The sequence below is a fragment of the Equus caballus genome, chromosome 15, assembly GCF_041296265.1.
Source record: "Equus caballus isolate H_3958 breed thoroughbred chromosome 15, TB-T2T, whole genome shotgun sequence".
Lineage (NCBI taxonomy): Eukaryota > Metazoa > Chordata > Mammalia > Perissodactyla > Equidae > Equus > Equus caballus.
In genome coordinates, this window is record NC_091698.1 from 102,622,198 (window position 1) to 102,694,286 (window position 72,089).

Sequence of the window (72,089 nt, forward strand, 5' to 3'; positions counted from 1 at the left end):
GGATTGGTGCTTTCCATTCCCATGTCCTCCCCAGGTACAAAGGATGATGACATTTCCAGGCCTCCTTTATGATAAGATTGGAGCCATGTGACTGAGTTCTGGCCAATGGAATGTGGGCGAAAATAACGTACACCATTTCTAGGCCTGAATGGAAAGCATCCTGCACAACCTTCCATTGTTTTGCTTTTTCTTTCCTGTTCTGGTGAACATGGAGGGCACATGTTGAAGGAAGCTGTGTCACAAGCTGGAAGGACCCTGAATCTCTGAGTCACTGCTTGGAGGAGAGAAGGCCGGAATATCCACTGGGCCTGCATCAGACTTCTCTCTGGGCGAGCATGAAAGCTTTTCTGCATGAAGCCACTTATATTTCAGGGTTTACTGATCGCCACACCATCGCCTAGTCTGATTAATGCAAGCTAAGTCATCCTTCCTGGAAACTTGCCTGTGTCAGCCGCTCCCTACAGCTCCTTCACTCTTCAGACATACTCATACACATCAGAATCAATCAAAGGCGCGCTTCTTGCCGTGCCTCTCGGTACATGCAGGTCACTTCTGGTTTGACTTCACCCACTGAGCGAACACCGAGCTCACCTCCAGGCCAGCACAGCCCCGGCCACCCAGACATTCCCACACACCAACCCTCTGAGGCAGGTTTCAGCATCGCCACTTTCTGGATAATCTTTTACTGACAACGTCCTTCTGACCTCCGTGTCGGCCTCAGGTCCCTCGCTCTCAGCATATGGGGCAGTGATTTAAGGTTACTTATGGCCTGTCATACAGTTGAACAAAACATATACACTATTTTAAGCACTTCAAATAAATGTCACCCATTATATGCATTTTAACTGTTTTTAACATTGCTCTGGCTAGGAGCCAATTTTCTAAAGAGCAAAATATTACAAGTTTTAAAAAATGAGTTACAATCCCTAAAAAACAACCTTTCACCTACAGGAAGCGTGTGGGTAGGAACGTGGAAGCAGCCAGCCGCGGTGCCATATTTGATTAATCAAATCTATAGCACTCCCTACCAAGGCTTGACCCTCACAGGATTTTACTAGAAAACAGAAAAGTGAGTCAAGGAGTGGATTTTTCAATATGGAAAAGAAAAATAATGTACTTGAAATTATAAAAAGTATTTTTTAGCTCCCTGGTCATTTTAGGCTAAATGTTTCACGTACCTGCCAATATGGTTTCTATCTTAATTTTGTCATCATGTGTCTATATCGTTTTACACAAAATTTGGGGTCAATGTTTTCTCTTTTGAAAGTTAGAGTTTTGAGAGGCATTGGGAGTTGCCTCCTCTCCCACATCAAGTATTTTCTGTGTGACTCTGTCTCAGTCAGCTTGAGCGGCTGTAACAAAATACTACCAACCAGGCAGCTTGAACAGCAGGTGTTTATTTCTCAGAGTTCTGGAGGCTGGAAGTCCAAGATCAAGGTGCCAGAAGATTTGGTTCCTGCTGAGGACCTCTTTCTGGTTTGGGGATGACTGGCTTCTCTCTGTGTCCCCACATGATGGAGAGAGAGAAAACTCTGAGGTCTCGTCCTTTTCTTATAAAGACACTAATCCCATCCTGGGGGCCCACCTTCATGACTTCATTTGAACCTGATTACCTCTCAAAGGCCCACAGCCAGATACCAGCACGTTGAGGGTTAGGGCTCCAATATATGAATGGGCGGGGAGGGCCACAAACATTCAGTGCATAACAATAGCCAATTTGACCATAGATCTCCTCTAAAAAAACAATTCCATAGACATATTTTCTACAATCGTCGGGTCACACAAACCAAAGTTCTGAATTGTCCATGAATAGCTCTACCAATGATCTTATTCTGTATAGGAAGTCAGCAAGTCTCCTCTGTACCTTTAATAACCTTCACCGGCATATAGATCCCTTCGACGTTCAAGGTAGAAGGAAAGAGCATGGCGTGGGGCTGTTTTTGCCTGGCTGTCTGCATAGAAGCTGTACTCCTCACAGCATAAACTTTTATTGTTGATCTTTAGAAAAGCATAACCAAAAGTCTATTTGAAATCCTTTACATTGAAAGTCTTTTTGGAAACTCTGCCTGTGTTATTTGATGTAATAGGTTCCTGGGGCTTGAAATTCCATAAATGGGCTTTGCATTATGTGTCAGAGTATCAAACTTTAACACTTTGGGATTTACTGTTTATTAATATCACGAAACATCAACAGGCAAGAGGTGGAGATGTAATCCTTGTCTCTCTCATCTCAGATTCAGTGTAACTCTCTCACAGACAATGACTCTTGGTCATTAAATGCAGCTCAGAGGTGCCAACCTGTGGGTCACCTGGGGCATGGGGCGGGCTCACGCAGATCTCAGGTGAGGCCTTTAAGAAGTCAAAGACCTTTGTCTTTGCCTACTCCTGTCTCTCTGAATCCACTTCTTTTCTTTCTTCAGACTCCACCTACCTGCTGATTATGCTTAAGCTGCTAGAATGCTTAGTATCTAAGAAAGGCATGACGAAGGAGAGGAGGCATCTGCTCTCTCTCATGGTCCCAATCGCTCTCCAATCCCAGCGTCCCTGAATGACCCACTCTGGGCATTCACCGTCTTCTGCCCAGGGAGATGATTTGGAGGCCCAATTAAATGAATTGTTTGAAGAAAATGGAAGAGAAATGCAAAAACCACATTCAAAAATCTCAATGATTTGGATAAAAACAACAGCAACAAAAAGAAAATTCTAGAGGCTATTTTGGGCTCGCTATATCCTGGGCTATGATTTCTACCATCTATATATCCCTAGGCAAAGTTCTAGGCAGTCATTACTGAGGTCAAGGAAAGTGACTCTGAGGCCCGGAATAGTCCCCAATAACTCACAGACTGTCTGGTTGAAATGTCAATGTTAGCCCCAGACCCATCCATTTGGCTTCCTCTCTACACTCTTGCCCATTTCTGTAGGATCTGCCAAACCCCCCTCTTGACTACCAGGGCTCCACTGAGCGTGAGTTTTAACAGTGCACTAAATTATGCATTCTAACGCAAGAAAGTGGGTACATGAGTTTGAAAAGTATTTTCAAAATCAAATGGCTAAGACTACAAGTGAATAATGGAAATGATGGGCAAATTTACCAGAAATTCAGTTATTCATAACCCATTCTAACTTGACTATTCTGGGCAATAGAGCCTTTGCTGTATTTTCCAGATAGAAATGCAACCATGTGTGGTTCCTATCCAAATGCTCTGCCCCAGCCTTCGGGACAAGCAGAGGGTGATGCTTATTGGAACATTTGATCCTTTCCTGGTTGCACTTTGGATTTTAATTCCACTCTTTGGGCTTAGGGGAGCTGAAACTTCTTATTTTTTTTAATTTAAAAAAAAATTTCCAGCTTTATTGAGGTGTAACTGACAAATGAAATTGTAATATATACAACAAGGTGTAAAGTATACACTTTGGTGATATACACCTACACTGTGAAATGATTTCCACAAGCAAGTTAATTAACACATCCACCTCTTCACATAGTCACCTTTTTTTTTGATGAGAATGCTTAAGATCTATTCTTTCAGCAAATTTCAAGTATATAATAGTCACCAAGCTGTACATTAGATCCTCAGAACTTATTCATCTTGTAACTGAAGATTTGGACCCTTTGACTAACACCTCCCCCATTTCTCCTGGCCTTTGGCAGCCATCGCTCTACCCTCTGTTTCTAAGAGTTTGACTTTTTTTTTGGATTCCACATATAAAATGATACCATGCAGTATTTGTCTTTGTTTAGATGATTTCACATAGCATAATGCTCTCCAGGTTCATTAACATTATTGCAAATAGCAGGATTTCCTTCTTTTTTAGAATACTTCATTACACATACCTATATATATATATACATATATATATGTATATATATAACCTTTTCTTTATGCATTCATCTGTCAATGGACACTTAGCTTGTTTCCATATTTTGGCTATTGTCAATATTGCTGCAATCAACACGGGAGTGCAGACATCTCCTTGAGATAGTGATGTTATGTCCTTTGGATACATACCCAGAAATGGGATTTCAGGATTATATAGTAGTTCTAGTTTTAATTTTCTGTTTTGTTTTGTTTTGTTTTTGTGAGGAAGATTGGCCCTAAGCTAACATCTGTTGCCTATCTTCCTCTTTTTGCTTAAGGAAGATTCTTGCTGACACATTTGTGCCAATCTTACTCTATTTTATGTGGGATGCTGCCACAGCATGGCTTGAGAAATGGTGCTAGGTCTGTGCCTGGGATCTGAACCCGCAAACCCCAGGCCCCTAAAGCAGGTGCATGAACCCAACCACTATGCCACCGGACCAGCCCCCTATTTTTAATTTTTTGAGGATCCTCTATACTGTTTTCCATAATGACTGTACCCATTTACACTCTCACCAACAGTGCACAAGTGTTCTCTTTTGTTCTCATCCTCACTAACACTTATTATCTCTTGTTGTTTTGGTGTTAGTCATTCTAACAGGTGTGAGGTGATCTCTCATTGTGGTTTTGATTTGCATTTCCTGATGATTAGTGATGTTGAACATCTTTTTGTATACCTCTTGGCCATCTGTATGTCTTCTTTGGAAAAATGCCAATTGAGATCCTTTGCCCATTTTTTAATCATGTTATTTGTTTTATTGCTATTGGGCTGTAAGAGTTCCTTACATATTTTGGATATCAATCCCTTATCGGATATATAGTTGGCAAATATTTTCTCCCATTCCATATATTGCCTTTTCATTTTGTTGATTGTTTCCTTTGCTGTGCAGAAGCTTTTTAGTTTGATGTGGTCCCACTTGTTTATTTTTGCTTTTGTAGCCTGTGATTTGATGTCATATCCAAAACAATTATTGCCAAGACCAACATCAAGGGACTTTTTGCCTATGTTTTCGTATAGTAGTTTTATGTTTTCAGGTGTTACATTTTGTCTTTAATCCATTTTGAGTTTATTTCTGTGTATGTTACAAGATAATGATCAAATTTTACACTTTTGCATGTATATACCCAGTTTCTCCAACACCATTTACTGAAGAAACCATCCTCTCCCCATTGTGTATTCTTGTCACCTTTGCCAAAAATTAGTTGACAATATAGGTGTCAATTTTTCTAGGCTGTCTATTCTGTTCCATTGCATGGACTACTCTCACAGAATTTTCTGCTGTAAGAGAAATTACTGAGCAACTACCGTATGTCAGGTCATACTGAGTATTGTAGACAAAAATGAGCCATCCACAGCCCTCCAGGGCATAAGCAATCTCAGTAAGGGAACTACACACAGATCACTCATGGGCAACACATCAAGGGCTTTACAGAGGTGCAGTGTCTGAACTAAAAAGAAAAAACCACTGTAACTGTCATTTGAGGGGGACTGTTGGGTAATTTGTAGTAATAATAACAGTTATTATAATTAAAACTTTCATTTGGAAAATACCCAATGGTAATGGTTTTACAAAGATTTACTTTATTTATTCAGCCAAAACTACAAAGCCTGTTTGTATCAGATAAGGAGTCCAAGCCTCAAAGAGAATGACTCACCCAACATCACCCAGTAAGAGGACCAGATTCTAAACCGAGACTTGTTTAGCTTCACCATCAATCCTTGTCCTACTGAACAATTCTGTATTTCCCAGAACTTCATTTACAGTAAATTAATTTATTTCTTTAGTTCACAAATATGAAACATGTAAAACATACCAGGCTCTGAAACCTACCTCAAAAGGAAAAATATGCACAAGAGGAAAAGTATGTAGGAGGTTCCTCTACTTAAAGAGAACACAGAAGAAACCTAGAAGTCAGTGCAACCCCCAGAGGAGTCATTTGATGATATCTAATAAAGCTGAGAATGAGCCTCTCCTGCGACCCAGAGATCTTGCACCCAGGCGCACTTTAGATCACTTGTATGAACCAGGAGGTAAACGAAAGAATGTCCGATGAAGCATCATTTGGAACAGAAAAAAATTAAAAATTACCTGAAATGCCATCAATAGAGGAATAGGTACATAATTTTTTAGTAATTCATATGATATAACAGTCAAAATAAAACAACTAGATGTATATTTATCAACATACAAGAATCTCACCAAAGTCAAGTGAAGTGAAAATCAAGTTGCAGAATATGTTCATTATGGTACCATTAATGCAAATTTGAAAGTACATAAGGCTATATATTATTATAGACACAGATATGTGTAGAAAAATGTTTACAAAGGCTTGACTACCTGCAATAGTAATCTGAGAGAGCTGACGAATCTTCGAAGATAGGGAAGGAGGGAGGAGGATGAGACTGAGAAGAGAAGCAACTGCCTCAGTTTTAACGTATGAGGGCTTAAATAATCAGAAAGGGAGCACACGGGCTTTGTTTAAACACTGCAAGTGGAGCACGTGCACCCATGCCCACTCATTCCGGAAGCTTTGTTAAAATGACACCAAAGGGAATAAAAGGATGGAAGACATGATCTGTCAAGGACAAGGAGAATTAGAGAAGAGACAATGGCAATACATTTTAGGGAGAAAAGGAAGCTGGGAAACTGATGGACGGGAGGTAATGGATATAGATGACTTGGGTCAGCAGAAATCAAGTTTAGAAGGAGGATGATTCACATGGCGGATCCCCAGGAAAATCTGATTTGGGCATGCACCAGTCCCTGGCCGTGGGAGGGCTGCTGGCACTAAAACAAGGCAGACTGCAAGGCGACCAGAAGTGGCTCCATGCAGTGGTCTCCTCCCAGCAGGCCTGGTCCTCTCCAAACAGAAGAGAGCAAAGATTAAACCATGCAAAGTCTAGACACAGGGATGTAAGGGCAGGGTCAGTATTGAAAAGAGGATGACAAGTAAAAATCAAAATGCTAACCAAAGAGATCTATCCCCGTCTCCTTACAAGCATGAGAAGACTACTTAGATATAATGTGGGCCGCATTATTGCCTCAGTCAGGGTATAATAGTCCTCGTGCAGAAATTGACCCACCTTAAGAAAAAATAACAGAGACCTCATTGTTGATGGTCTCTCAGTGAAATGGCCCCCCTAGAGCAAAGCACAGTCTGAAGTCCATCACCGAACAATCTCAGCTATGCAAAGAGCTTCCAGTTATCATCTTAGTACCTTATACTTAATCATAAATTTTCAGCTAAAGTTCCACCCAACATTTGAAGATAACAAGTCCTTTGCAAAGCATCATAAATTGCCAGGATGCTGGGATCTCTTAAAAACAAGGGAAGCGCGAAGACAGTTGAGGGATGCCTTTAAAGTGTGGGGCAAATAATTTCCAACGCAGAATTGCATACTAACCAAATTATCAAATCAAGTGTGAATCTTAAGCTTACTCCCATGTACCCTTTCTTAAGAAGTTGTCAGAGGATGTGCTTTAGCAAACTAAGAGAGTGAACCAATGAAAAGGACAACACAGGATCAAACAGGTGACCTGGGAGTGTAGAGAGACGAAGGACACGGTGCAGTATGAAGCTCACAGAGATGAGCTGAAGAGCCACCCTAGGGTGCGATTGTGTCCAGGGAGCATCAGGAGGCTGAAAGTATCCCAAAATTAGAAGGGTGATCGAACACCTGATGCAGTTGAATGGATTCAGAGATTGATATTCTGGAAAAGAGTTTGGAGCTGAATTAGTACATAAACAACCAAGCAAAAGAAAGAAAAAAGGAAAATTATTAATTAGGAGGGGGGAATAACATAAAAATATGATCAATACATAACTCAGCTATAAATAAAGTAAACATAATAATATAGACACTAAATATGGATTTAAGTAAAAATTGACATTTGCCATTTTAAGTGCATTGGAGGAGCGAGAAGAAAGGAAGCTAATGAGTGAGAAGGTGGGGAGGAAGAGCTTTGCCTTCCTGTTCCATAGCAGCGGGACACTAGGTAATCCTTAAAATAGAGCGAAAGGGCAACGTCAGCGTGCTGTTTTAGAAATATTGACTGTAACTCCTGAAATAATAAAATTCAAAACATCACTCTTTGGGAGACTAAAATCAGAAGTAGGTGGGCCTGACCATGTTATTTGACTTATTTTGAGTATATATGCATAATCTTGAGAAAGTAAAAATTAACCACTCACCTTGAAAACTAATTTTCTACTTGATTTTAATTAATTAATTACAAATAAATAAAACGAGAGGGCTAGAGTAAGAAAAAGAGTGGAAAAGAATATAGCAAAATATCTATGGGGTTTAATTGTGATCCTAAATATGTAATAAAGCTAAGAGGACACAGGCAGATCAAGAGATGAAAATATTAATTTACACCTACTTCTGCTTTAAATTTCCCCTTTTGATGTTTTCCTGAAATGAGCTTCATCGTATTAGATGCCATAATCACAATCTGGTCGGACCGCTCCATAGTCCACTCTCAAAGATGGAAGGCCTCACCATCCCACAGAAGCACAGGAAGCCGGCTCTTCAGGATAAAGCTGAACAGGAGGTTCTCGAAGGCTAGAAAAAGGAGTTACTCAAAGGAACATTTGTTGGAATTTTGTTTAAAGAAGCAAAATGCTAGGTAATCAAGTGATGGAGATAACCTAGCAGGCATGTTAAGAGCCCTCATAAAAGACTATTTATAGAATCGTAATTCTGAGGGGCTGCCTCCTCTTCTGAGTAGGAAAACTCGCCCCAGCCGGCGTCGGTCACTTACCAAGGACACGGCACCAATTAGCAGCACAGGCTAAAGGAGAGAACCCAGACATTCTGAGTCCTGGTCTGGCTGCTATGAAAAGTTTTAAACTTCTCCTTAGCAGAAACTGTTAAGTGTACGGGCTAAGAAGTGAAATTTAGGTATTAAAAGACAATGGAAAATGAGCAAAATGGTCAGCTGTGAGGCAGAGGAACATGGAGACACATTGTAGCCTTGTTTAAAGGCATTCTAATTAAACAAAGATCTACTCTCTTAGAAATACTGGTGACTGTGTTCTGGAAACCTCATGGCCACACCCATCTCTGCAACCACGTCATTCCCGCTCACGTAGGAGGAAATGTTGGAGAATGTTCTATATCGAATGAATGATCTATAAATACAGCTTGACATTTTTAGGGAATATTTTCTGTAGCTTAGGCTATATTCTTCTTATAAAGAAATACATTAATTTTTTTTAATTTGGGATAAAAACGTTTTTAATATCATTGATAAATGCCATTCAAATTTATTTAAAAACAAAACTTTTGGCAGGAAAGTTGATCAGAATTTTTTTTCTCCACAGGAGCAAGAGTCAGGGATCTCTCTAACCAAGGCGGCTGCTTACCCTTCCAACCTACCTGTTCATTCCAGACCTGTTTGGCAAAGAAAGGACTTTACGTCCCTAACACTGTATCTGGACACAGACTCCAGCGTTTGTGTCTGTGGCCACCTGCAGGGACCACAAGGTCCTTACTGAGTGGGTTGAGAGGCCTGCTCTGGACTGTGGTTTCAGCTCCCCGCTTGGGTCCTTGTCGCTCCCCATTTTCTGGACCTGGTTCTCCTGGCTTCTTTGGCCTCTCTCTGAGCTCCCAGGTGCACATCCACTGCATCTCCTGTCGGGTTAAATCATGCGTTAGCAGCTTCTTTCAGAGGCCAGCGATTACTTTGCCAGATATAGAGACTGGTACCAAGAGTACTTACAGATAACAGACCCATGGAAATAAAAGTACTAGGAATTGGTATTTGGGCCTGTTGTGGTTAGGTAACAAATATTCAGCTGGTATTTATAGAAGACTCCGGTAGCACGTCATAAAGCACCTAATGAAATGATTAATTGTAGTCATCTAGAACAAAATGCACATGACGGTCGAGGCTTTGAGAGAAATAGTGATCATTGACACAAGCATATTAGAAATTATGAGGAGTTCAAGTCCTTTCAAGCCAACTGACTACACACCTACAATGGTGCTAGTTAGTCTCGCTTACAAAAAGTAAATGAAAAATCCAAATGCGTAAATATTTTGGGCAAGACATGGACTGAGCACCAGGGACTTTTAACGACTATGCTGAAAGAATCATTGATCCAGTTCAGCTGCAGGGAGGTGTCAGCTGAAAACCCGACACACTTTAATCCTTCAGGTGGCTAGTTCGCTGTACAATGAATTTATGTTGAAGTCTCTTACGGGAAAGTTAAGGCATTAACCAGGAAAGTGAGGGCATTAACTGGGAAAATAGGAGACTCCAAGAGTCAGAAAGGGCATACCTGAGAATATGGAAAACTCAGAATACCTTCACCTTTTCCCCTCTCCTAAGCCTCCCTTGGCAGCCGAAGCATGTCCTCCTACAAACTGGGGGCACTATTTCCTGCCTGGATTGAAGACCCTAGAAACCCCTCACCTGAGAGAGAGTCTTTCTGAGGGAAAGACACTTTATCTTGTGTCCCAACATTACTGGTACTATTCACTTACAAATCTGTACCAAGAGTCAGATCCCTACATACTCTAGATCCACGGTTGCTAGCAACATAAATTGTAGAAGAGAATCTTCCAGATTCTTCCAGAACTAACATAATTGCAAGTTCTTGCTAATTTCTTTTGGTAACAATCGAAGTAGAACTTGCCAGAATATCGTCTGAGGAGTTCAGACTATAACCTGGCAAATATCGTCCATTGGCAGAGACTGACTTGCAGCCGGGTTATGCGAATAAAGTTTTATTGGAACACAGCCATGACCATTTGTTTGCATATTGTCCGGGGCTACTTTCATACTACAATGGCAGAGTTGAGTGGTTGTGACAGAGATTACATAGGCTGCAGAGCCCAAAATATTTCCCATCTAGACATTTACAGAAAGAGTCTGCCAGCCCTGGCTTAGTCTAAGGAGACAAAAGTATAATTGCATACTAGGCTGTGTTTATCACATGGGTGAAATCAGAAAAGTTTTAGTTTCACTGTGCTATCTGGAGCAACTAGAGGTAGCTTTAACTGGTTGACCAGTTGTTTTATAAGTCTGGGCTATAATTCCAGCCCATCTAAAAGAAAGCTGAGAAGTCAGAAATTTTTTGGGAAAAGTACAAGAAGAAAACAAAGATTCAGTGTTGTTGACAAGGATGTGTCATGTGCAACCTGCCCATCCACCGCAGACCTATGCCTTTTTGGAAGGCCTAAATCTGTTTCCTCCACCAGGAAACGTTAACATCCTTCACTAAAGCTGACTTGAAGGCTGCTACTTTTGAGTGCATAACCTGCCAGCAGCAAAGATAAGCCATGAGCTTCTAACACAGCACATTCTGGGGGACCAGCCTGTGATGGGCTAATCACACTGAACTCTCTCTTACTGAAAGGGTAGTGACTTGTCTTCAGTTGAATAGGTACTTCACCTGGAGAGGCATGTGCCTGTCTTTTGATCACTATCCATAGATGCCTGGACCTTCTGTATATCATCAGGGTGCATTGAAATTCCTTTCTCGAGCAGTTCTAACCATTTGCCTTGTAGAAGACTCCAGTTAAATACTGCTTAATCAGTGCATTTGCATTGGAGCTTAGGAACCTTAAGCTTTGGGAGACCAAATCTTTTATAATGGACTATAAGCAAACCCACATTTGTCCCCAAAGAGAAACATTACCTTTATCATCCTGGACAGTAAAGAAACCTTCCCTTCTCTTTGGAGAGAGAACTCTTTCTGTCTTTCAAGGTTGTTCACTATAAAAGCATCCTTGAAAAGACAGACCAACAGGAAGGCAGCCAGTGTCTTTGCTCACAAGCCTTAAAGAAATCTGATAGAGCCATGAAAAATTTCTTCCATCAATGGCAAAGAAAAAGAAAATGGCAGGGGAAGGCATTTCACAATTTTTAAACAAAGCAGAAAATGCATGCAAAACACAGGTGGGAGCTCTCCTCACCGCTGCCGTCCGATAACATTTCTGCCATGAGGGAAACGTTCCTGTACCTGCACCGCCCAGAAAGTAGCCGTTAGCCACGTGGCGCTGGTGGGCACTTCCCATTTAGCTAGTGTGACTGAGGAACTGGATTTTTATATTTAGTTTCAAATAATTTAAATTTTGATAGCCATCTATAATTAGTAACACAGCTTTAGATTCACGTTGATGGTGAAATGGGTTATGTAAGTGGCATCTCAAACTATGGGACTTCAGTTGGAAATATGATATCGTTATTGAGTTTTTCATGAACAGAAAGGACTTCATCACCCTACAGTTTGTGCCAGGAGACTGGACCACCTCACTCTGTTAAAAGGACATGTGAGAGTATTACTTCATCTTTTATGATATTTCTGTGCCAAAATTCACTTGAAACCAAAAGGTAGGCTATATTTAAATTTTCATCAAAATTTCTAGTAAAATTTTTTTTCCCATCCCTTTATTCTTACTTCTATAAATTCTTCCTTCCGACTTAAAGATACATGTTATCTAAAAAGTTCCACTGGGCTCAGATGCCAAATGGTAATGACTGTTTTCCTGGTGTATAGAGAGTTTTAAACCATCCTGGTAGGCCACGTAACATTTCTTCACCCCAAGAATTTACTCCCTGGAGAGAAGTAAAGCAATGAGTCAATGCCCATGAGATCCACTAGCATTACCACATACCCCATTTCCAGCAGGAGTTGCTTTGTTAAACCGGAATGAACTATTGAGGTTGAAAACCTTTTGAGTTTGGAGAGGGTGTCCTCCACAAACGGCATAGCTGTTTCTCCCATAGCCGGGATGCGTGGTTCTAGGAATCAACGCAGAATGGAAATAAAACCTTCATTAACACACTCAATGACACACTCGAAAAAAATTTGATTCCTTACTCTGTGATGCTAGTTTCTGCTTAGTTCTTAGTTCTGCTTAGTTCAAGGTTGTGGTACTCAAGGGAGGAATGCTTCCACAAGGAAAAACAATAATATTTTGAATTAATTTAGCTGGGCCATTTAGGGCTCCTTATAACACCGGAGGAAACAGGCAAACAGTGAGAGGACCGTGTTGTCTGAATATTTGATTTAAATTATCAGTCCGGTGTCCTTTCAATAGATTTCCTTTCTGCTTATTGAAGTTAGAGTTGTTCTCTGCTGCTTTTAATTAGGGATCGTGACTGATGTAATCTTCTAAAATAAAACTCTGAGCCCTCTCCACTGCCCAATGTTTCTTGTCAAGATGCAAGCAACTAGAAATGACAATAAAAATATCTATGTTTTTACAGCATATTATATCATACATGTCTATTAAAAGCATGTTTTTAAAAATCTGAACTCTACTCTTACTTTTCCATTTTCCATATTTTTTATGCCACATATCCCAGTCCACATTTATCTCTTTCTTCACTAAAATATATGAACTGCTTTTTTCCTGCTTTGCTTCTAAGTCCTTTCCTCTTGCCTGTATCTTTCAAATCAATCCCCTAATCAATTGATTATATAAACAGAGTTTTAAATTCTCCCTGTGTATATTGATTTCTTTTTTTCAGTCTTCAACCTATTGATCAAACCATTTGATCAATTGAATAAAGTAACAGCGTCATCTGGCATATTCCACACTTGGGCACTTTTGCTTGAAGGAGAAGAATGCAGATGTTTGTTTTTATTCTCTAAACGATTACAACCTTAAATGCCGCATTGGATATGCACATCGATAAACCTTATGAAATCGTTCCTATCTCTTTTTTGTGGACTGTCTCCAGGGCTCTGAGGCCCAACGAGCCTGAAAGCTAAATGAAAATAATTTGCTATTTACACAGAGCCTTTCATTTTCTAGGTAGTGGGCCCATCTTTAACCTTTTACCTGCCCCATTATAGCATTTACCATGTTGTACTATATACTTGCCCTTCTATCTCTTTATCCTGGGAGCTCTTTAAGTTGTAGAGCAAATGATTATAAAAGAGAAATGGAGGGAAGGAGCAATGGAAAGAAGAAGGAAGAATTTATCCTAAGAAATGTATGACATCTATCCTGATCAGTTACATTCAAGAGCATGCTCATAAATGCTTTTTAAATATGAGTTTTTAAACTATTTTATTCTAATACATTCATTAATACTATCGTGCCCTTCTTTCAAACAGCACTCCCCTAAAAACATCATTGGATGATTATTAAGAGAATATTGGGTGAAGGGGATTCATATTATTAGCACATGACTCACTCTAGTCCCTCCCTGCTTTATCTAAAGAACGTGGGTCAAAAATTCTCTAGAGAGGCCACTGCTAAAGCCTAAGGAATTCTGTCACCACTTGGGAGGTGAGTTGGTTGGGACCCACAGAGGACCCTTCACTGTGCACCCAAGTGTGGATTCTTCTAGCAGAGGACTAGCCTTGGACCCTAATCTTCCTCCATCCTGTCTGGAGAGTGTTGGGTTGACTCTCAATGCTCAGCATGAAGTGAATGCCTAAGACTCAACAGCCACTATTTCAGATAAACATTGATTTCTTCCTTCCTACATTTACCCAACAAATATTAACTGAGTACCCAGAATATTCCAGGCACTACTGAGTAGTGAATAAAAAACATAAAAGCCCCATAAGATATGGAAGAAGCAGTCAATAAACAAAATAGTAAGTAATATGTACATAATATTAGATGTCAGTCACTTCTATAGAGAAAAATAAAGCGGGGAAGGGAGTCAGGAGATGCGTGGGTTAGTGCGTGTGGTTAGGGGTGTGGGTGAAGTGGAGTGTGAGACAGGTGCCCCTTTCACATTGTGTGCTCTGTGAAAGACCCCCACTCCTTACACATACACAATATGGCACCAGGAGTGGGACCTCACATTTATTCATTCAGCAAAGATGTGTTAAACCCCTGTTACATCCCACAACTGGCCAGGTATGAGGTATAGTAAAAAGAATAAGATCCAAGGTCTGTTCTCAAGGAACTCACAGTTCAATAGGGGAAAAAGAGATGTACACAGATGAGAATGTCATAATATGCACACTGCAGAGTCTGCACAGCCTGCGAGGGAACTACGAGGAGGGGTCCCATCAAAGGCTGCAAGCTCTGCTCCCCTTCAGAGTGAACAGAGATCTATGTGGACTGCATGTAGGGATTCAGGGATTCTGAGTTATTCTAAAGCAGTGTTTTCCAAATGTCAGGCCTTGATGCAGTGGGCCACAACATCTATTGACTGAGTTGTAACCAGAATTCTTTAAAAATGAAATAAAATAGAGTACTTTATTTCAAGCCACAGTGCATCACGTAATTGTGTGTATATGTGTAAAGCTTTTAGTTGCATTTGTCTGCATTGGGTTAAAATGTAAAATTTTTCTTACTCTGGGTTTCTTCAAAATAAGATTATAATCCAATGTTCTAGAGAACATGGTGGCTGACTGGGAACCTAAAACATTGCAATGCGGCCGTCAGAACCTCAGAGACCAACTCCCTGTTCTGTGAAACCTGTTGCTGGAGCTTCAGAGCTGATGGAAAGAACAACAGATGTAGCTGGAACAGCCTTGAAAGGCTCCCCCTTCACCCTGTCTTCTCTCTCCTCCTCTATCGGCTTCTCCAGGCTTCCATTACGTCACCAATGTGAGAGTGGACACACAGCACATGGCTTCGTTCCCCAGGAGCTTGTCAAGACTGCCCTGGTTGGTGGCCACACCCCAGGGGAGGAGCTCTTTGCCACTAGGGACAATACATTTGGGACAAAGCTTGTCTATCAGAATAACCTTAGGGTTTTTCAGCTAGAAATGGCTTAAAAAGCAAAAAGTGATCTGACACGCAGGGCAATAGCATCAATTAATTTGTTAAATCTATCGTGCTTCCTGAAGTTTGGAGCCCCTATGTACAGTGGAGAAGACACTGGGTATTAGCTAGGACTTCAACCTCTGTGCCCCTTCAACCTCTGTGCCCCTCTTTAGAGATCTTATGGCTTTAAGCAAAGTATTCCAGCTCATTGGGTCACAAGTGTTTCATCTTGCAATGCTGTTAATAATAACTACCTCATAAAATATGAAGACAACATGGTTTTCAAATGGTTGTGATGTTAAGAGAGTAGTGGAGGCTCTGGAGTGAACAAACCCTACGTAATCTCACTGGGGATGTTCTGCGCTGTGTAATTGCCTTTCTTGTGACTAGAGTTTAAGCAGCATGATGTATTTAAGTCACATTCAGGCAATGCATTTCTCCTGCTGTGGTCATTGTCACCAGAAGTCAGCATATGCACGTTTCAGCAAGGACTGGCCCTGTCATCCCAACATGCTATTAGAATACTCCTCCCAGCCTGGGTACTGGCCAAAATACTCTGGGTCTGTCATCCCATTGCAACTTCACGACTCATCCTCCTCCGGCCAGATCCTGTGCTGGGTGCTGAGAAGGACCCATACATTTCCCATGAGGAAATGACCTTCAGTGAATTTCAAGGGACTTGCCCAAGGACACACAGCATGTAGGTGGCAGAACAAGATGCGAATTGTCTCCTGATTGCTAGCCAAGGGCTCCCAGCTGTGGTTCTTAGGTACTCGGACAAAAATAAAGGTCAGAAATCTTTCTGGGGTTCTCTCTTTTGTTGTCATCATTTGGCAAATGTAATAGGTTCTCTTGAAAACGCAGAATACTTGATATTTCCTTGACTTGTGATGCTGTGTTCTTGCCTCATTTCCTTTTCTTAATCGAGTCTCTTTTCTGAAACTCTCTTTCACCTGCTTCTCCCAGAGGACTGCTCCTCCTCTTTGCTTCCTGCAAGGCCTTGGGCATCACTTTCCTCTCCAGGAAGTTTTCCTTTATGCTCCCAAGTTGGACCAGGTGCTCATCCTTTGTGCTCACAGACACTTCTCTCTCCCTTATCATTTACCAAATGGGTTGTTGTATTGCTATTGTACGGTCTCCCCTCCCAACTGCACAGTGATCTTCTCGACGATTGAGGCCAAATCTTATTTCTCTTGGTCTCCTTATTGTCTAACTGCTACTATGAGCACATAGTACACATTGGGTAAAAAAGGTGATCTGAATTTATTGTAAAATTTTGGGGCATGTGTGTCTTAGTCAGGCTGTTATAACATACACCATAGAGTAGCTCCATCCTCATGCACCTAATTATATCTCAAAGTCCACTACTCCAAGTACCACCACTGGGAATTAGGGCTTCAACACTTGAATTTTGGGGGTCGCAAATATTCAGTCCGTAGCAGTGTGTACATGTGTGAATGAGGTTCATTTTTCTGCGGATGGATTTGAATCCCTCCTCTACCAACTCAATCATGAAGGCCTTATGAGACTTGCAAAGAGCCCTGGGCCCAGATCCGTGTCTTTACCTCTCACCGTCTCTTCAACCTTGGAAAGTCAAGTGACCTCCTTTCTTACTGATCCTCAGCTGCTTCTCCACAAGATGTCAGTGGGGGATCTGCTCCACCTTGTCTGGAGGTTGTAACGGGGTGAAGGGTGCTAATATATGAATGTGAAGTCCCTTTGAAAACTACAATGTCCTATATTCAGGCACTTGGGTGCTGATTGTTGGGGTCTTGGATTAACACCATCGTGGGTATCCAGCTCTGAGTGGTGGCACTGAACACTGAGGAGTATTTCCATCATGGCCTATATTATTATTAATACAATTCTTAGCTTGAAATATTCTCCTTTACTGTCTAAAGTCATTACATGATCTTTGCATTTTACCTAGATTCTCCAATTAAACAAACTCATAAATGAAACAGCGTATGTCTTGGTTTTATTGCTTTTGTGATTTTAGAATAACACTGAATAATTTGGAACTGGAGACAAGTATCTATCTCATGCTATAATATTACACAGAAACAAACTTGACATTTCTAAACTCATATTTAATTTTATATTTAGAAGGAACCTGAAAAAAATTGTGTGCAAATCCCATAATTTCACACAAGAAGAGCCAAGGCCATGACATGTTTATTAAGTGAAGTTACGTAGAAAATGAATGACAGAGTCAGGATCGAAAAACATTTGTTCTCAGTCCCAGGCCAATGCCTTTTTCTCTACCATTCTGTTTTCCTTCAAGTTTTGGTCATGTATGCATATAGAAAATAAGAAGATTTGATTAAAACACATAAACATTAGTAGTTTAAGTCTCTTCATTTTAAAAACGTCTACTATATTACAAGAATAAGCTAGTGCTTAAGAAGCAACATAGGACAGGCTGCATTCACAGTAAGAACTTTCTGGAGCTATCTGAAATTTTAGCATAATTTTGCCATATGTTTTCACTATTTTTCAGGCTACCATGAAGATCACTTAAACTACAACCATCACCTTTCAAAGGGTCTCCTCGTCTTTCAGTAGAGGGCTCTCCTAAAACACAAGACACAGCCTGAAACGTCTCTACTTCAAAATCACCCATAGGTTTGCATCTCTCGCACTAAAGCCCAGCATCTTTGTACCTGCCCAAGAGGCTCTGTATGATCTGGCCTCAGCTGCCACCCAGCCTCAGTGAACAGTATGCTCCCTTGTCACTAATCAAACTGTTTTCCATTCCTTTACCATGTCTACTTTACTGGCTGCTTTCTAGAAGGTTCCACCACACTTGACTTCTCCCTGCTCATTCTGAGAAATGCTTTTACTAGATCAAGTACTGCTCTTCTACATTCTTCTAGAATCCTCCCGTTTCTTTTTGCTACTTTAGACAGTTGTAAATACATGCTATACCATCTGCCGTGGTTTGCTTAGCGTTTAATTCACTGCTAGCTTCTAAGTGCCAAGAGGTGGGGATCAAGAGTGTTTTCAGATTCCCAGGGCCTAGGAAGGCACGTGACTCACAGCTGGGATTCAAGAATACTTCCTGACTGACTTTCCGCCTAACTCCTTGTCAGCCTCTGCTGACTCTGAGTGATGATTTTCATGGAGTCAGATTCTCAAGCTACCCTCTGCACAGATTTGCTGTCTCTGCTGTGTTGGCTCAGGATCTGACCCCCGTCCACCTCTGCTTTCACCTTAGTTTAACTTCCTGGGTTTATTCATGCATCTATACTCTCCATGCTTCTTCGCCTTACCCTGCCCTGTACTCATCTTTATTTCTCTTATGTCAGGGTCTACTGCGTTTGGGGACCTTGCCTGTGTCTGAGCTAGACCAGGGCACCACTCCTCCTCCTGGGTTACTAGATTTACCTTCTCTCCATTTATCTCTGGTCTGTATCTTGAGATCTAGGTGAGAGACTGACAGCAGCTCAAGGTTTCCTTGACCAAAGAGGGTTAAGTTATAAAAATTCCTAGCTTGAGGATGAGCTGCTGAAGCTTTTAATGGTGAAATCTCCAGCATCGGTGGGTGCATGTTAAAACATTTCAGACATGTATCCTGTATACATCCAACCACTGTCCATCAGATAAGACTGGTCCTGAGTTAGGAGAATGGGGCAAAAGGTGAGGGATATATATCCATCAGCATCTCATTTCCTCTCGAAACAATCTCACAAGGTGGGGATTATTATTTTCATTTGAGAGTTTCTCATGCTTAGGGAGGATATGGGACTTTGCCAAGATTATATTTCTAGTGACAGGCAGAGCTGGGTGCAAACTCATGTCTGCCTCATTCAGATGCATATTTTTCCACCCAGGGGAGGGAGTATGATGAGGACATAGAAACCTCAGGCCCACAGCCGCTATCATGACTGGGTCATGTTCCTGTTCTATAGCAAGGAGGTGTGCCAGCCTCGTCAGCTGGTGATGACATGCAGATCAAACCACAGTGAAACCACGAGAATAGAAAACTAAAAATTCCAACAAAACCAAGTATTGAGGAGGTTGTGGGGCAGTGGCACACCTCTTACTAGCTGGTGAGGGTGCACATTGGCACAGTCACTCTGGAAGTTTTTCTGGAACTCTCTAGAAAGCTGAATGAAGCAACTCTTCATCTAAGAAACTGCCTTAGAAATTCTTGCACATGAGCCATGGAAATATGAACAAAGATGTTCACAGAAGCATTGATAGATTGTTGCATAAATACGTTGTGAGGTCATCACAAAATAGAAATATCGTATACACCAGGATAATTGCATGGACCTCAGCTGTGCACATCCACATGGATGAAACTCAAAAATATGATATTGAGGGAAAATAATGCTGAATGTTAAGTTTCATGATAATATAAATAGTATAATCAATTTAATAAAATACAAAATTAAACAATATATCCTTAGGGAGATAGATAGATGATAGACAATAAGATTATGAAGGAAAGCAAAGAATTTAAAATACAACCGATGATGTATCACCCTCCTCTGAGGGGAAGATGGAGTTTGTGATTGGGGAGTGGGCAAATTTCTTAAGCTCAGGAGTTTATTTTTACTGTTATTCTTAAATACTATGTATTATAAGTAGTTTTTGTACTTGTGATATTCTATATTAAAATTCACAAAACTGCAAACATATTTTGCAATTTCAGAAATGTATACTATCAACAATATTGTATTTTTTTTTATACTGCAGGGGAATATGCTGTCTGGCTTTGCTTTTCACTAATTTATAATGTTCTGACCAGCTCAATAAGCTAATAAACAAGGCAGAGTCTTCAGTTCTATTGAAAATGATGAGAAATCCAATTCCATCACATTAAAGAACTGAGAAGGAAAACCTCCCTGTGCTGAAAATAACAGAACCGTAGATTCAGAGCAAATCTTAGAGCTCATCTATGCCAAGCTGACAAGCAATATTGGGCCAACACACTCTATTTCTTTTCTTTTTGCTTTTAATGTAACTCCAATGATTCGATCTTATTTTATTTCTATATTAAATATGTTCATAGATAGATAAACATATGTTACCTTTATCTTTTTAATCAGTAATCATTTACCCAATGTGTACTATGTGCTCATAGTAGCAGTTAGACAATAAGGAGACCAAGAGAAAGCTTGGAAAGGCAAAGTGCATGAGTAGCTCCAAGGGATGAGCCCCTGTTGAGAAGAATCTTCTGGATCTCAACCTGAACTGACAATATTCTCCTATTGTCTCTGTCACTGGCATGAGCTCCTAAGGCATTTGTGGCACCTCTGCATTCAGAAGACTCCCCATAAAACATCAACCATTCCAGATTCCAGACATCTGGTCTTTCTTGACAGCTAGTAATGACGTTCCACATGATAGCAAGCGCGGGCAGGGAAGGCCTAAGGAGGCGGTGTTTACCTGCAGAGGGCAAGGCAGGGTGAGGAAGACAGAGTAAGGTTCCTTGGGACCAACTGGAGCACGGGTGCACATGGAGTTAGGATGCAGGAGGGAAATATGAGAACAGCGAGGGGCAACTTCTGCAGCGGTAGAATGGGACTAAATAAGGAGGCCTTGATTGGAAAGAGTGATAGGTGAGCCGTGACAGAAAATGAGAAGAATGCGAACTGCCAGTAGGCAAAGATGGGTTCTTGTAGAAATTAAAGAAACACTAGTCTACGTGAATGATGAGCAATAAAGACAGAAAAACATAGAATTGGAAGGAATCATACTAACTGAAAATGACCAACTCTAAGGAAAACATCTGTATATCCGGTTCTCCCCTCTAAAGTTGCTCTGAGGATAAAATATAATTTATATAAATAGATGGTACATGCTATAAAACATTACAGCTGTAAAGTATTGTTCTTGAAGTCCCCTTAAATAAACTACTGTGTTTTTTCCCTGTGCATTAAATTAAACCTTTACCTAAGGTGTCGTGGACGTTTGTATTTGCATTGAAACTGTATCTTTTAATCCAACCACTCCTGGCTAAATAGTAAAGGCTCTATTTGCATAAAGTACCACTACTTGGGAAAGAACTCATTTCAACTGAAGGGTGAGTTGGGTTGCATAAATTGGTGTCAGGAAAGTGCCCGGGCATGGAAGAGAGGAGCAATTCTGAGTAAAACTCAGTGTCTACCACTCACTGGTCTCAGCTCCATATTCCATAAACTCACATCTGAATCCTTGGCAAAGGACCTGTGTGTTGAAAACTGAAAGAATTGCATAAAATCTCTATGATTTAAGATTGAGACCTTAAGAAGACAAGGCAGGCCTGCTTGGTAGGTTGTGTGACAGGCAAGGAAAATCAACTCTGGGATGGGGTTCCTGGGGGAGCCAATAGGAGCACAGAGGGTCATGACTGCTTGAGTGCTGGGCCAGGCAAAATCTGGAAGGTGGAGGAAAGGGGAACACAAGCTGTCAGAGAGCATAAGTGTGGAGGCAGTATCAGCTGTTTCATTAGTCACTTGTGGTGCCTTTGGCCAGCATGTATGGTGGTCCCAAACCACAAGAGGCAGAACCGGGGAGGATGGAGGGATGGATGCCCCGTGTAGGCTAAACTGCCCAGGTCTGTGTGCTCAGAGGATCCGTGCTGAGCCTCTCAGGAGGTGTTGAGGGCAATGCTGATGGTGAAGTGGAGTTCCAACCATTCTCAGAAGGTGCAAGAGAAATCTGCTTTCCGACTCCTGTTTTGACTGTCCGGGCTGAAACAGGTATTAAATCCTTAGGCTTATTCAGCACTAAGTTTTTCTGTCTTGATTTTATAAAGATGAGGCCAGTTCTTCATACTGCCCCTTCATCTTTTATCCATTCAGACTAATCACATTAGCACAAGGACAATTCCTCTGGTCATCTCAGTGCTGGTGTGGGCTCCTCTCTAAGCTCAGTTTAAACTCTGTTTTGATCAAGCACCCAGGAGCTCATGGAAGTCAAACAAGTGAGATCCACGCTTCACACACAAAGGAAGTCACTGTTGCTTGGTTTCTTCCTGACTCATCCTTGCTGCTGTCACATCTTCTCATGGGGTATTATTTCTAATTTCTTCCGGGCCCTCTTTGGAGCAGACTAGTAGACACCTCCTTTTCTCACATCTTACTCCCTAACCAGGCTGAAACACTGAGGATTTCCCCACAGCCCAGGCCTCCTCTTCTCTTTGTTCATGCCACTCCATTCACCAGGCCAATGGCGCGTGCTCCTGGGCAGCTGGGTTAGCCTCACCCCTGGCAGGGCCTCCTGCCCACCCTCCCCTCTGCTCTCACCAGGTTCAATGCTTCCCCAGGTATCCCCACCTTACCTGCAGCATAGCATTTTGTTCTTTCATTGAATCTTTCACTCATTCGTCCATTTAAGCACATATTTACTGGGCACCTAACTCTGCTGAGTTGTCTATAAAATAAAGGAAGCAAGCTCAGTCCTTCCTCTCACTACATCACAGTCACCATTCAGCCCGTAAATATTTCCTGAGCACTTCCTCTGTGTTAGGCACTGTCCTCACCTTGAGGGATATAGCAGTGAATAGAACATTCTGCCTTCATTGACTGGTGAAGAGACGTCAATCAAATAATCTCTCATAGAGACACATGCTCTGAAGAAAAATAAATTGTCTGTTTGAGATCTTATTACAAGCAAACTAGGAAGTCAAGAAAGTGTTCTCTCAGAAAATGACACTTGAGGGGCTGGCCCAGTGGTGCAGCGGTTAAGCTTGCACGCTCTGCTTCAGTGGCCCAGGCTGCACCGGTTTAGATCCCCGGTGTGGGCCAATGCACCGCTTGTCGAGCCATGCTGTGGGAGGCATGCCACATATAAAGTAAAGGAAGATGGGCACAGATGTTAGCTCAGGGCTAACCTTCCTCAAAAATAAATAAATTAAATAATTTCAAAAAATTAAAAAAAGAAAATGACACTCAAGCTGCTGTCTGAAGTTGAGGTAGAGTTAATTAGACAAAGCAGTTGGGCAAGAGCTTCCCAAAAAGTAGGAAGAGCACATTCAAAGACCCTGTGGTGAGAAGGATCCAGCACAGTTGCGTAACTGAAAGAGGCCAAGAGCCGCTGGGCAAAGAGGGGAGAAAGTGAAGAATGAGACCCCAAAGTGTGGGCAGGCAACAGAGTCAGCAGGGCCGTATTGGCTGTTAAGGAATTTGCTTTTCATCTTAAGAGCAGTAAAAAGACATTGAAGAGTTTTCTTGCTGTGATACAGAAAATGAATATGAGATACCATGATAACATGCTAGTAACTAGTTATAATAGAAATATAGGTAAGAAATGACAGGAGCTATATTAAGGTGTTGGCAATAGACAAGAACAATTCATGAACACATCTGTGTAAGATTTGTAGTTAAATTTGGAACATTTGTTTATGGTTAGATGTAGGAGAGTAACAAATAGGAATATTTCAAGGATCATTCCTGGATTCCTAGTTTATGAAACTGGGAGATAGTGTCTCTATAGTGAAGATGGGAAAAGCACAAGAGGACCAGGTTCAGAAGTGGTTATAAGTACAGTATTGGATGTACTGAGTTTGAGATGTCCTTGAGATATCCAAGTGTGAACAAGAAGTTGGATATATGGATCTGGAGCTAAAAGGAAGGATCTGGGCTGAGTATATAAATGTGGGAGTCGGTGGTGTGTGGATAGCATTGTAAGTTGTGAGCAGTGGTAAGTTTTACAGAGACAATTACAGTGAGCTATTTCTATCTTATCTCTCCCACTAGTCTCTCACCCACTTGAAATAAAGGAATCAAGTCTTATTCATCTTTGAATACTCAGTTTCTATTGCATTGCCCATCATATACTGAATAATAAATTACTAAAAGAATGAACATAAATAACAATATCAATAAAGCCAAGTATTGTATCAAGCACTTTACAAATGCCTTAATCTTCAAAACAAGCCCGTGTGTAAAATAATGCTCACTTTCCCGTTTTTTCCTGATGAACAAATAGGTTAAGAGAAGGTAGGCAACTTGCCCAAGAATAATATCTAGGAAATGGCCAAATTGGAACCCAAAATAAGGTCTGTCCAGTGGTGGACTCCATGCTACAACTCTACACACTATCTTTTCTGTCTTAAACGATGAGTTAGGAAACCAAAGAAAAAACTAGGGACATGTTTTCCAAGGACTGAACCACCCTTGTTAACACTCAGTAAAGAAAGTCAAAGTTGAATTCTTCTCATAATTGAATCAGACCACGAGGTGCTCATGTTGGCCGCAGTCTATTAAACAGATAGTTCATTTGCTCTCAATGGAGTAATCAGCAAGTGCTGATTTCATCCTCAAGAGCTTCAGGGAAAATCAACCAGTTTCATGGATATTAAAAAAAAAAACAACTAGTTTTATGGGTTTTTCCTTTAAAGTTCATCTGTCACTGAAGAACTTTAATGCAGCTTTGGCTTGGAGATAGTTGGAATGTAACAGAAATGGGGGTGGCGGCACTGATGGAAGAAGCCATCACCTTTTTTCCTCATCCTGATCATAATTTTGTTCCACGTAGATCGTCAATAAATTGCTGATTTGATTTCGTCTCTCTCTCATCACTTCTACTAATGCACACTTTTATTTAGTTATCTATAAGGTACATTCATTAACAAATGGAAAAGTCAGAGAGAACACAAGGAAAAGTCTTTGAATCAAGTTCTGGATTTCAACCCAACTCACTTCTCACCAACTGAGTGTCCTGGATGAATTTCTTTAAACTTCCTTCTTCCCTAATCCTTTATCTGCAATAAGAAAATAAATAAAATAAAACAAAAAACCTGAGCTTACAGAGGAATAGATAAAACATATGTAAATCAGTCAAGACAGCACTTGAAATATTATGGTAATGCAATAACTGATAGCTGTTTTTATTATGATGTTCAAGGATTAGGCTTCTTGGAAAATTGCTGTAGTGCAGTATATTATTTTTCTCCCCTAAAACCTTCAGAGTGAAGATATTTCAAGCAGATGTTATTATTGCTCCTCTAATAAGAATCTGGATAAAAGACAAATGTAAAAAATGATTGTTCCTTATAAGTAAAAACGGTAGATTGAACACACCCATATCTATTTTTGCCTCTTCTCTTTCCTTCTTTAAAACTACACTGAAAAGTTTTTCTTTTAAAGAGAAAGCCTTTTTATTTAATTTTTTTCCTTTTTATTTTTTGAGGAAGATTAGCCCTGAGCTAACATCTGAGCCCATCTTCCTCTACTTTACGTGTGGGACGCCTGTCACAGCATGGCTTGATAAGTGCTGCATAGGTCCACACCCAGGATCCGAACCAGCAAAGCCCAGGCTGCCAAAGCAGAGTACGGAAACTTAACTGCTACGCCACTGGGCCAACCTGAAAAGATTTTTTAAAAGACATAAATTCACAAAAATGGGGAGAATAGGAAAGGAAACAACTCCACATTTTGGTAACCAGAGAGCAAATTGATGAGGAATAACTGACTGAACAGATCCAAGAAAGCCAAACCCTCACAAGTCAGTGGAAAAAGACAACAACCAACTTCACGTCCACCAGGAATCCTCAGAAGGCACAATAACCCACAGCACCGTGCACTTCCCTCCCCACACCGCTGAGCAACTGCCCTTCGTCCCCATGGAGGACGGGGAATTTTACTCTCTGAAGATGGTAAAAGACAGAATCATCTACATGAAGAATATTCTGTGGAGATCAGCCTCCTGCACCTGCGGTCTTGAGGCTCCCAGCTCGCTCTCACGACCGTGATGCCATGACAGCTAGACTTCCCTCTCCGTGCACAAGATTCTAAGTCTTATAAAAAAAAATCTGGTCGGTCTAAGAAGAGAAACCTAGAAACACTGACATCGGGGGCTCTCCAAGAAATGCTTGGGCAGTTGACAAACTCTGGCCAAGCACCCAGTGTTTGCACCCAGGTTCTTAATACTCTTTTAAAATACATGCAGATAACCAAGGATTTTTGAAGAAATAGTCTAAGATGAAAGAGATGAAAACGCATAGAAAACACAATTTAGACAAAACAGAGATTTTGCAGAAAGAAAAATAAAAACAAACTACATTATATCTTCCAAAAAAGTAAGAGAAGCGTTCAGAGAACAAAAATAGAGTTCTTCAAAAATAAAAATATGATCTCAGAAATGAAAAACTTGATAGAAGAGTTGGAAGATAAAGGTGAACAGAAAAGTAGAAAAAAAGATTAATGAGTTGAACAATAGGCAAGAAGAGAAAATCGGAACATAAATCCAAGAGGTACAGCACTGTGAAAATAACAGTTCCAGAAAGCAAGAACAAAGAATATGGCGGGGAGATTTCCTCCTCATTAACAAAATTATTCAAAATTCAAAAGAATTTCTCAGAAGTGAAAGACATGAGCTTCCAAAGTGAAACGGCCCATCATTACCCAGTTCAGGCGGTGAAACCAGGTCCACCTGGCCGGAAACGTATGATTGGCCCATGATTCTCCCGTCCCTCCCCACCCGTGCCTTATTGGCTGTGGGCAGAGAATCATCCTTTCCCTCTGACTTTGGGCTTGGCTGTGTGACTTGATTGAACACTGGAATATAACTGAATTTAACATATTCCACATCCGGCCAGAGGTTTTGGGTGTGCTAGTGTCATTTGGATTGACCCCTTTCACTCCCACCTTTTTCCCTGCACAAGACCACTGCTTCAGCCAGCTCCTGTTCCTTCAACCTGGGTCTCAAAATGAGAAACACAGCACCTGACTTTGACCCATAAATATACACAGAGCCACAAGTGTTTGACCTACAGACCCAGGAGTGAGAAAAGCCACTGGTATTTGGATGCCATTTGTTATGCAATGTTGTTGCAACAGAAACGGTCTAAAATACCTACTAAGAAGCATCATCATGAAACTTCAGAACACTAGGAGCAAAGAGAAGATTCTAAAGGAGTTCATAGAGAAAAAGGGGTTTGTGTACAAAGAATAAAAAATCAGAATGAGTTCAGATTCCTCAAAAGGAATCCGAAACCTGAAAAAATAATGAATAATGCCTTCAAATTTCTGATGGGAAATTGCTTCCAACTTAGATTTTATACAATCAAATGCATTTTCAAACATGCTAAGTCTCAAAAAGTTTACCTCTCATACTTACTTCCTCAGGAAATTGCTGACGAAAGCAAAAGAAGAAAAAAGAAGACAGAAAAGAGGAAATCCAACATGAGACCAAAAATGGTTCTCTAGGATGACAGTGAAGGGGCATCCCAAGATAACAACTGTTGACATGTACGGAGGACAGCCTGGCCAGGTGCCAGCTGTGACACTCAGGACAGACTCACCAAGGTGTTGTCCCTACACCTTTTGTAGTCCCTACACCATTAAACCATGCCCTTAACCTGAGGACACAGCTAGAAAATATGCTTCAATATAAGATGCAGAATGCAGGAATCCTACTCAAGAGGGGGAAATTCCAAGGATGGCTGTGACAGGGAGTCCAGGACGAGAGCTGTTCAGCTGTCCCAGAAAGCAGCCAACCCTGAAAGGAAGAGAATGGAGGTCTCCGGAGAGTCTCCAAGAAGGAAATATGAACTGAAAAATCACTTGATGGGACTGACCTTGCAGGAAATGGGATAAAGAGGAAGATGTGGAAAGAATGATCAAAGAGGATGAAAATCTAAAGAAATGATAAAACTATTATTAACTTGAGGAAAAACATAAAGGAAATTTAATCATAATGCACTACAATACTCACCTATGAATAATAGCTAATGATAATACTAGGCTATTTGCATAGCCTAATAAGAAGAACACTGAACACTGATTTAACAAAAATTTTCAAAATTATGATTTGGGAGGATTGGAGAGAGAAAAGCAGGGAGTGATAGTATAAGAGAATTAAATTCTCATATGCCATAATAGGACTCAGAGAGATAATATCTAAAATTGACTAATCAGATAGTAGGCACATAAATGTTTTTTAAAGGTCCAGAAAAAGCTAAAAAATTTGGAAAAGGTTGCCTCTGAGGATGAGATGAGGTGAAAAGAAGAGCAGTGAAACAAGAAATAGTAATTTTAACAAAAAACTTTTAATAATAATCTGTAAAATGTTACTTAATCATGAAACTTTTCTTTAAAGTCTAAAAGATCCTAGTTCTATAATTCAAAGGCACATATGTCGTGGTACGAGGAATCCATATTAAGTCTAGAAATTGTATTTAGGTTGTGGATGCTGAGTTAGGTTTGTTTGTTTTGTTTTTTAATTCGTCAGCTATCTCACAGCTAAGTCAACAGTGACATTGGTACTGGAATTTATTCCTCATTCCCCACGGCACAGGTTGGGTCCTGTCATGTTGTTACAGCGAAGACTTGGCTGAAATGAATGGCTAATACAGGTCCCCAGCCTGAGAGCAGGCATATTCAGGGTTGGTTTTGGAACAGTTAACAAGGACACAAGGTCATATTTTTCACCTGTAGATTGAGCCCTGCAGTTTCATGGGGCCTCAGAAATTCCCACTAATCCAAAGCAGTTGCCTTGCTAACGTATCTTGGGTTCTTTATTAATTCTCTCATGCAACAAGCATTTACTTAGCACCTGCTACTTTTCAGGCGCTCTATTATACATTGGGAATTTCAAAAGGAGAAATGATTTGATTGCACAGAAAGGGGCATTTTTTAGGGAATAGTTCTCTATGAGAGTAGGAGGAAATATCTTCAAATTGACATCATACATTCAATTAACAAAATGCTTTTACATTTACTATTCCATCTGATTCTCACCAAAAGAGACAGTACAGTATATATTTGCTACCCGCCTTTGACAGACGACAGAACTAAATCTTGGGAAGATAAAGTAACTGTTAAGTTCACAGAACTCACATAGGATAGACCTGAGGCTCTGAATTCATCTTTTCTGAGGCCAAGTGCAGGAGTCTTTAAATGACACCACACTGCCTTTGAAAATGACTCACCCACTCTCCTCACTCTGCTTGGCCGCACAATTGACGTGGAAATGTGAGTCCAGCTGTTGAGTGACTACAACACCAGCTTCCATGATTCCCATTAGCTATGCCTATTGGTACTGTCAATGACCTCCCAAGATTAACCATGAGTGGTGGGACTGGCTCTTAAATGCTGTTATGGTCTACTGTGATCAGCTCCCTAGCCATCTTTCCCTAAGTTAGGGTTATGATGACAGTACTGAGTTTCACTGGAAGCTACCCCATTCTTCCCCAAGGAACTTAGCATGACTGAAAGGGCAAATCTATGACCCAAACTGATCAATTGATGGTGTGATTAGATGTGTGCCACTCTATGGATGGTTGGGGGTACTCACTTCAATATTTCCTTAAAGTTTTAAATTTAGATCCATTGAATTGGGCAGCTCTCCATGCCAGGCCTGTAAGACTTGCTGAATTCAAAGATGAACACATCTTAGTCCTTATCTTGGCTCTCAGAGTTCATGATCTAGAACAAAGTACACACAGGTGACTTCAACACAATCTAACGGCTGCTATGATGCAAGGGATTTCGTGCATACATAAAGATTGACAGCATGGAGACCACAGAGTAAACAGCATGGAATGTTCATTTTACCGAGTTATTCCTGTTTGTTTGAAATCTGCCACTGGAGACTTTCACATTCATTTTTAGTGTCCACCATTCTAAGCACATACACTTTCCCTTCATAGCACTTATTATAAATTCCATTTAAATATTCATTTGAGTTTATTTATTTACTGTCTTTCTTTTACACTAAATAGAAAGCTACAGAAGAGCAAGAAGTGTGCCCGTTTTATTATCCACTGTGCTTAACTCAAAGGCTTGCTCAGTGCCTGGCACATAAATTCGATGTGCAATAAATATTTGTTGAATGAATGAATGAATGGTTAAAAGTGACTCTGTGTGTTTATTCTTTCTTGTGAAAAAGTACCTTGTCAAGCCTCAGGACTCTGAATCTAATTATTAGGATTACGAATACGATATGGTGATTCATATGGCTACAAACTTTGCAAGCCTCCAAACTTCAATTTCAATTAATCAAAAGTCTAATTCCTTCTCTGAATGGGGAGCTCACTGTATACATAGTTAGCTATGTGCCCATTGACCTTATACCTCTGTGCTGCTGAAATCCTTCTGGACTGATGTCAAATCACAAAATTTAGTGAAAAAGGTAAAATGGCAACTCCGAGAAGGTTACTTTTCTTACTGCCCCTGTAAATAGTCTGCTTTTATCATTTATTTAATTCTCATCAGTGTTTCAGCAGAATGTGTTGCTTCCCCAAATCCAAGGGAAGCTTTTATCTAATGAGCCCAAAGTCCCCTTGCCTGTCCACTCAACAGTCTGCAGAAATCACTAGGAAGATTACATTGAACTGACCTCTGCTAACTACCAATTTTCACAAAATAACAAAGGAGTGAAACAACGCCTCCGGAAGCTCTTGCGAACCTGATCAGATGCCACCTGCATATCTCAGAGTGAAATCTAGGTTGCTGAGAGGTACACAATCCCTCTTTGAGGGAAGTGTGGTGGGAATTCCTCTGGGCCCTGTTCCTGGAAGGGCTCCCCATCAGCGATGCTGCTGCACCGAGACTGAACTGACAGGAAAAGAGTGATGGCCACTGGTGATGAGATGGACTGCCCACAGCTGCTCCGAAGCTCCTGCCCCAGAGAAATTCTGATCCTTCCCCACATGGACTGTTGATCCATCTGTCTGGGGCCTTGGCCTGGTCCTAGGAGGGCTGCAACAGGAATGGGTTGAAGCTACGGCTCCCTCCACATACAGGGAAAAACCAGAAGGGAAAGATGCTTTCTTTCTAAAGAAAGGTGTTTTTGAGGGGACGGGGTGCCTAATTCAGACTCTGAGACATCACCTATTTAATGTAAGCATCTGGACTTTCAGTTCACCTAAATTCAACAAATACCTGAGATGCCAACTATGAAGAAGCAAACTCCTGGAAGGAGGGGACACAGACCCCAATAATAGCAGCTCTGGCTCCCAGGAGCACCAGTACAGCAGCAGATATCAGACAACAGATAACCACAAAACCCAGAGAGCTCTGCTAAACAGAAAAATGTGCTACGCTGATGACACAGAGGGACAAATGGCAGACCAGGGTCTGAACCAGGGAGGGGTGGTCAGAGAAAGCAGCACCAAGAAAGCTCTAGTCATTTCGTATTCATACCAAAACAGTTGCTAAGCACCTTTCTGTGCCCAGACTGAGTTAGTGCAGAGAATGAGAAAGGAAAAAAGGGACAGCAGTTGCTGCTCCTAGTGGGGGCATTAGTAGTCAAATGCTGAGTAGAAAGGGAAGGACAAATTTCTAAGCACTGAAAGAGAAGGTGGTAGCAAAAGGGTGCAGGTGCTGGCTCCTAGAAAAGTCATAAGGAATGTAATGAGACTGTCTCCTGCTCTCCCAGACACACCAAATTCCCAGGGCTCTCACCCCAAAGATAAGTTTCCGTTTCTACACAACCGAAAGGAAAGGACACAACCAGCCAAAAGTGTGAAAGAGTCTCTGGCCATTCCTGACTTTGTAGGCCTGCCCACAGAGAGAAGCTGTCCAGGGGCTGCTCGGCCCCTGTTCTCTGCCGCCTGGCCCTGTGCAACCTCCAGCGTCAGCTCCTGCAGCACCGGAATGCTGAGCACCAGGAGCTCACGCGCCCCATCCCATCTGATCTTCACTCTACGCTCTTGGAAGCTGTTTGCAAACCCATCTTTCCAAGGAGGAAATTGAGACTCAGGGTCACTCAGTAAAAGTTCCAATGTCACACACATGCTTAGTGGCAGAATTGGAATCCAAATCCAGGATTACGTGATTCCAAATCTCAAGTTTCCCTAATTCGTTTCCTTCCCACGAAGACCATGCAGCTTACACCGACTAGCACATCAGTTTTTGAAATTGTATTGGTCCTAAGAATTGTTAAAAAGCATTCTCTCTCCTTTTCAGTCACTGGATTTTGGTTCTTTTATATTATTAATTTTCAAACTCTGGAATAAACAACGATGAAAATAAGGATTAAAAAATATTCCCTCTCAGTTGCTCTGCTGGACAATAGTATAATTATTTATAAATCCAAATCTATTATTATAATTATAATTATTTATAAATCCAAGTTAGACGTCATTTTGAACACGGTGAAATTGAGTACTTGAAGTCAATGAAAGTTGAGAACTTCAGATTAATGAAACAGACCACAGGGTAAAAGAGAGCATTTCATAGGAAATCAGGCTTCCCTGCAGTTGCGCATGGACAGTCTGAAGCGCAGGTAGACCCTGGCGGCTGTGAGAATGCTTGGCTTGTATAGCTCGCTTTGCGCAGAGACTTTCTTTTCTTTACAATTGGCTCTTATGCAGGCAAAAGAGCTACAACTAACTGGCAATTCCTAGTCAAACAAAAAAGAAAACATTTCAGTCTTCTGCAGAAATACCAGCATAATTAACGCTAATTTAAAAAAAATTGGCATGAGGGTGGAAAATCTACAACTCCCTTTTTGATGCAATGGTATATAACATATTCCATGAGATTAAGCATTCCAGTTTAGGGCAATGAAATAGCATTTGACAAATTATCACTCTCTGTGGACAAAATAATACCTTAGCATATGGAAAACGGGAACTCATCCCAGAGGTGAAAAAACAACTTCACGTTTAGCTCGCTTGGCAGACAGTGCTTCCGGGGGACCAGCCAAGGGTTTCAGGGTGAGGTCGCAAACTCACCTGCAAATATATTATATTGGGCTCACACAGTTATTGTCGTCGTGGTTTTGTATTTGAGTTAGCTGCCAACTCTTGAAATTAGGCTCCTCTTGAAACATCAAAAAGTCTGGCAACACTGCTCTGACATCTCCCCGTGGTAGTAATTGACTGCTCTTTAGAAGGAACCTGCTCTCTCTGGTTGTCCTCAATCTCTGCTCTTCTCTGTTGCCTTACACTTGGTCTGTTTCTTCATTTGTCCCACCTATGTGGCCCTGGGAAATGTCACTGTTGGTTACCCCTGGTGTAGGGTCTAGTGGCTGAGTATGAGGCTGCCCCGTGAGGGTGTTCTGAGGCAGTAGCAGTCAGCAGTACTTCATACTACTAAAGTAGTATGAATCCCCCTGAGAAGATGGGTCCCTAAGCAGGTGCTGCAGGTCCCAAAGTACTGCGTGTAGGAAACAGCAATTATGAGATAAACCGGATGGGCAAAGGATGCTGATGAACAGGTAGGAGGCAAAAGCTCATGAAGTTTAGATGACACAAATATCCCTGAGCACCTACCACGTGACCAGCACTGTACTAGGTGTGTCCTGAGAAGGAATTATCTACGTTCTGCTTGAACACCTCCTGCAACAAGCAACCCTCATTACCTATTAAAGCTCCCTTTTCCATTTATAGACATTTAATATTGTAAAAGAAGAAAAATGTACACTGTTCCTAAGTATGTACATAAGATAATGCTGAGTCTAAACATATTACCTAATTTGAATATTCACAGTCATTATATAAGATAAATGCTTTTTTTCTTCCACTTATACAGAAAAACTAGGGAGGTTTGGAGAGGTTAAGTGACGTGGCCAAGAGCACAGCAAGTAAGTGTGAGAATGAGCACTCCTGAATTGTCTCGCTCCAAAGCCTGTATGGTATTGGTGTGAAACACACGGCCCTGTAATTACCTCAGAGATTAACTAGGTAACTGGTGTGTTAATTCCTAGCAGACCAATTCACATTAGCATGACAACAACCAGAAGTACTTTACTGGGTTACTCGCAGAGGTGCTGACATGGAAAGAGGGCTCCCACTTCCCTTGGCTTTAACGTAAAGGAACGTCTTTCTAGTAATGGGGTTTCGGGAACCAGGAAACGCTTGGCAGCGTAAGGCCTGCAGCAGGAGAGCTAGTCACACCCCATAGAAATTGCTCTCTGACCACTAACTGTGCATGTGTCCGTGGACGAAGACCTCCCCGCTCCAGGCCCAGATTTCCTTTCATGTTAAATGAAGAAATTGTACTTCATTGTTCCCGGGAAGACTCGTAGCTCAGCGTCTACGAAACTGCAAGATTCTGACAGTGAGATTTCGCCTTCTTGAAGCCCTCCTGAAAATGACAACCGAGCTATCCAGGTGATTGGATGAATAAACGAATAAAAGAGTCAACCAGTGAATATTGGGTGGGGAGTTCAATTCATAGAGCTCAGATTTGTAAAAAGTTCCACCACATTGCACGTAAGCTCCAAGTCGTCTGAGAGCAATCATGTGGCCATAAAACCACCTTCCCACCCTGTCTCCACGGCACTTAAGACCCTTCCTCTGAGGAAGAGGTAGTGCTAGTAATCAGGAAAGTGCTGCCCTGACTTGGAGTCAGCGTTGTGTGTCGGGAACAGGATGAGCACTGCAGTCAGAGGCAGTCTTGGGCTGGGTACCAGTCTTGCACTTACAACTTCATGATGCAGCACAGTTTTCAACCCCTCTAAGCCTTAGTTTTTGTCATGTAATAATTCCAAATTTTCAGAATTACTGTGATAATTAGAGACAATGTATTAAGGTATCTGATTGTGTCTTGTAAATAAGGGAGACTTAATATGTTACACAGTAGAATGTACCATCTTGAGTAATGTTGAATGAAATTCAGAAAAATCATCATATTTGAATGAAAAAATGAAGGACAATCACAGAAGTCAAATAACATTATTTAATGAGATTATATATATGATATGATTCTATTTCAGGCACCCACTAAGTATTAAGGGAGACTGCTTATGTGATTGTATGATGTTTCCATTTTCCTAATAATTACTCTTACCTTAGTAGAATACAAACTTAATCTTTGTTTTTCTCAACAGGTATCCGGTTAATCAAAATCCTCATCCTTCTCCAAAACAAGACGAAGATTTTAGAAAGCTTTATCTACCCTCTGTCTTCCATGTTGCCATAGTCTAATCTTTTTATTTAATCATAACATCTCCAAAATAAATTTAAGCTGACTTATTTACATATTTCAATATACTTTCACTTTCCTTCTCACCATTGTTTTGTGCTCCACTCGTTCTGCATTTGTATTTTTTCTTGTCGAAATATATCCTTTAATGGTTATTTCACCAAACTTTTGTGAGTGGATAGGAAACAATCTTGGTCTTTGGATGTTTTAAACTGCTTTCATCCCACTCCCAGCTGAGAGTTTGGGTAACTATAGGATTTTAGCTTGGCTTTTCTTTTTCTGCCACTACCATGAAAGTATTATGCAATTTTCTTCTCTCAGCTATTGTTGCTGATGAAAATTCTGCTTTTCCTTTGAGGATGATCTAGCTTATGTCTCTCATGTTTTTCAAAGTTCTCTCTCTTAATTATGATGTTTTTATGTCTACCATGATGGACTAGGCATGGATTTGTTTTTTTATTTATCGTACTTGGGACGAATGGTAGTCTTTGACATCTGAGGGATCTTATTCCAATTCAGGACAATTCATAGCTTTTATTAACACTATCCCTCTAAAAATGCTCTATTCTTTCCTTCTATTAACTGTGTGTTAGACCTCCTCATTCTGACACTTCTCTAAACTGACCTTTCATGTTTTCTATCTCTTTATCTCCCAATGCTGTTTTGGTTACTTTCCTTAGATTTATCTTTCAATTCACTAAATCTTTCTTCAACTGTGTTGAATCTGCTGTTTATCTCATCCTTTGAATATTTTAGTTTTAAATTTATTCTAACAACCCAGTTTTTAATTTTGAAATTTCTGTTACTTTTCAAATGTGCATTTTTATAATATCTTCTCCTTTTTATGAATTATTTTCCTTCCTTTACCCTTTTAACTTTTTTAACAAACAAAATTTAAAAAAAATAGATCATGCTACTTGTTTATAGCATATTATATTTACTTATTTGTGTCTCTCTTGGGAGCTCTATTGCAGTGAATTAAAGACGGCCACAAATTCTTTTGAATCCTACCATTAAGAGATGGAGTCTAGTCCCTCTTCCTTTGAATTCAAACTGGCCTTGTGAAGTGATTTGACTAATAGACTATGTCAGAAATGATAGTGGGCTAGTTTCAAATCTGCCCCTTAAGACTCCTGGCAGCTTTTAACTTTGTTTTTGTGGAAGCTAGCTGCCTTGATTTAAATATGCTCTAGTGAGACTTCATGGCCTCACTGCAGAAGACCTTGGGGAGAGTGGTCCTGGAAGGTGAGAGGCCACCTGGATGTCCAGTCTCTACAGATGTCCTGGATGAATGCAGCCTTGTGCGTGAATTCAGCTGTAGCAGAAGAGCAAAGAACCACCCAGCTGCGCCCAGTCAACCCATAGAATTGTGACAGATAATAAATCATTATTATCTTACATGACTGAGTTTTAGGGTAGTTTGTCACACAGTAACAGATCACTGAGACACCTGTGAACCCGGGGCTTCACCACCTACTCACTGCTACGGCCTTGAGTTCTCATCGCTTTCCCTTTCTGCCAAAGTATTTCTTAAACTGATATACAGCATATTGTTCATCCTGTATTTCTGTGTGATTGGAGCGTGTTCCTACTGGGGACTAGTCAGTGTATAATGTCCAGAGTTGCTTGATTCTCAGTTTTGAAGAAGTTCAAACACTTATCACACTTAGAAAACAATCTAAACACTATGCCTTGGCTTATAAATCCTAAGTCTATGGTGTGACTCCTGCCTGATTTTTGAACCTCATTACTTCCCATTCCTGTACATTCGCACCTCTTAAACCTTTTAGCTACTCCATATGCCATGGTCTTTTTTTCATAAGCCCACTATGCATACTCTTCCCTACCAACATGGTCTCCACCCAGCAAATACCACGCCAGTTCCTTTTTAGCTCTCAGCTTAATTGCCATTTTCTTCATAAAACTTGCACAATCCTTCCTATAAATAGATCCCTGCTTTTATTGTCTTCCTCAGGGACCTACTAGATTCCTTCAGAGCACTTGGTATTTTTAATCATTTCCATTTGTTGTCATTACTTTCCTCACTAGATGGCAAGGCCCTTGGCAGTAGGCATTTTGTTCATCCCTGTATTCCCAGTGTCCAGCAGGTGGAGAGTAGGCACTTGACAAAGAGTTGTTAAATTTACTGAAGATGCACAACAATTAACTGTAATTCGAGGCAGAAGGACACAAGCATTAGAAACGTCATAAAAGAGTAATTCATGGGAGCTCATAGAAAACTGGTAGGTGGACGATCAGGAAGGCCTGTCAGAGAAAGCAGACTTTGGTTTGGACTTCAAAGACAAAGAAGAATGGAAATCGTGGAGCGTGGAGCCTGGAGGAGAACCCTAAGGCATGTAGAGTATGGCAGTGTGTGAGGTCTCACCACAGCTAGGACACAGTTACTGAGAGTACAGGGAAGCACATGTAAAAATATTAGGACGGGATGGCAGAGGAAGCCAAAGTGCAGATTTGAGCTAGAGAGAAAAGGTCCAGTCCAAGTGGAGCCTCGCGTCTCAACACCTGTTTCGCGTAGCTCCCCAATGAGAAATCCACCTCGATTCCTGCCCCCAAAGTATGAAGAAAATATGCATATATATGCTCACTGGTCATTTCTATCATTTTTGATATCAGTTGGTGGCGTCTTAGCAGGCAACAGAGGTACTATGCTTGATGGAGGTAAGCACACACAGAGAAACGCACACACGCACACACTGCACAAACCCAGCCCACAACTACTTATCCACATAGTCATTTATGAGACTTTTACAGAGTAAGCAGTAGAGGAGATGGCAGAGTCTATACAAATGATTTGCACAGAAATAATTGGGACAAGAGCTGGTACTTGGGAAGCCAAATGTGTTATTTAACTAGGCTCTGCCACCTGGGAACTGCCTGATGAACCCCATTTCCAACCAATACCCAGGCTGCACATCCAGTACTCTGCCGGGGTTGTAGAGGTCTTTCAACTTTAATTTCCCTTCCAAAATATCGGTGCTCCTATTAAAAATCAATTTTTGTAGAAAAATTGTATGTTTTACTATTTCCCCTCCCTTTTCTTATAGTCTCTTACCTAACTTTTGTTTAAAGGATTGCTAGCCATTTATTAAGGACTATTTCAGATATTTTAAAAAGTACAAAACTTATTATCATGAAAACCTGTGTTTCCTATACTCAGCCTATGAAATAAAACATTACAGATGGAGCAGAAGGTTGTTGTCGTTTAACTGTCCCTGACTGTTTTTCTCTCCGTAACTTTCTGCCACAGGTCAGCACATTACTGAATTTAATGTTTACCGTTGACGTGCGTTCCAGTGAATTTCGACTACATATATGCCTGCAAATACAAGCACATCTGCATTTTATGAGCTGAACTGCACCCTCTCCAAAATCTATTATTGAAGCCCCAACCCCCAGTACATCAGAATGTGACTGTATTTGGAGATAGGGCCCTTAAAGAGGTCACTAAGTTAAAATGAGGCCATGGGGGTGGGGACCTCATACAATGTGACTGATGTCCTTATAAGCAGAGGAAGAGACACAGGAGTGTCCTCACACAGAGAAAAGGCCATGTGAGGACAAGGAGAAGGCGGCCTTCTGCAAGGAAAGGAGAGAGGCCTCAGAAGGAGCCAACCGGGCCGAATCCTTGACCTCAGACTCTCATCTTCCAGGACTGTGAGAAAATGCATTTTGCTGTTAAGCCACTCAGTCTGTGGTATTTCATTACAGCAGCCCTAGCAGACGAATACGGCCCACAAATTATATATAGCATTATACGCATACTTTCAGTAGGTGAAAGTTTAAACAAAAGCATGATATTTACATAGACGCCCTCAAAATAAACATTTTTAATTTAAAGGGGAGACGGTAACTTCACGGTGGAGAAGCCTGGCAGAACCCCCTCACCCGAATGATCAAGGTTAATAGCACCAGCAGTAAGTCGTATCTGCATCGTGTACCCAGAGGTGGTGCTCCACAAAGATGTCACCTCTGTGGTCTCCCTCCCAACAAAGCGAGGTATCAGTCTCACCACGAGGAAACAGCCGGCAAAGCTAAACCGAGAAACTTCCTACAGAACACCTGACCAGAACTCTCCAAGAGCGTCCGTGAACGTCAAGACAGACAAGGAAGGACTGGGAAACTGTCACAGAGTGGAGGGGCCCAAGGAGACATGGCAGCTGAATATGACGGGGGATCCTGCATCGGCTCTCAGAACAGAGAAATGACGTTAGTGAAAAACTGGTGAGCGACAAATGAAGCCCGGAGTTTAGCGAATGCTGTGGCATCAATGCCAGTCTCCTAGCGCAGCCGTGGGGCCGTGGTAATGTGACACGCTGTCGGGGAAGCCGGGTGGAGGACACAGGGGAACGCTCTGTGCTATCTTTGAGACACTTCTGTAAGCGTATAATTCTCTCCATATAGAGAGTCAAAAAACCTCAAACAAATCTACTTCGTTGGCTCTTGCCAGCTCAGCTGGGAGTTTCCGGAGACCTGCAGACACCAGCCCACAGGCTTTGCAGGCCCAGCCCGGTGGGCCGCATTCTCTGCTCCTGCCTCACCGATTCGGTAATCTAGGGGATGTCTTCGTTATGAAATGGGGCCTCCAACACTGGCCTCACGGGGTTATCATGTGGATTACATAAGTGAGTGTGTTTTGAGCCGGTTCAACACATGGAAAGCTTCTAAAAAGGTCCATTTCCTTCTCCACTCACGTCCTCTTGTATTACATTCAAGCGAGTAAATAATTGATCATATTTCACCGTTAAGACAAGAGGCCTATTACATGACACAAACCTCATTAGAACTCTGGTAAATGATGTCAATAAAACAAAAGGAAGCGACAAGGGAAGAACCACGGAACGTAAGTACACTGGAGGGCTTCGCGCTGCCCCTCGGCATCCTGCTCTGGGCCCAGGGCCTGCCTTCGTGGCCTGACCCACCAGGGCCCCTGCCCTCAGGCTTTGGGTGGGCTCTTTGTGAGGCACTGGCAGAAAACCAAAGAGTCCAGGAGAGAGAAATCGGGGTGCTTTCCGCGCCCTCCCTCTGGGCCCACCCTGGTCAGGCAGCCTTCTCTCAGTGGCACGTCGGAGCGGCTCTCAGCTGGGTTCCAGAATCCCTCTGTCCCTTCCCTGTGGGCTGTGGTGGGTTCCTCGTGTCACTAGGCTGGCTTTTTCTCTGTACCTCACTGCTCTCTTTCACCTCCACAGACACAATCAGCAAAACAGTCAATTTACCCTGGATTAGTGCTGTTTTCAGCATCTTCCCCTCTGATTATTTTTTCTGCTCCTGGTGGACTTGACAATGGAGTGGAATGCAGGTTAAAAATAATATTCCTCAACTAGAACTGATTGGCATCAGCCTCAAACCGTTGCAATTTTCTTATCCCTCTGTTGACAACAGTGAAAAGGCAGTGGAGTGGTGGCTGTGGAAAGCGTGGCCTCGGGGAGGATAGGAACTTTGAGATATTGGGTCTTCATCCAACTAATGTATTGTCTGAATGAGGCAACCATAAAGAACGAGTTGGTCATTCCACTCTGGGGTCCTGATGCTCCCTACTGCTCAAGTCCTTGGGTAGCATCTTTAAAATAGTTGCTCATCCTGTTAGAAGCTGGTTCTTCTAGAGGAAGAAGAGGCATTTATCTCTCTCCCAGCTATTCCACAAATGTCTGTGCTTTATGCATTTATTGAGATTTTATGTCAGGAACACTAGATAGAATCCACCACCCAGGAAAGTAGAGATTAATGTATTCCTTTGATTCTAAGAAACACCTTTTTTTAACATCTTTGAACTGGGACTACATTTTATAACACAAATTATAAATGTATAATAAATATGAAATAATCTATCTAGTCATCATGCAAAGTGATAAAATATATTCTAACAATAGTTCTGATTGCCTTCACATATGAATTTTGCCCACTTTAAAAGGGAATTATTCCACCAATTATTATTTCAGTTCTAGTATTTCCGTTGATAGAAATAGACTCAATTTTAACTTAAATTTGAATCCTTAAATGTCACTTAAAATGCCATTAAAATATCACACCTAGTTTTAATACGGGCATTAAAAGTCCTTGTATACGTGGAAGATTGCATGCCATATACTAGGCGATGCAATCAAACATGGTAGACGTGGACAAATGTCTCAGAGTAAATCATAGAGTTTTCAGTGCTAGGAGAACTTGACCCAATGCTCAGGCACCAGATATCCATGTTTGAAAAGATTCCCCACAGGTATTTAACTTCTGCATTGGAAGGAGTGTGAATATGTTTGTCTTGAAAATTTCTAATGTTTTTCACCGAAGTTCTTGATGGGATTTTTTTGGAATTTCCTGAGACATCATTAATGGATTAATTATTGGTAAACTTTTATACATGCCCCATTAGTGTTGAGATAGAATAAATGTACTCTGTTTATGAAATATTTATGTCTCCATCTTTTATCTATATTTTTATTCATATCAGATGTTTTTATTCATATTCATATCAGATTTATATCCATTTATAAACTACTCCAGCTGGTGTGTCAAAATATATATTCAATTACATATATACATATACATATACATGATTCAAAGATTAATATGAATTAAAAAGTCAAGCTCCTTAATTGTGTTAATCAAATCTCCTGTAACTGTACTGAATTATTAACTACTTTGTTAGTTTCTGAGCTATATTGTATCTCTAGTAATTTGCTTTCTGTATTTTAAAGCCATATTGGTAGTCATATAAAGTTATCTATTTTAACTTCCAAATAAATAGTATTTTTTGTTCCATTTCATGATTTTTGCATTGAATTCTCTTTTGGCTACACTCCTTACACTGGTTATATTTTTATGAGCATTTGCCCCGCATATCTTTCTGTATTCTCTAATTTTCAGCCTTTTGGAAATTTTGTTCTAGATATTTCTCTGACTCTTCTAGATATTTCATCCACTTTAGTAATGACTTTAATCCTTTCATACTTATCGTGGTTCTGATATATTAGGACTCATTCCTGACAACTTTGTGTTTTCTACTTACCATACTTATTTTTATTTTTTTAAACTATATATTCTTTGATCTGATTAAGTTTTCTTTTTTCCATCTTTTTCTTCTTCTGCATTTTGAATGTAATGCTCTTTATTTCTATTTTCTTAGTTGTTACTTTTAAATGCTTTCCATGGGTATTCTAACTGATACTTTTCTAAATCTATTTAGTGACATTTATCCCCTCACCGCTACTACCACCAACGTAGCAGCATCAGTATTTAAAACTCCAGTATAATTTATGTCCCTCAAATTTTCTCTTCCTACACATTTAAGCCTGTCTATTAATGTATTTCCTCCAAACTTTTACATACACACACACATACTTACTTATTTATTTCCAAGCTCTCTGATAGGAATCTGCTTGTCGTGAGTGCCTATTCTTGTTTTATATCCTCCACTTCTTCTTTTGTGAATCTCTTTATTTCTCCAATGATCTTAAATGTATTTGTTTTCAAGCACTTAGTTTTCTCTTTTGTTTGAGTTCTTTCATTTGTTGAGTGCATTTTCTCTCTTTAATGATGTGATGTTGGTTTTCCTCATACTGTTCCTATGAATTTGGGCCTTAGGAGAGAAATTTCGGCTCCTGCTCATTCTACTATCTTTAGGCCAGAAGTCTTCTCTAGCTGACTTTTAAGAGAAGCTGTTTAACTGTCAGCAACACATAACCTCACTAAGAGGAAACTCCAAAGTGTAAGTGCAAAAGAAATGTAGGTAAAATCCTGGGATTCTTCATTTTGCTTCAAAATTAAATTTTCAACACAAAAGTGTTAAAGAAATGAAGATCATGAGTGTGGCTTATGAAAATTCATCATGATGTAAGGTACAACTTGCTGCAGGTAAAGAATTCTGAAGCATCTTACCGCAAATAGGAAGAAAATTTAGGTTCACATCTTGATTATGATGCTGTAGAAGAAAGTAGTGTGGAATGTTATAAATACGATACTGTTGGTTGAACATGTACACATGTGTGTTTGTATGTATTATGAACTATTCCTTCATTCTGTCAAGCTATTATGAAATCCACAATGACTTACAATTAGTAGTTTTTTCTAACCCACAAAATGCGGTATCATACTAATTTTACAGATGTGGATTCTGAAGCACAAAGAGGTTAATTAATTTGCCCAAGGTCACACAGGAGGAACCAGAATTTAAATTGAAATGCCTGACTACAAAGTCCTTTTTGTGGAAGATTATTGGACTTTTGTGTAGAAGGCTAACATACTCAATTTCTTTCCAGAGAAGTGAAAACATCTTGGGATATGAAAACTAATTTTCACTTCACTTTCCTGATCACCCCAAGATTGGGCTGACCATTTGTCCTAAAGCTTCCATAATACCCAATTTTCTACTTCTGAGAAACTTTTTGTAAAAAACAAAAGTTAAATCATTGTTGCTTTTTCGTTTTTTTTGTCTATGGTGTTGTTCTACCATCTTATTAGGGGCTAGGGCTGAGTTAAATTTTGTATCTCCAATGTCTAGTACAGTGCCTGATACATGATAGAATAGCAACAGATAGCTGCAGAATGAATAGATACCACAATTAACACAATGCAAAACACACATACTAACAAAATACACACACTGGAAATGAAATAACAGGATTATGGGGGCCTTTTTTTCCTCTAGTTTCCAAAAATTTTAGGGTGAAATTTCAGCACTTTGCCGGGTGGGAGTTAGGGAAGCAAAAATGCAAAGACAGCTGGAATCAGCAGACCTGGGTCCTTGAACTGGATCTTCTGCCAACTCTGCGAATTTAACATTTTGCGGCTTCAGTAAAATGCAAAGTGAAGAGATTGGATTAGAGGCTCTCTGAGGCCCCTTCCAGCTATGACTACAAGTAATATTAAAAATCAGATCCCTTTTAGGGCTGGCCCTGTGGCCGAGTGGTTAAGTTCGCGCGCTCCGCTGCAGGCGGCCCAGTGTTTCGTTGGTTCAAATCCTGGGCGCGGACATGGCACTGCTCATCAAACCACGCTGAGGCAGCGTCCCACATGCTACAACTAGAAGGACCCACAACGAAGACTACACAACTATGTACTGGGGGGCTTTGGGGAGAAAAAGGAAAAAATAAAATCTTAAAAAAAAAAAATCAGATCCCTTTTTACTGGTAAAATTGTCAAGCGTACTTCCACTATCTGATAGGGAGAAAACGCTGCCAGAAGACGTGCAATCACCAAGTTCATGGTTACCTACTCTGCTCCCTTCATGAGCATTAATAAAACTATAGATGAAACTGAAACCACTGTTGAGCCTAAACATGTTGATAGAATACCACAAAAATAGCCATCCAAGCGTGTCCAAGTGTGCAGTTAGCACGAGCGTGGCCAGTAATTTGACCCTCAAGGACCCAGGCAGATGTGGAGCTGACTGTATTCACAACACACTGGTTCCTGCACTGAAGGGACAAGCTCTGAAGCCGTGATCATTTCTGGACACATCCAGTGAAGGGACCCTTTGAGGTCATTCAATCGATTTGTTGGCTTCCAGATGCTATTTCAGGCGATTATAACTTTCCTATTTAAGTGTTTACAGGAGTCTCTTTTGCTCTGCCTAACTCAGTTAATCGTTACTTTATAGAACATAATATGCCTCTTAGGGGTTAACATACTATAGGAAAGATTCTTAAGTACTCAGATTTCAGACATTTTTTAATGACTGGAAAGATTAAAGAGGGAAAATGAAGTCACATAGGAGAACAAAGAACACTCAAAGAAAGCTCAGCCTGTCCCTATAGAGAAAATTTATCCAGACGTTTGAAATGAGATCCACTGTCGCTGGAGTGGTTTATAAAACTCAGGTTGGAATCTCATGTGTGTGAATGTTACTTTGCCTGGAAGGTAAAAGCTATATAACAGGAAAATCTTGCTTAACCAGAAATGTAGCTCGTTGGAAACCTCAACAAAGCTACGAGGGGATGGTGCTCCAGTTTAGAGGAAAGTCATAAAATAACCACATATTCAATATGGTTTAGCTCCTGGTTTAGAAAAGATGTTTGTCTTCTCCCCCAGCTCCAAGTTGTGCCAGTTTCTCTCATCACTTTGAATCTCTCCTGCTGATTTTCTAAAATGTTAACCATCAGACCTTATTGTCTGAATACATATGAAATTTCCAGAGCCCTTTTTACCTTCAGAACTGTGATTGTTTGGAAACTTAATTGTGGTTAAACAGAAAGATTAAAATATAAATTATTTCAATATGGTAATGATAATATGAATATTATAGTAGATTGTTTACGTGCAAAAAATCCTCCCCAAATTCTACATATCTGCATATAACTTTAGAATATAATTACTTCCATAAATTGTCAACTGTAAAGGAAGAAAATTAATTACCTCTTTATACCTTTAATTATTCTATACCCGGCATGAAAGTTTGTAAAGATACAGCAATAAATTTTGTCATATGTATAACTGTATGCTACGCTGTCTTAGAAACACTGACCACAGCCTAGCAAAAGTGAGAAATAAAAAGACTCCCACGTGGACCCAAGGTTCTTTAGGAGGTTGTAAATATTCAGATTTCTAATTCACGATGCTTAACGTCCTAGGCTCCACATGTCAGCAGGAAGCGGAGGCACTAGTCTGCTTTGTCCACCAGCATCTCTGACACTGGTCTCCTCCTTCACTATGTGTTTTTAGTAGAAGTTTCTTCTTCCAATAAAGGGGTGAACATAGGCTTCTCCTCAGCCAGCAGCTCACCCCAGGAAGAAATGTGTTGATGGCAAGGAGAGCAGTCGGTGCCATCTCTCCCGAGATGCCTTTATCGAAGTTAAACGCCTCCAACCAGCCTTGCCTTGGGTGTCAACAAGCTCAGGAGCCGGCCGTGCCTGCCCGTGCTGCATCATGGACCCAGGTGCGTGGACCTCAGCTTTCTCTTGAATCTCACTTCTGTCCGTAGTGACACTTGTAAAGGAATTTTCTCCCAGCGTGAACTAATTATTCTTCCTATTTCCGCTACAGGCTTATCTCCCACAGATAAGCAGTTTTTCTATTGATGGGAGCATGTTCTAAAAGACTCGAAAATGGCTTTTATTATTTCCTGTGGAGCATATGGTGAACCTGTGTAGGTTGTGGGCCTGGTAGAATCATCAAGTTTGACATTCCACACTTAATATATCTAAACTTTCTATTTTTAAAATTAAGAACTGTCGTTTCTCAGGTCATCTCTCTACTCTCCCTTCGTTTCTTTTGTCGAGATGAGGACTATTTACGTTTCTTCTGTGTAGCATTTTTCATAAAGAAACACTGTTTTGATCACTTCACCAGAGTTTTATCGACATGTTCAAGCCCAGATGCTCAGCAGATGGCCAGGCTCACTCACTAGCTAAGTGACATTTTTCTGGAACCATATTTCTAGAGCAAGATTCAAATTTATGTACAAGGAGAAGTTCAATATTCATTCATCAAAGAAATATTTATTAAGTGTCTACCATGTGCTGGGAAAAGTAAAATGACAAACTTCTACGTTAAGAACTACTGGCATCCCTTGGAAATAATTGATACTGAAAATGTCAAAAATAATCTTATCTTTGCAGAACATTTTAGCATTTCATGTGCTTTCCCAACTATCATTTCATTTGAAAAGGGATATTTTCCTTGATCCAAAGAGAGACTAAATAACTTGCTCTACTGTTAAATTACAGTTTAAATATAAATCTTCAGTCTTCGAATTTGCATCTTTCTACAATATTACAGAGAAACATTATTAAACACATATTGTCTGCTCTTGTCCTGTAGTGTTTTCATACATTCTTTCTCCCCTGAAACTGGATAGTAACCAACTGAAGAATGGACTTCTGTCTCTTATCTCCAGTTCAATTGTCCCTGTCACCCTTCTCCCATACCACACTGTGCTGACCAGGTGTTCCGCACACCAGCTTCTTGACAAGGAAGGAGATAGGGTGGGAAAGTCAATAATTGGATTCAGGAACATCTAGGATTGGATTCCACTTCTTCAGTGACTTCTCATTTCTGAGTCTTGATTTTCTCAAAACATAAAATGAAGAGAAGAACAGCCCTCAGAGGGCCGTCTCCGGGAGTGCATTAGATTTGATCTAGGTTTACCGAGTGCTGGGTACTCTGTGAGCACTCCATGAGCATCAGCTGGTTGAGTCCCCGTGTCTACAGAGCTCTAGCTCTCCTTCTAACTGACATCAGGAGTGCCCTGCCCAACACACTCCAGGCACCGGGGGAGGGCAGCAAGCCCTGCATGCAGCTGTGGCATGCAAAGTCTGGGTTCTTCACTCAGATTACACTAGTCCCAGATAAAACAAAATGAATTAGGGGGCCACCCGGTGGCATAGTGGTTAAGTTCATGCACTCTACTTTGGCGGCCCAGGGTTCATGGGTTCAGATCCCACATGCAGACCTACACAAGGCTCCTCAAGCCATGTTGTGAGGGCGCCTTACATACAAAGTAGAGGAGGATTGGCAACAGATGTTAGCTCAGGGCCAATCTTCCTCACCAAAAAATGTAAATAAATAAAAAATAAAGTGAATTAAAATGAATGCTATTTGAATCAACTGACTAGCTCCTCAAGATGCTCCTGACTTTTGTAGGAAAAGGATTGTGCTACTATTAGATTTCTGTGAAGTGTATCAGTAATAGCAAGAAGAGATTATCATATAATACTTGTCAAGTAGTAGTTGAAGTGGTGCCCCCATGGAAAAGTGATTTTAGATGTGTTTTGGATTCTTCCAGAGAATATAAAGTAGATCAATGATAAAAACTAGACACAGGCATTTTAGCTTGATGTAAAGATTGTCAAATACATGCATCCGATAATGGATCACACTGTACTGTTTTCAGAAGTGATGAGATCCCCATACACAGAGACTACACAAGGGATGCATGGATGACTTTCTCTCAAGGATGCTGCAGAGGCGATTCCTAAAACCAGTGCTAAGATCCAGTTACTACAAATATTTTAAATAAGTGCATATGCATTCATCATCTCCAAAGCTATTATCACAAAAAAATGAGAATTTGCATTGATGTAATTTTTACCTTTGTTATCATTATTATTATTGTTTTGTTTGAATAGTAATCCTAGAAATGGCAGTTCCAGCTCTCTGGACTTAGTAGAGACAGAGGAGAGAGGAGAGACGCTCAGGTGTGTGCAGTTGTGGGAGAGTCTGTGAGCTCCCGCACCCGCCCGGATTCCTGGCTGGGAACAGGCACCTGAACTTCCTTCTCTGGGAAAATGCAGAGGATATTTCATTGGTCCAAACCAAGCTGAAATGAAGTAGGGAACAAGAAACAGAGCTTTCTTGTTTTCTTTATTATATCCACTTAATCATATTCAACCAGATATTTTCCATGGACAAAAGTTTCCAGAGAAACTTTTATCTTTCTTTCCACATTCCCCACCTAAGTGATTTTTAAATTGAGTTATGAAACAAACTGATCCTAGCAGTCTTTTCTAGGTGGGACAGGCATTGAGATTCCCAAGGTAAACAAACAGGAATACTTGGCTACTCAAAGGAGGGGAGGGAAAGTTGGGTAAATTCTGTCCTCAGGGCTTGCCTCCTTGCCTTTTACTCCCAGACCCTCTACTCCCACCTTCCCCCAGGCCGCCAACTCTGAACTACCCAAAGTCCTCCAAAGCAACAGACCGACTGAGCTGAGGCTGCCTAGCCAGCAGTCCCCTCTCCTCTCTCCTTCACCCTCACTGCCTCCTTTGCATCCAAGCGTCTCTCATAGCAACTCTACAACTTCACCAATGGCCCTGACCTCTCAGTCCTTATCTTCTTGGGCCTCTCTGCCCTTGTCCCAGTCGATCATTTCCACCTCCTACAACTCTTCGCTTTGGCTTTTCCTGTAGGATTTCATTGATTCTTCGCTTCCTCTAGCATTTCCATAGGAGTATGAGAAGGTTTTATCCACAGCCTTCTCTTTTATCCCATACCCTCAAATCACGAATACTTTACATCAACAAAATTTGAATATTTATACTTTTGCCATTCCCACTACTCTCACTTACCCACTCGCCCACTCATCGTCTCCAGTAGCGTGCCCCTAAAACTCCTCACTCTCAAGCCCACCAGCTTTCATTTAAACTCTTCCCTCTGTTTGGAACGACCTTCTTCCTATCTCGGCTTGACTACACGACAAGCTCTCACTTACTCTGTGTCTTCTCCTCTATGACGCTTTCCTACTGCACATCCGCAAGGCAGCCTGAAGCATCTCATGCATACTTCCAATCAGTTTATTCATCACTTCGGGTATCTGTCAGTTCTGATAGATGTGAGCTCCTGGAGGACAAGAGATGGATTTTACCGATCACAGCACCCTTTGCATCAGCACTGTGCCTGGCAATTTGGGGTCTGAGAAATACGTCAGAAAGGAGTCAGGGGAAACCTCAGACTTACAGCTCATGTAGCGTTTGGCTAGTAGCTTTTGTTAAAGCTCTTGCCAAATGCTTCTTACTATCTGCATGCAAAAACGCAGGGGACAAAAGAGGGTGTAGACTACCAATAACAAGGAAAATAAACGACAAAAATTCTGCAAAGATATCTGTAATCTGAATGACCTTTCTTCCAACTTTAAGACCAATAGAACTGGATAAAGAGAGAAAAAAATGTGCAGTCATGTCTCATGAAACAGACGAACCATACCCTTCTGAAAAAACAAGACATTTCATTCATCCTTGAAATTTTGCTTTCTGGATCACACACTTAAACCAAGGAAAAAACTTTGTAGCCACTTCTCAACTGAATCTATATGCTGTTTTTCAACAGCCCAAACATTGAACAATCATGGACATAAGCCATCAGTAGCGTAGATGTTCACTCAGCTGCTATGACGGAAGTGAAGAAGCAAGAAGAGTGGTGGTGGCATATTGCATCTGAGAAGACACAATACCAACATGCAAAACAGACTTTACATGTGTATTTGATTAGAAAAAAGGGAAAGAGGAAAAACAACAGGACATGGAAAGGTTAACTTAGTAGAGAGATTATTTTTCTCTTTATTCATTGTGTATTTTTTTAAATAAGGAAATGGAATTTTTTTTTTTTAAGATTTTATTTTTTTCCTTTTTCTCCCCAAAGCCCCCTGGTACACAGTTGTATATTCTTCCTTGTGGTTCCTTCTAGTTGTGGCATGTGGGACACTGCCTCAGCGTGGTTCGATGAGCAGTGCCATGTCTGCGCCCAGGATTCAAACCAACGAAACACTGGGCCGCCTGCAGCGGAGCGTGCGAACTTAACCACTCGGCCACGGGGCCAGCCCCTCATTGTGTATTTTTTAACAATTTTTCTTAATGAACTTCATAGTACTTTCCAACCTGGGAAAATGCATTTAAAAATTTTTATGAATAAACAGAAAGCTATTTTAAAATTTTTATGAATAAACAGAAAGCTATTTTATAAATTTTGTGAATAAACTGAAAGCTGCTGAAAAGACAAAAAAAATGAGGATGCTAATATTCGAATATGAAACTCAAAAACCAAAATTTTTTCAATACGAGTATGACTCTGAGATAAATGAAACCTTCCTCCTGCCCCAAGTGCTCATTCTACTTCCTGCAAAGAAGGGTCCCCTGCCCATAGCTGCCTGTCTTCCCGAGAAGATAAGATTTACTACGGGGTGGGGGCGGGGGCGGGAAGGAGAAGTGTGAAGCGATATTGATTGCAATTAACTTTGCCACTGATTGGTGTGTGACTCCAGGTGAGCCCTGCTATTTAGTAAATGGGGTGAGACTCGCAAAGATTAATGGAGGTTGTCAATAGGGTGGTGGGCTCAGGCCCAGAGGGTCACATAACTCCGTTTTTCCCACTTTGAAAGTGAAATGATCAGGGAAACAGGGAGAGACATTATGAGAATGAAGAGAATGATCAATGCCGCTGATCATATTCCCATCCCTAATCACCGCGGCTGAGCCCAGAAAAAACAAAGCTCCTTTTATTGATGTTCTAAAGTGCACAGCCTGGATGCCTTTTGCAATTAAATATAATTGCAAGATTCTGTTTGCTTCCTGCCTGATGCTCTTATTTCTGGCTCCTGTTGATGGAGGCACGGGCTGCACTCCTTCACTGTCGTCCCTTCACGAAATGCTTTTGTGTGGATTTCATGGAGCTGAGGACGTAACTGCCCCAATCACGAGGGAGCGGTACCTGTGAAGGGCGCTCCCGGAGCCCCCTAAGTTACGTTGTGCGTGAGCGAGCGAGCGTGGTGAGGAATGCAGGTTAGTCACACCAGGATCGATCGGATGGAAATCATTTCTCCTGGGAATCAGAGCAGTATCGGGAGCTGGCAGATAACTTTGTGTGCTTCTCCTCAACGTTTCTTCATCGCTTAGGAACAAACATCTCCCTATTGATTAGCTCATGTGGAAGGCTACCCAGGTAAACGTCACAATTCTTTGAGCTGAGTACAGAATAGAGGAATCAGAATGGTAATAGCAGTGATGAAATAACAAGTACAGATTCCAAATGTGGAACCCGCGCAGAATAATGCAGCAGCAGAATATCTCAGGAAATAAAGCTTTTGGCAGTTTGATGAATTCAGCTTAACTCTAGTCCCATCATCCAGGCCTCCCACAACAGGGCTTTGTAGCAGGGAACACAAGTTCCCCTAAATCAATATGTTTTCTCAGGGACTATGGTGCGATCATAAATCATCATTTGCATGACATATTTGTGCTAATAAATCTACCTTGAAGAGAGGGAGAGAAAGGAAAGTGGTTAACAATAAACCACAGCTCTAACCACAGGGAGAATAACATAAAACCTGAGTTTCTACGGACACACAAATTTGTGTGGCTGCAGTCACACTAAGTGTGTTTTCTCCCCTGGGTGGCTGCGGGCTCAGGTCAGCACGGAATAGTCTGGTGGAATGTAACTTCCCTTTGCTGTGAGAGAGCAGTTATAAGTTCATTTGTCTTGGATTCTTCTCAATTGCTTTTCCTAAAAGGACGAAAATGGAGCAAGTTTATTCAGTGGTTTGGATAGAAAAGGAAGAGAAGGATGACTGGACAAACTAAAAATTTCCTCTTGAACCTCCAATGAAGGCTCAATAAACAGGAACCTTCCTAACAAGTCTGCATTCAGTTAAGAAGAAGCCAAACGGACTGATGACTTGGCGATGACATTAACAGCATCTTCATAGTTCAGTAAGCTTATCTGCTGTTTTGTAGAATAGTTTCATTCTAGGGGCCGGCCCAAGGACGCAGCGGTTAAGTGCACACGTTCCACTTTGGCAGCCCAGGGTTCGCCGGTTCAGATCCTGGGTGTGGACATGGCACCGCTTGGCAAGCCATGCTGTGGTAGGCATCCCAAATATAGAGGAAGATGGGCATGGATGTTAGCTTAGGGCCAGTCTTCCTCAGCAAAAAGAGGAGGATTGGCAGCAGTTAGTTCAGGGCTAATCTTCCTCAAAAAAAAGAATAGTTTCATTCTTTCTTTCAAAATTTTTCACATCAAGGGCCTGGCCCCACGGCCAAGTGGTTAAATTTGCATGCTCCGCTTCAATGGCCTGAGGTTCCCTGGTTCGGATCCTGAGCACGCACCTAGGCACGGCTCATCAAGCCGTGCTGGGGCAGCATCCCACATAGAAGAGCTAGAATGACATACAGTTGGGATATACAACTATGTGCTGGAGCTTTGGGAGAAAAATAAATTTTTTTTCACATCAAATGTAGGGAATTGTTGGAAAGATAGTGGAAAAGTATGGGCTATGTGGCCAGACAGACTTGAGTTGGAATTCTTATTCCATTATTTATTATTTATGACCACTTCATAGGGTTATTGTGAGGATAAATTGAGATAATGTTTAATTGAAAAAACTACACAAAACTATGACAATAAATAGCTCAGAACCAGACACATACTCTGTGTTCAGTAATGTTCATTTTTCTTTCTGTTTTTAAGAAAGTAAGGTTCATTTTTCTTTTCATTTTAAATCAGAAATCTTAGAGCTGGAAGGGACCTGAGAATTCACCTATTCCATCACCCTGCATTTTGCACGCGGTGAAGAGACTTACTCAAAGAATGTCGAGATCGCTCAAGGTGGCATAGCTAGGTAACAGCACGGAAGGAGCAGGACAAAGATAAAGAACTCAGAGTTCCAAAGGAAGCTTGTGCATAGGTGAACGCCTGAAAATTGAAGCAATGAAAGCACACGAAAAGAACGAAAAATCACCAGAACTCCTACAACCACAGATAAACACTGTCCATGCTTTGATATGGAAAATTCTGGGTCATCTTGCACAGGCCTCTCATAGTGTATATGGGGAAGAAATGGCCTTCTTCACATGCAATAAAGAACCAAACAAAGGTCCTTTTTCCTCTTGGATGATGAGTGTTCTGTCTTATATCTCGTCCTTTCCTGACAAGGCATCTCTTAAAAATCATTACCTTTTTTCACATGTGAAAGCAAAAGCAGCTGTTTCTACCATCTTTTCCTTCCAGCCAGACAGAGAGCAAAGGCCACTATGGGCCAAATGCTCCGCTAGCCAGACTCTGCTCAATTTGGAATTAATAAAATTTTCAACTGAACTATTATTTTATTACATGGTGGAAAATATGCATTGATTCAATTGCCCAAATGTTTAAATTGTTTGGCCTCATGAAAAGCCAAGTTTGAAATAAGAATTTTTTGGCAAGAAGGAGTCTCCTGATAAAAAGCATGTGTTGAAAAGAAAACAAAAATATAGTGGGAGGACTTGCTTTCACTCTGGGTTGGTGGACTAATAATTTATCTTGATCTATATTATAAATCAAGCCCCTCTGTTGCAATGTTTACCTAAAGAATAATTTGGCCTGATTTTAGACAATTATAGGATTAGATCACACCGTTGCACATAGTCATGTCCTTGTATGTGTGTGCACGTGTGTATTCACGGAAGTATGTGCATACGGTCAATGAGTCTGTACGTATGTATCTATAAAGATAGATATAATCATGTATACGAGAATGTTGTGTGTGTGTGTGACGAGAGGGAGGCAGAGCTTGAAGTTTGATTCTGAGCCCAAAGATGGCACTGAGAGCTGGTCTGAGGAAGTGTGTGTAGCTAATACAAACCAAGGTGGATGGTGATTCCTTAAACCTTTATCACATGCCACACACTGTGCTCCGCCCTTTACATTCAGTATCCTTAATCTGCCCCAAATCCTAATTGGTTGCCCTCATTCACTTCATTTTACAAGTAGGGAAACTAGTTTAAAGAGGATATTTAACACAATGTTACGCAGCTAGAAATTAAACCCTGGTCCACGTAAATTCAAATATTGTCTTTTTGTTTCACTTTTCATTCGTTTTTCCCCTTCACTGCTCTACCCCTTCAAGGGTGGGAAGAATATAATGGAGGAGGGAAGGGAGCACCTTCAAACAGGTAAAGAATAAGGAAAAGCATTTAGTCCAAAGGGATCAAGGAGTGAAGAGAATGTACTGAACCCTAACAGGGGGTGTTCGAAGAAGTCTGTATCTACAGGCACTTCTGGAATAATCGATAATCTCAAGAGAGCTTTGGAAGGAAAGTCACTCTGACCTTTCCTTTCTGCCCAGCAGTTGTATATTTGACACCCAGGGAGAATCATCTTCTAACACCCCTGTCCTCAACATGACAAAATTATTTTTAGCATTAGTCATCTAACGATCAGTAATAATCATTATTCTCTTGCTTCATTCTTTGCTTTTAAAAAGAACAACAATGTAAATAGAAGAATAAATTTTAATTTTAAAGATGTATTAATTCAGTAAACAATTTTGTGTATGAACTAAAATCTGCATTTACCAAACAAAAACATTCCACCTCACGGTTTGCACAGCATCTCACTGTTTTAAATGTTATACCCAAATAGGAACCCCAAATGCTCGCGTGTAGGATAGAACTGAAGGAACTCAAGTTCCTTTTGTTCCTTTTTCCAATCACTATGACAGATGTAAATTTAAAACTGAATCTACACTTACTACAGGAATACAGAGTAATCTAGTGCGGGAGACACCAACTGCACCGGGCATGAGCCTACCTGATTCCAATCCATTCTGAACCTGTTCAGACAGAAAGCTGTAGCTGAGTCCACATGTATAGCGACAGAACCAAGAGCAATCCAATCGGAACCAAGGCTCCAATCCAGGCAGAAAGCCCACAGCTGTCATGCTTCCTCACTCCCGACTCAGCTTTATTATTTTATTTTATTTTTATGGTCTTATTTTTCCTACCATCTACAAAAACACAAGGGGGAGAAAGTATTATTTTTGCATTTGACAACACTTAACCATTCTCCATCTTTGACAAGATGTCAGGTCTGGGAACAGGGACAGCAGAGGGGGAAATAAGAGATTCCTGTCAGTTTCTGAATAAGGAAAAAGTTTTTAAAAATTAGACAGATGGATGGCATTGGTAGTTACATAACAATGTGAATATACTTAATTCCGCTGAATTGTACACTTGAAAATAGTCAAAATGGTAAATTTTATGTTGTGTACATTTTACCACAATTTTTTCTTAACAAATAAAAATAAGAAAGCTTAGACCAACAGTGGGACAAAGTATAAACTGGAGGGAAGAAACAAACCACCGTGGGGAAGACCAGAATATCTTTCATAAGATTTTCTAGAAAAACTGTAGTTGTTTCTTTACTTTTAAAAACAGACAAATATGACTTCAACAGTCAAGCATTACTTTGGGCAACCAAAATCATTATTAAACGCCTTCAATGTGACGTTGGATTTTTGACTCATGCCTGACTTTCTATGATTTACTGGTCCTTCCGAGGAAAGCAAGGAAGTCAGTTAGAATTTATTTGCTGAAAAATAAATGCCTATCAGTTACAGAAAATGTTTTTACTCTAATTGCTATTCGTAGAGCCCCTCTCTTCAGCTGGAGTGGGCATCATCCCAGTTTTGACAAAAAAGACATACCCATGCATGTTTCATGGGTCCTTTTGGGGCGGCTCCATCCCATATTGCCAATGTGGACTCCACATTTGGAGTGGTGTTTCCTACGCTGTTTTATGCTCATTATTTTTCATTTCTACATTGTCTGTATTTGCCAAAAGGCTTCTTTGCTTAATTAGGGAAACAGGTTTGGGGAATAAAATTGCATGAACCAACAGAAAATAATTGCATCTCAGATGCAGGGTTTTAGAAAAATTGTCTGCTCATCCCTCTCTTTGGCTCCTTACCTCCAGGAGCCCCCTGCCAATATGGGTCCACTGGGAAGAATATTTTAAAAGACAGCAGGTAATTAAGATGTTTTTGGCTTTGAGTAAAAGTTCCACATGATTTTCCGTAGTACAATAGGTTTGAAAGCATTCCCCTGTGGTCTAAGGATCGTCCACAACTATCAAGTAAACTCAAAAATCAAGTTAAAATTACAAAAACATACACACACAAAATAGCATTTTAAAGTGGGAAACAATCAACAATTTAGTTTAATCCCCTGTTTTACAGATGAGCAAACTGAGGCATGGAGAGGCTAACTGACTTGCCGCAGAACCGGTCGGTGGCAGACTCGAGAATAAAATCCAGATGCCTTGCATCCTGAGTTCAGCTATTGTTCGAGTTCATTGAAGAAGAAGAAAATCTGCTTGTATTTCATCTCACAATTGTAAAAAAGATACATATTCAAAATTTTCTCAAACTTGTTTAAGAAAAAAACATTTAAATTATGATCATAATTATAGTTATAAAATCACTACAAGTATCAATATAATAGTATTAATACAATATTAAGCTAGTTCAAAAAAAAATAAAAAGGGACTTAAAATTGGGGGGAGAAAGGGAAAAGGAGAAACAATGCAGGATGTGGAATCATCTCATTCACTCATTATTTATTCAATGAACATGAGCCTTCGGGCTGTTGACAATGAGATAAGGATGAATAAAACAGTTCTAAGCCCATGTTTTAGCCAGGGGGACATAACACACATCAAAAATGTCTGAGATAGTGACACCCACCACAATGGCGGTGTCCACAAAGTGCTGCAGAGACAGAGAGAGCAGATTCTGTCCTGGAAAGGAACTGTTTCTGCTGGTTTCTCAGCAGTTTGGATCTTTGGATCCCTGACTCAAAGGTGCAATGGGCACCCACACTTGGGAGATGAATAAAAATATAGTCTCTGCCCTCAAGGAGTTGGCAGTCAGGTTGGGGAGGGAGGGACTTGAGGAAGAAGTTTCTATCACTGTCTCCTCAGCAGAGGTGGCCGGCGTGCCAGGTGGCCTCAGGGAGGGTTCAAGAACTGCTTCCCAGTGAGGAGGGGCCTCCAGTGGCTCTTGAAGAACACGAAGGAGGGAGGCAGTGCATATAAGCTTCTTCTAGAGGATGGATGAAAGAGCAATGGAAACAAAAAGGCTTTCTGAAGCTCTGAGACACGACGTAAGAGGCAAGGAGCCCCGGGAAACCAGGGCAAGGACTCGGTAAGGGAGAGCTTCTTGAGGACAATGTGGAGCCACCGAGGTTTTGGGCAGACAAATAAGGTTTATATCTCCACACCATCACTTTGATGAGCTGGAGAATTCTGGGAAGGACAAGGCAGCTTCTGAGACTGCAAGTTGGGGGACCATTGACACTGAAAAACTTCAAGCATGATATGGTAAAACCATGAAAACCATGAAGAAGAACAGTGGCAATAGAAGTGGAAAGGAAAGGAGAGATTTTAATTATAAAAAAAAAAATGGTAGTGTTGGTAGGATATAAAGGAGGAAAGATTTAAGAAGCTCTGCTATATTCTCACTTGAGTGATTAGATGGACGTTAGTGTTATCAACTGAGACGATAAAAAGTAGATTTGGAGATAAGATATAAGCTTTTGTGATTAAATCAAGCTACAGGGAAATATTTATGATTTAATGTGACAAATTTAAAAAGCTTTGCAATGTAAAAGGTTCTGTTCAATTACTATAAGGAATCATTATTATTATCAACAGTAGTGAGGTTAATAATTAACTTTAATAACTATTAAATTAAATAAAACATTTTACTGACCATCTCCTTTAAGTGCCAATAGCGCAGGAGAGTGGTGTGCTCCTAGTTCAAGAGTGTCTTCAAAGAACGTCAGCGATGATTGAATGAGAAGAGTCAAAATCCTGAATCCCAAGTTCTTTCCACTTCTACATGTTTTAATATCATGTGTTTTCGTGTAAATCTGCGGATTTGTAAGTTGATCATACCTGTGTGATATGACTCATGGAAGTCCCTTTAAACACCTAGTCCCACTCCCCATTTTTCATGACCAGGCTTTCTGGGTCACAGCATCAGGAGTGGGCAAAGATGGTCCTGGCTGCCCCACCAGCTCTCAAGGATCTCCAGACTCCAAATTCAACATCCTGATAGGCTCTTGGATGTCTCTAGGGCTTGTTTCCTGCCAGCTCCCTGATAGTGACTGCTACACACTCTTCTCCTCCTCTCTTTTTCTGGCTCCTGGCAATGAGTTTCAGCCAGGCTTCAACCATTCTGGGATATCCGCTGTGCTCCTAGGAAACTACTCCCAAAGCTACTGGCCCTGCCAGTGCCAGCTCCCCCAGCACCTGCTAAGGCTCCTGCCTCGCAGCTCCTCTCCCAGCCCACCTGTGTACTCTCTGGCGAGACCAGAGAATCAGTGCCCAGGGTTGCTGATATTTTGCAGAGGAGCATGTTTCCCATGTAACTTCTTCTCTAACCTCATCCAGGTTCATGAGAACAAGTGAGCTGAACTTTGACTTGGGTCAAGATTACACGCCTGCCTCCCCCTTCACCTAGAATGAGCTTTTTCCCACATGCATCCTCAGTCTTCAAGCAGCCACACAGTCGGGCAGCCTGGCCCCTGGTTCTCTTACTTAGTTGAATTCTGAATCGGCTTAGACTCAGGCTGGGACTCCCAAGGGTCTTTACTTCCTGACCACCATCCAAAATCACGAGCCCCTCTCTCATCTTGTCCCTTTCTGTACTCGATGTTTTCCCATGTCCCTGAGCACCCTATGACATTTCTCTATACATTTCAAGATGAGCTTGTTATTTGCCTTCTCCTCTTGGAGGAGGACAGGGTTTGTGTACGTTTTGCTCACCACGTTATCACCAAGGCATACAAGGGTACCTCAGACAGCAGATGCTCCACAGACACTTATTGAATGAATGCACTGGCGATGATGGAATTGATCCCTACAGGTGATAAATATCTGAAATTAATATATTGTGTCTTCAAGTTCCTGGTTGACTTTCAAGTACATTGTCTCGTTGACCCTATAAGAACCCTGTTAGGTAGGCAGATTATCTTAATCCCGCCGTGGTCATGAGAATTAGAAATGTTCCCTGACTTAATCCAGGTTCACAGCTCTGGGTAGGGACTTGGCAGAGCCACAACTTCAACCGAGGTCTTCTGGTTTCTGTCCAGGATTTCCTTGGTTCCAACAATCCTGCTCTAAATCACTTTGCGAAGGTCACACAGCTAAGATCGTTGTCACAACTCCGGTGCCCTGCCTTCTCACGGGCCTGGGTTCCATTACCCCAGACTGCTTCTCGAGAGTACTCAGAACAGCTCAATCCAAAACTACTAGAGATAAATAAAATTTTCCAGAAAATGCTCTAACCAAATCGTCAAGAAACACGAGGTGAAAGGAGGTATTATTTGAAATAAAGAGTTTTTTTCTCATGGCATCCCAGATGTATGTGTATCACCATCTTAAATATCATTTATTACTAACAGGTAATATCCGAATTTATGGGTGGGGAAGCTGGCACCACATACAGGCTGTTAAGGTGTGTTTCTGTTTATTTGTTTTAATGTCCCAAATAAATCCTCGATCGTAGAATTTGACTTGCCTGAGTGACTCTGCTTCTGACCTGGGGCAGCGTCTCCAGCCTGCTCTTGCCAAGTATCTTCCACAACCAGATCTCCATCAGAGGGGGTGTGGGTGGCAAGTTAAAAAAAATCTTAACACTGTTGATTTTTTCCTTTGCTGACTTCATGTAAATTGCCTCTATCCTCTGGAAGTGGAGGGGTAAATCTTTTGAAAGAGCTAAGATAAGAGTACTCAATACAGATTATTTTGCATTTTTTATTTATAAGGTGACAGCCTGGGATGAAAGGCTGTGTATTTCCTCTCTGGACCTCTCTCGTCCTAGGACACCCTCACATGCAAGATGCTACATCTCAATCGGATTCTCTTCCTAAAACTCGTCAATAAATTTTTTTAAAGTCATGTTATATAGGCTTGTGTGGCCTTTTTATAGTTTGCAGTAAAAGATTTTAGTTGTCTCTTCAATCTTCTTCCTGATCTTTTCATTTCTAATTTCAAGGTTTAAAAGTTGCTTTTGAGAGCCAAAAGAAAACACCGTCCAGCTGAGGATGAAACAAAAGGAGAGATGCGGTACTGTAAATATAATTGATTGCCAGATTAAGTCTGACGGAGCTGTGTCCTCTCGAATCCGCATCCTACAGCCTTGCTGACTGCTGACTCTCCCGGGCCTGGCCCAGGCTGCCAGTGCTCCTGTTTCTATGGGGCTCTGTCACAGGAGCCGTCTCGGGGAGCCCTGCCAGCGCCTCTTCGCTCCTGCACACAGCGGTTGGGAGGAGTCTGCCCAGAGGAAAGAGCAGGACTGACTTTATAAGCCGCTCGGGAGGTGTGTCATTCTGCCTGCAGCTTTCAGATCGCAAGCTGGTCCACAGGGAGGAACAAACAGCCCTCATGCAGACGGCTTTCTGATGGCCGTGACTGCAGACCCCTCAACCCGCCTGCCTTGGACAGTGCTCTGCAGAGACAGAACCCCAAAGAGGCAATTCAGGAAGTGGAGACAGGAGGTCCTGCCAGCCTTCTCAACCGCGCATCATGATGACCTGCACACTTTACCAGCTCAGCAGAACCGCTGCTTCTGGTGACCAGGACAGAGCCCCTGCCTCATTTATCTTTGATTGTCTGGGCCCCCCGAGGTGGACACCCGGTGGACACTTCACGCTGCTGCTTGTTAAACTCTTTATGAATAAATGAACTGCCCGCTTTACAGATGTGGAAGTGGGATGCAGAGTCGCTACACAATTTACAAACAGTACCAGAAGAGAATGCAATGGTGATGTCCGAATAGGGCTGGCCACTGCAAAAACTGCATCCTAGGATTCCTGTTGCTATGTGCATGGAGAGTCAGAGAACTTTGAAAAGTTCTTAGCAAGCCTGAAGACAATTGTTTCCTGGATAAAGAAATTGAGTCTGGGGTTGAATGTCTGAGATTGCACGGCTAGTTTACAGGGAAATCAGCAGCAGAGCCCAGATATCCAACTCCCAGCTCAGTGCCCTTCCTAGTGCACATCACTGATTCTAGAAGGTGGCAGCCTCCCCCGTGTCCCGGGGAACTATACCTTAGATATCTTCATCTTCACCATACACCAGAGCCTGTATGCAGCAGGTGCTCAATAAATGCTCAGCAAATAAATAAGTGAATACATGGATAGGTGGATGGATGGATGAATAAATGATGACTATAAATGTAAATGAAACCGGGTCCTAAACCTCATGGAATTTTATGATTCACCCAGAACGCTTCTCAAACAAAATAGTACATTAGCCAAACTGTTTGCCTCTCCTCCGTCACAGTCCACCTGACACAACCAGGCAGCCAGAGTAAAGATTTCTCTCCCTCGTGCACCTGTGCCTGGCCCTCAGCTTGCCCACACCACATGTTATCACCAAAGAAGCAGAAGCACTGGGGAAAGAGCTGCAACAGTAATGGATGGTAGGATTGTGCCGGCCTCTTCGGGGTACGTGTGCGGAAGCAGCCACAGCCTTCCTTCTGCTTCTGTCTGCTACACGAACGTACGCAAGGGGTGGAATGTTATGGGCTCCAGAATGCCTCCAGTTAAACCCTTATCAGCCATCGCTTGAGTGCCTTCAGACTCTGACAGAAACGAATGTCAGGACTACAGCAGCCCATCTCCCTCTGCTTCACACCTTTGAAAGTCTTCTGGAATCTTCCTCTCTTCTACTTTCCCTGCCAGTGCCTCTGTCAAGCTGACATCTTCTCTATAGAGAACATGGCGACAGCTGTAACCAAGCTTTGAAAATGTGTTCCCCTCTCTGCTCCGTCCATCTTCAACACTGCTTCTAGAAGGGTTTTTCCAGAACACTATTTGATCCCATCACTCTTCTACATAAAATCCTTCTGCGGCTGCCCACCGCCGACAGGAGCACACAAACACTTTAGAACACGTGCACAGAGTGTGAATTGCAAGAAATGCCCCAGTTCTTTTTTTTTTTATTATTATTCAAGAGGCAATATATCAAAGACTAAAATAGAGACCGTGGAGCCAGACTGCCTGACTTCAAATCTCAACTCTGCTGCTTGGAAGCCATGTGGCCTGGGGAAGCCATTTGACCTCTCCTGGAGAATGAGGCATCACAGCACTTCCTCATGGGTTACTGTGAGGATGAAGTGGGTCAGTGCGCTCAAAGCGCATGGGGCAATGCGCTGCGCGGATCCGGCACAGTATTGGAGTCAGCGGTGGCAGCCAGTGTAATCACAGCAATGAAAATTTCATCCACTCTGCGTCCCCTCTACCAAGCTAACAGATTTCCATTTCAGTGGTTGCCAGGGCTCCCTGCCATGGTCCAGGGCTTTGTAAGGATCCTGGGATCGCGCATCTAACAGAGTGATGGTTCCTGGAGTTGGGGCCGCAGGGCGCTGTTGACGTGCTCCCAGATCCGTCCTGCCCACCTGGACGAGACCCACCTGTGAGCCTCCCCTGCCCACTCCCAGCCTCTTCTCTCCCTGGTCTCTCTTCCATCTCTCTTCCACACTACCCCTCCACTCCAAGGTTTAGCCTCCTCCCTGGGAGCTGAGAGGGACGAGGCTCACCTCCCTCCTCTCACAGGCCAGCAGGATTCTTGCCTTGGAGTTAATACTCCATGTTGCCCACAGCCTTTTTGACTCAGACCTATCAGTCCTTGTGGGGAACTTCAGTGCTAAGGAGGGAAAGAAAAGGTTTGCTATTTCAGATTGTTTTTAGGAAACAAAATACAGAACAAAACAAAATACAAGCTGGTGTCTCAATAAGCTCCCTGACCTTGTGGTGACGTCTGCATTCCAGCCCTGCTACTTCCTCCAGTGTGCACCCACTGCACCACTTCACTGGGCCTCCTGAACACTAGCCACAGCACCGTCACACCTGTGATGCTCTCCACCTCCCTTCTCTGACCAGTGAACTCCTGGCCGTCCTTCAAAACCCTTAGCAAATGCCCCATCCTCTGGAAAGAGTGCTCAAATTTCTTCCCACAGAATGACTTCCTTCCTTCATTCCCCTAGACTAAGTCCCGAGAATACGGGGAGCCAAAGCAAGAGGATGTTCCCACAGGTTGCAGGACTCCCTGTCTCCAAACAAGACCAGTGAGCACCTGAGAAGAGCGCCAGCACGTCTGCAGCAGGCGGAGCTTCCCAGACTCCTTCTCACCCAGCACTGACCAGAGTGAGGGCCAGGTCTTTCTGTCCCCTTTGTTCTTAGTTTCTACCTGACAAAATCAAATCAAGTCCTTGGCTTTGTGGTGCAACTACAATTGCTGAGGAATCTTCTCTTTTCGTTACTGCAGATAGCCAATTCTAAACATTCCATTTTCACCTCAGTGAAATTTGGAGTCTGAGAGATGTGGCTTCCCCTGCTGGTGTCGCTGATGGATCGAGTGGCCTGGAGTGACTCGCTATTCCTGAGGAGCCTTTGCACACCACCCGCAAGGCCAAAGGAGGCTCCCATGGATGCCTGATGTGGTCCAGAGGGAGGCAGAGAGGAAGCCCTGGCCAGACATTATCGCCCCTCCTCTCCCTCTGGGTGAACACAGTGACGCCATCATCTCTCATCCCCAGCTGCTCCGTCCTTGCTGGTGTTCAGGACTGGGGCGGTTTTGTCACTTGACAGCCCTAATAAAGAAGGCCAGGTCCAGGCAGGGTTGATGGGGGATTTTTGTCCTGTGAGGAGGCCCGGATGTCCCTTCCCAAACAGGCTTGTTCTGGCTGCACACGAGCTGCCTCAGCTTGAAAGATACTTGATAACACGGTGGCATTTTCTTCCCCGGGGCTCTCGGTCCAGCTGCTGAGCAGCCAGACTTCAGGAAAACAATAACAGGGTAAAACAAAAGGATCTATTTCCTTGAATATTTGCTCCCAAGAGTCTAGTAAATCAATTACACTTCTGCTAATAGACTGAGCACGATCGCTCCATCTTTTCACACAGCATGTAACCGTTTACACAAGGTTCTAGCCCCATTTTCTCATTTAATTCCCACAATGACCCCGTGAGTCAGGCAGGGGAAAGTGTTCGTCCCCATTTCAGGGAGGAAGAAACTGAGGCACCAAGGGTTAGGTGACTCATTCAAGGTGACACATGTGTTAATGGAATTGCTGGCAGGATAAAAGTAAGTTTTCTAACAGTTCTTGACTTTTTAATTACATCACACGGAAATGAAAATAAGTGTCTTCTCTGTCTAAATAAAATTATATTCTGAAACTGCGTTTTAATGGTAATAGTCACGTATTATTAGTGCCTCCTACAAAGCAGGTACATTGTCTATGTTGTGTCTATTCCTCGGAACATTCTATGAAGTGGGTGTTGGAATCTGCAGGACACTGAGTCTCAGAAAAGCAAAGCAACTGCTGAAAGCCACACAGCCAACAAGCGAGGGAAACTGGGCTTCCAGGGGACCGCAGCCTCATGGGCTGTGCCGGGTACCCGGGGGCGGTGCCTGGAAACACGAGGGCAGTTATGCTGAGAGCAACAAGCCAGACACAAAAGGACAAATACTGGACGATTCCACTTATGTGAGGTTCCCAGAGTCGTCAAATTCATAGACAGAAAGCAGAATGGTGGCTGTCGGGAGCTGTGGGGAGGGAAATGGTGAATTTTTGCTTAATGAATATAAACTTTCTTTTTTTCTTTTTTTTTTTTTTTTTTTTGAGGAAGATTAGCCCTGATCTAACTGCTGCCAATCCTCCTCTTTTTGCTGAGGAAGACTGGCCCTGAGCTAACATCCATGCCCATCTTCCTCTACTTTATATGTGGGACGCATACCACAGCATGGCGTGCCAAGTGATGCCATGTCTGCACCCGGCATCCAAACCAGTGAACCCCGCCCAGGCCACCGAAGTGGAACATGCGCACTTAACCACTGCACCCCCGGGCCGGCCCAATGAATATAAAGTTTCAGTTTTGCAAGATGGAAAAAGTTCAGGAGATGGATGGTGTGATGGTTGGACAACAATATGCATATACTTAATGCCACTTGAAAATGATTAAATGGTAAATTTTACGTTGTATATATTTTACCACAGTTAAAAAAAAAAAAATGTTGAAAGCTTAAAGGGTTTCAGACCAACTCTCCTGTTCCCTGAGTGTTCACACTGTCTTCACTGCTGGAAAACCCTTTCCCCTGTCACCACATTTCCAGTCTTGCCCCTTCTTGGACACCCCTCTGAAACGTGATCGCCTTTATAAAACTTTCTTGATGCCAGGGAAAAAAAAGCCCTCTCTCCCTGACTTGAGTTACTCAATGCCACATTCCTGTACCTGCCACCTTCTCACAGCCCTCATTGTCTAACGCCACCTTCTGAGGGGGAGTCCAACTCTGGTATAGAGCATCGCCCTGTGGCACCCAGCACTGGACCTCACACGTGGAAGGCGCTGGAATTTCAACGTGTGAGGGAATACACGAGCAAATCTAACTTCATCGCTGCGTCTCTTTCATACACTGAGACTTCAGAAGTCCCGACAGGAATTGTCCAGTCCAGAGGAGATTCCACAGGACCAAGACCTGAGGTGGAGGCAGCTGCTACATCAAAGGCGGGTCCGAGAGTCGCAAACACCCATTCTCCGAGCACCTCTGTCGGGAAGAGCGGCCGGCATACTGTACTTACCTCATCGCAGCCTCACAACTGCCTCCTGAAGCTTTGCTGCTCTTCCTAGACCCCAGCTGTGTCAGGCTTATGGATATCACACATCTTGTCCAAAGTTCAAGGACAAGTAAAGGGCAGAGGCAGGATTCGAACCAAATTGATGTGGCCACCCTGCGTATGTCTGTAACTGCTCTCTGGTTTCCTCTCCTGCTTCGTGGACATCGCCAAAAAAACAAAATCCACCTGTTGCCATATGGCTGGCATCCGCCTCACCCCGACGGCCTTCTTTGAAATGTGAGGTCAGCCTTGGGGCAGAAGACATGTGGAGTGTGTTAGAGAACGTCTGACTCCAAGGTCACGGGCACCTCCCAGGAAGGCGCGCTGACATCTCCTCTCCGTGGCAGGGAGCTGGCTGAGAGAGCTGCTTCTTCAGTCAATTAATTTCAGGCTCTCATTTTGTGAAAATGGTAGCTACTTTTTATCATGTTCCTTGAAATTTTAATAGAATTATCTTAAAATGCCAAATATTTCAGAATGACCTCTCCTTGTGCCAAAAATTTCTAAAGCTTACGTGGACCAAATGTTCTGTCTTAAGCCTGGCGGCCAAAGTTGGGAGTCAAGGCTAAAGGAGTTCATGGTGTTTGCAGAGCAATCTAAAACTCTGTTCTGGGGCAGAGGGCACCCTGAGCAGAGCGTTGATGGAGTTGGCATATTGAGAAGTCCCCCAGAGCCAGCAATGGACAGCCCTGTGTGACCGGCAAACTGGGGGAGCAGCAGACTACTGGCCGAAAGCCAAGGCTCTGCTTTTCTGCACCCCTGAAGGACCGAGGTCTTCGGAGAGGGACAGTTCAACAGGACAGGCTTGCCTTGCTCTGACTCAACCATCCGAGTATGGGAACTACTATCTGAAAATGTCCATGACATGGGACCTGCCACCGGACAGGTTTTCATCACAGGAGCCTGCAGTTAAACTCAGAAAAGAATGTGACTTCAGCCATGAGCGGAAGGCAGTTGCCAGGGTTACTCCAAGAGCGAAGGAAAGAGGTCCAAAGAGGACCTTCACCTGGCAGGGAGGCGGGCTCCGATCACTTTCCTCCTCTGACACTGGATCAAACTCAGTGGGTCTGTCGGAAAACCATCAGCACCTTCAGTGTCTGGACTGTCACTAGTTCAGAATTCTGATCTGAGCCACTCATCTGAGTCCTCTTTTAGATGCCATGGAAATGCATTCATGAGTTCATCCCACAGATATTAATTGAGCACCTGATATGTGTCGGGCCCTGTTCCAGGCTCTGGGTTTACGGGAATTAGCAGAGCACACAGAAACCCAGGGAGCCGTGGTATTTACAAACCTGTGAGAGAGAGTGTGACCAAGTCAGACTGAAAGTCAGTTAGGGGTAGAGAGTGCTGGGGAAAACGAGGCAGGCAAAGAGAACAGAGAGCGCAGCGAGGGAAGGTCGCAGCTTTAAATAAGGTGGTCCAAGGTCTCAATCAGGAAGTGGAATTTGACCAGGCCTGAACACGGGGCTAGACAGGAGTCACCCGTGGATGAGCCCCAGGCAGAAGGCTGGAGAGGACGGACCCTGGGGTGTCCGTGTGGCCAGCACTGCAATGAGCACACAGCCGGAGGCCAGTGAGGGCGGAGCCACAAAGCAGGCCACCACCGTGAGTCGAATCGTGAGGGCAGAGACGTCACAGGGCACAAAGGGCCGGGGGCCTGGGGCATTGTGTGGACTTGGGCTTCATTTAAGGAGGGGAAGGGGGTTCAAAGAGTGACTCAATGTGACCTGGGTTTTTGCAGATAACTTTAGCTGCCTGCCAAGTGGGGCTTAGTCAGGAGGCTGCAGGGACCATCCAGGCGGGAGGCAATGTCAAGTTGGACCAGATGAGGTGGTTGAAATTTCAAAACATATATTGAGAGTACAGCCAGTGGGACTTGCCAACAGACTACGTGTGAAAATGCAGAATCAAACGTCACATTGTGACTTGAGCAGCTCTGTGGAGGGGGCCGCAGCTCCTGAGATGGGAAAGCCCATAGAACACCCAAGTCCAAGGGCGGAAGGTGAGGAATTTAGTTCTGGACACGCTAAGTATGAGATGCTTCTTGGAAATTCAGCGGGAGATACCAAGTCTGCAAATGAACACACAAACCTGGATTCCGGGAGAGATTGGAGCCGGAGGTGTAATTTGGGTGTTGTCAATGGATAGATGGTGTTTAAACGGATGGAGACAGATGAGATCCCCAAGGGGCAGGCCAAGAAATAGAAAAAGTCCAAAGCTGAGCCCTGGGCCACTTCAATGCTGAGTGGACGAGGGAGGAGAGAAACCAGCACAGGACCCCGAGAAAAAGGGAACGAACGCTGACTTCGATACAAAACCAAAAGAGCATGGTGCCCTGGGAGCCAGGGGAAGACAGCCTTCCCGGGAGCAGGGAGCCACCCGCTGGGTATTTATTCTACTGAGAGGTCAGAGCTCTGGAGCTAACCGTGGGATTCAGTGATGAGGAGGCCAATGTGACTTTGGAGTGGTCTCCGGGGGATGGGAGGGGGCCAGGGAGAAGAACTAGAAGTGGCAAATACAGACCACTCTTCCAAGGAGCTTTGCCGTCAACTCCCATACAAATAAATGGGATGGGAGGTCAAGAAGTGGGGTGAAGAACGTGGTTCACTTGCTGTTGTCACTGTTGTCTATTGATTATTTGTTGGAGAAGGGAGGAGGAGCAGCATGTTTACTGGTGGATAAGTGCTCCACTAGAGAGAGGAGAGCTGATGGTACAGAGAGGAGAGGGGAGAATGTCTGAAGTGATGTCCCGGGGTAGCGATGCAGGATGGGCTCCTGTGCGAGTGGCAGGTTGATCTGAGCTAGATGGAGTGTGGACAGTTCATCCGGGACAAGAGGGGAAGACAGATCCAAGCCCAGCAGGGGGAGAGACTCGGCCATGGGAGTTTGTGAAAATGTTTTCCTGGTTGCCTCTCTTTTCTTAGAGAACTAGGAGCAAGGTCCTCAGCTGCCACTGAGGATCTGGGAGGAGGGGTGACATTCGGAGGAGACAGAAGGTGTGAAATGGTTGTAGAAGAAGGGAAGTGACTGGTCTAGGCAGATGCTGGATCTCTGTGAGTGCCCACTTGAGGTTAAAGGTCATAAATTTAAAGTGGGGCCAGTCCAAACCGCTGTGCATCTTGACTGCAGCCACATTCAGCTGCCCAGGGAAAAGAGAATCCAAGGAAAAAATGTGAAATCTCTGAGGCTCATTAAAACAAGAATAGGCTGAAAAGGTTGAAGAAGGATAGAGCTTTTAAAAGCATTTATATTGATTTAGAGTTTAGCCATTCACGCACACTCAAGTGTGAGTTCATTTATACACACAACTGACTTATTGATATCTGTGGCCGCCTCATAATTCTTGGCTCACAATTGACCCCGGAAAAAGTCTCTCAAATGTCCAATTGCTCAGATGGAGCTGGTGGACCAAATAGCAACTCAACTGCATGAAGACTCTGGTTACTCCTCCAGGTCTGGCCTTCCAGCGCGGGGCTGCCTCAGACAATCCATCTGGTGTCTCTGAGTTTCAGCGCTTTATCTGAAAATGAGAATGCTAGTTTAAGATGACCAACCATCTCCATCTGCCCAGACGTCCTGGTGTCAGCACTGGAAGTCCCTGAGAAAGCCCTCAGCCAGGCCAGGCTGGGAGGGCAGTCACCCTTCTCCAGGAGTTCTGAACGAGAGCAAAACTGGACCAGCGAGCAGGTAGGGACCCACAAATCCCCAAAGGCTTTACTCTGCTGATAACCTGGTTATGGTGAGCCAGGCCGGGCTGCTCCGCAATGGTTCCTCCCAGAACACCTTGAAAGACACTGCGGAGGGGTGCCATCTCCTCCAGGTGGCTCCCAGGAGCCACTCCAGGTGGAGTGTTCAGGACGTTCAGTGAAAAATTGAACACAATGAAGTGAGTTTTTCCTAAAGTGAAGTGCAGCCCATTTAAATGGCAATCCTTTACTCTGAGACTATGGCCTTCCGTTTTCTGCTTTGAAAGCTTCTTTCTTTTATGAAAAGGCAATAGTTAATTTCTTAACTCCCTTGTTTGGCGAAAGAGGACGTTGTCGCCTTTCTGTAGTGCCCCAAGGTCTCTAGGCGATTGTAGACGGTGAGATCCAGCAGGCTGCACGCGCGGCCCGAGGCCCAGCCGGCTGAGCTCCAATCTCCTCTGCTTCCCCTCCAGCCCCCACTTCGGCCTCACTCTCCCTTCAAGGCCCAGAGTCTTGGATCTGCTTCCTTGAGGAGCCTTCTGTGACCCGGGCATTCCGACAGCCCCGGGACCCTTGCCCTCACACACTTGCCTTTTCAACTTTCAGGCGGGTGGGACAGGTCGCTTTGCATAAAAATGCTCCTGTCTTTGAAATTCCCTTTTCTCACACATCCCACGGGCACGCTCAGCTCACTGGCATTCAGAGGATGCCTTCAAAGCCGCCCCTCTGTATTTGGTTTTTGTGGTTTTTGTGATTTTTTTCAGGTGCGTTAGAAAAGTGTGTTAAGTTAATCAAAAATATGTTAATTTTCTGCATTTAAATAACTTTAAGGTTAGCCTAAGGTGAGGAGCTCTCAGAATTCAACTGTAACTCTGGAGGAGGCCCAGTCCTCTCTCCTCCCCAACCTTCAGGGAAAGGAGAAAAGCAAAGAAAATCCTCCAGCCCTGGAGTGTTTGCTAGATGCCAGGACTGCGAGCATTTCAATGCTAAATCTTTCGCTTGACCTTCAGGTTCAAGGTGAGAGCAAGGCCTCTCAGGTCTCACTGTGGACATGAAGCTCAGGAAGCTGAAACAGCTTGCTCAAGGTCATGCAGCCAGTAAATGGCTGAGGTTTGAAGCCAATAAAATAAAGCCATACTCCTTGAGGGAGGGGCTGTCCTGTGAGCCGAGACACATATTTGTCTTCAGGAGTTTCCTGTCCCCTGAGCATTTGGGGATATTTCAGGTCCTATTTTCCTCTTAAAGCCGTGGGATTTCCAAGCTCTCTGAGGGTAGCAAGGGGTCAGAGAACAGCTTTGCCTTTTTAAATTGTGCTTTGGATTTTGCTGTGTCCCATAAGACAGCATTTCGCACCCAGCCGGCATCTACAGAATGGCCAGGTCTGGGTCTAGCACCCTGCTAAATGGAATGAAGTCTGCAAAGAAGGGCCTTGAGGGGGTTTAAGATAAATTATTTTATAGGCATCATAGCCTACTAACTCTAGAATATTGTCCAAAACAGAAAATCTCACTGATGGAAAGCGCACCTAGACGGGGTCCAGCCACCTGTCTATAAAGCAGATTAGCCTGAATAGATCCCAAAGAAGGAATCGAGCCTGCGTTTTTTCTTTTTCCTTAACCCTCATTTCAATGCACTTCCAGTACAATCTGGTTTCTGAACCTCTAATAGTGCAGAGGCAGCTACAGAGGCCACCATTTATAAAGGCCTACTGTGAGCTCCATGCTGAGCACTCCTCCAGGAGCCTCATGAGCATCGCCTTACATGATCCATGCTCTAACCCTAAGAGAAAGGAATGAATATGTCACACATTTTACAGATGAGAAGACAGGCTCAGAAAGGCTCCCAGAGGTTCCCAGTCCCACAGTTGGAAGAGCAGAGAGGCTTCGAGCCCAGGTCTTCCTGGCCCCAAAGGCCCTGCTACATGGGCACTGAGGCTACTTCCCTCCATTAAAGTGCCTCTTTCTCAGGTCCTGACAGCGGAAGTCCACACCACAGGCAGATCCCTGCTACCAGCTCCTCCTGGCCCTCCTCTCCCTCCTGCTGCGTGCTCCAGGAGCCCCTGATGGCTGTTGCTGCAGACTGTCTTCTCTCATGCCCTGCCCTCTTCCTGGGCCTCCCTCCCTTCGTTCAGCTTCTGCATGACACCCAGACCCG

The 72,089-nt window shown here is 42.5% G+C and overlaps 1 long non-coding RNA gene across 1 annotated transcript; it reads right to left on the minus strand.

The window, feature by feature from the left end:
- Positions 1–9,074: 9,074 nt before the first annotated feature.
- On the minus strand, positions 9,075–51,743 carry LOC138917769 (uncharacterized). The gene is made up of 6 exons (XR_011426217.1): positions 51,519–51,743; positions 49,528–49,655; positions 29,788–29,918; positions 25,191–25,252; positions 12,490–12,616; positions 9,075–9,498 (listed from the first exon to the last, which is right to left on the minus strand). It is a non-coding gene; the product is annotated as an uncharacterized lncRNA (long non-coding RNA).
- Positions 51,744–72,089: the final 20,346 nt, after the last annotated feature.